This window comes from Cryptomeria japonica, chromosome 10 (genome assembly GCF_030272615.1).
Source record: "Cryptomeria japonica chromosome 10, Sugi_1.0, whole genome shotgun sequence".
Lineage (NCBI taxonomy): Eukaryota > Viridiplantae > Streptophyta > Pinopsida > Cupressales > Cupressaceae > Cryptomeria > Cryptomeria japonica.
Genome location: NC_081414.1, coordinates 844,588,740 through 844,660,828, shown reverse-complemented (window position 1 = coordinate 844,660,828; position 72,089 = coordinate 844,588,740). Strand labels below are relative to the sequence as shown.

The 72,089-nt window shown below is 37.3% G+C and overlaps 1 protein-coding gene across 1 annotated transcript; it reads left to right on the top strand.

Annotated features, from left to right (window-relative positions):
* Positions 1-27,444: 27,444 nt before the first annotated feature.
* Positions 27,445-63,034, top strand: LOC131054451 (protein TOC75, chloroplastic). Its single transcript, XM_057988966.2, has 9 exons — positions 27,445-27,636; positions 27,765-27,817; positions 27,921-29,074; positions 40,448-40,669; positions 41,005-41,112; positions 57,189-57,383; positions 57,603-57,851; positions 61,948-62,196; positions 62,293-63,034. Exons 3-9 carry the CDS (start codon positions 27,929-27,931, stop codon positions 62,530-62,532), a joined length of 2,409 nt encoding a protein of 802 aa, XP_057844949.2. The 5' UTR covers positions 27,445-27,636; positions 27,765-27,817; positions 27,921-27,928; the 3' UTR covers positions 62,533-63,034.
* The last annotated feature ends 9,055 nt before the right edge of the window (positions 63,035-72,089 follow it).

Below are 72,089 nucleotides of genomic sequence, written 5' to 3'. Positions count from 1 at the left end.
ATCCTCCAAAAAATCCGTGAAACGAAAAGGGTTTTTTCGCCTCTACAAATGGAGCCCAAATTCGAAAGTACAACTGCACACCTGCAACCTACACATATAAAAGAGAGGAAAATGGGTTGGGATTGGGGGTTTGCCTTTAGGTCAAACCCCAGTTTTGGAATTAACCAAATAATGAAAGAAAGTACTTGCAAGTAGTTGTAAATGATAGACTGAATTGTAAATCACCTCAAGGGAGGTTGTAGTAGAAATGTTGATAGAAATTCTTGTATGGAATTGTATGTTGAAATCAATCTTATCTTCAATGGTTGAATCCTTGACTTGAATGCAACACCTAGCCTTGAAGGGAGACTTGAGAATGCTCAATGTTGGAAAACAATGCTTGAATGCTCTTGAATGCTTGATTGCTTGTGCATACTCCAATCTTATCCAGCTTCAACTTATCCGACTTATGCAAATGAGAGAGCGAATGCCCCCTTAAATAAATGTTTGATGGATTTAAATTTCATCACAGGCCGACATCGGGGAGGTTTCCCGCCCGAGGCACAACCCACAAGGCATGCTCTAGGAAGGGTCTTGTCCTAAAATAGGGTAGGGACAGGGGCGTGGGATAGTGGCGCCACACCCTTGTCCTACCCCTTTCTTCAAGGCAGAATGCAGTCAGGGTGATGCAGAGGCCAAGGAAGAAGCTGTTTTCGCTAGCCGAGCACTCTCCAGTCTCCGACCAGGCTAGAGGATTCAAGTTTGCATGCATGAGGATCCTAATGCAGTCAAAAATTGCTAGGGTTGCAATTTTATGACACTACAATTAGCTCCCACTTTATCAGGAGTATAAGCATACGCCAATATTGTTGGTAAAGTACAAGGAAACAACATTGAAAGACTTTTGTCACATCAAGGAGGTAAGATGAGCCAAACCCTCAGTGGACTTAGGATCTTACGACTTCGATTGACAAAGTAAAAGGGAAGATCAAGAAGGGGAGAACCATGACTGCAAGTAGAAAAGTTCCCTTCACTATGAGTCATGAAAGCAAGGATACAAAGATTACAAAGCAAAACAAAGTTTCACTAAGTAATTCTAAGTATCACAAGAAGGAAAATATGAGTGGAGTGTATGCCCCCACATTAAAGTAATCGCACATGCCTTATCAGGAGTGATGGATTTAAGGTAGGATACACCCAAGAGAGAGAGAAGAGATGGAGCACATTATGGCAAGGATTTAGCCCCCAATCGAGGTATAAACCCAAGGATAATAAACACAAAACATGAGGTAGTGTCACTTTACTTAGGGTTAGTATGCTATATGATAACTCATGTATATCATGTATGTATATGCATATAATAATCTTCATTCCCCAAATAAGGACACTACCTTAGAAGAAAGGGAAGAGAGGATGTTTTTTGAGTCAACATGAAAGAGACCAAGAAAAGATCTCAATGCTTTGCATCATCCCCAAGTAGACATTAAGGGAACAATAGAAGAATAGGTATACACATAGAAGAATGGTCACAAAAGAGAAAGAAAGAGAGAGAGAAAGATCTACAGTACTAATATTGCTAATCTAGCACGAAATCCTCCTCCCGATCTTGTTGATCACTATTTTGGGAAGGCGAGCAACAAGCCAACAGAGTGATATCGAGTACAGCAGATGGAGCTATCACAAGATCCAAACAAGGACTATTCTCATGTTGTAAGTTACTTTGTTCGATTCTAGGAGCTAGGATTAGGGTTTGTGAAAATTCAGTTGATAAATGTTTGTGCACATCAACATACTCATACTCACTATCAGAAGCATTAGGAGTTGTATTGCCATTATGAATAACATTTTCACCCATTTCTTCATCAAAGTTTAAAGAAAGAGGAGCAAGAACACGAATAGGATTAAAACCATCACATGTTTTATGCAACTTATGATTTGGAGATGTTGGTTGAACATCTTGCTTGGGAGAAAAGGGAATCAGGTCAATTGTTGGAGTCTGAGGAGATTGAGTATTTTGAGGGATAGCTTCACGAGCTTGAAGTCAGTGTCTTCGTCAATGTTCTCTCGCATAATTATTTCATCGAGTCTTAGTGGAAGGCTGAAAATGAGGAGGAACACTTGAAAAAGTAGGAACGTTTCTCTCCTTGGTAGTGGAAGGTTTAGGTTGAGGTCTTTTTGGTTGAACAATAGGAGAAGTAGGCCTCTTCTCTCGATAAGAGGAAGGAGGTGGAACTGTGCCATAGAAAGAAGAAATATTAGGTGTAGGGAGGAGACCCAGTCCATCATGAGGAGGAGGTATAGGTCTATCTTTAGGAGGAATATTGTTGTTCTCCTTAAGAGAAGGTAAAGTCATATCCATAGAAGTAGGTGGACAATTTTCCTTAAGAGGGAGATTAGTTCTAACCAAGAGGGAAAGAACCTCATCTTGAAGAATAATAGGAATGTCAAGTGTTGGAGATCTAGATTGACTTAAGGATAAGATCATATCGTTATTCCATTTTTGATAAGATTGAAAAAGAGCATCACTTCTTGATGGAAGAGACTGAAATTGTTTAGGCCAAAAGAGATTAATAGGAACACTAAGGCTTCTTTTGGATGGACGAAATAAGCTATGGTTCATGGTTATGATTTCTCCATTGTGAGGAAATTTGAGACACTTGTGGATTGGAGAAGCAATAGCCTTCATGGAAGATAGCCAAGGATAGCCCAACTTCACACGGAATTGCTCAGAAGAAGGTATGATAACAAAGTCAACATCCATGGATTTAGCATGAACTTCAAAAGGAAGGGTGATAGAGCCAATGGTAGGACAAGAGAAGCCATCAAATAACTTCACAACCACATTAGAAGCACCATATATTGGTTTATGCAATCGTAAAAGTGAAAAGATACTCTTCAGTTATGATATTAACCATGCAAGAGGGATCAATCAGGGCACCACAAAAAGGGATATCCTTAACCTTTACAGCTATATATAAAGGGCCATCGGGTGCTCTAATGGTCTCACTAGGGTCAAAAGTAATAGGACCCTATTAGGGTTTTGAAGAAAAAGAGGAATTGAATTGCAATTTTGAAAAGGGTCAAACCTAATGGATAGGGACACCTTGGAAAACGTTTAAAAATCTAAATGTAAATGAAATTGATTTGAAATTCACACAAAATCCAATTAATTTTAAAAATTAGGGTTTGATGACCTAACCACTTAATTTTGAAATTCGAATTTTGGGAAAAAAAATGGGGAAACTGAAAATTTGAATTGTAGGAATGAAGGCAAATCTGAGAACAACCAGAAATTTGAAAATTAAATTCAAATCCAATTTTTTTTGCATAAGTTCAAGATGATTTTTGAAAATTGGGGTTTTAATAAGTAACCTCTTAATTTTATAAATTTTAATTGCAAATTGAACAAGACAAAGAGGAAATTGAATTTGACAAACAAAACAATTTGCAAATCTAAGATAAGCAAATTTTTACAAATCACGAGTTCAATTTTAATTTTAAAAACTAGGGTTTTTAATTAATTAACCACTAAGTTTGTAGAAAGTTGAAACTTGTAAATGAAAAATATGCAATGTTGTTCAAAGGAAAGCATGCAAGATGTCGGGTTCACCAAAATGTAATAGTGGGAAAAATGGTGAATGATAGATCAAGAAGGAAACTAACCTTTCTCTCAAAGAGAGATGAGAGTTTCATTATTGATTACCACTAAAGTGCTTTCCACCATTACATTGGGAAAATAAGGGATAAGGTAATTCACTACATCCAATATCCACACAAAGATGATAGATTGAATACTGAATGAATTGAGAATGTTAGGATGACCCCTTCTTCCTTGTTTGAAATGGAAAGGAATTGATTGAATTATGTAGAGAAAAAGTGACAAAGAATCGATTATAACTTGAGATAGGGATATGGGATGAAGCTGTACACCTAGATCTAGTAGTAAAATGTCAAGATGAAGTCGCCCTGCAAATTTGAGGAAAAGTTGCCCAGGCCGTGGCGGGAATGTACACGGTCCTCCGAAAAATCCATGAAGCGAAAAAGGTTTTTCTCCCTCTGCAAATGGAGCCCAAATCTGAAAGTATAGATGCACACCTGCAACCTACACACAAAAAAGAGAGGAAATGGGTTGGGATTGGGGGTTTGCCTGAATTAACCAAGTAATGAAAGAAAGTACTTGCAAGTAGTTGTAAATGAAAGACTGAATTGTAAATCACCTCAAGGGAGGTTGTAGTAGCAATGTTGATAGAAATTCTTGTATGGAATTGTATGTTGAAATCAATCTCCTCTTCAATGGTTGAATCCATGTCTTGAATGCAACACCTAGCCTTGAAGGGAGACTTGAGAATGATCAATGCTAGAAAATAATGCTCTTGAATGCTTGATCACTTGTGCATACTCCAATATTATCCAACTTATGCAAATGAGAGAGTGAATTCCCCCTTAAATACATGTTTGATGGATTTGAATTTCGTCACGGGCCGACATCGGGGAGGTTTCCTGCCCAAGGCACAACCCACAAGGCATGCTCTAGGAAGGGTCCTACCCTAAAATAGGGTAGGGACAAGGGAACCACGCCCCTGTCCTAGGAGGACAGGGGCACCACGCCCCAGTCTATGAGGGGACAATGGCGCCACGTCCCTGTCCTACCCCTTTCTCCAGGGCAGAATATGGTCGGGGTGATGCAGAGGCCAAAGAAGAACCTATTTTCGCTAGTTGAGCACTCTCTGGTCTTTGATCAGGCTAGAGGATTCAAGTTCACATGCATGAGGACCCTAATACAATCGAAAATTGCTAGGGTCACAATTTTATGACACTACATAAGGGTTGAGTCGACCTTGTAGTCAGGGTTGATGATTTGTATATATAGGTGTTATATTCATGTAATTGGGATATCGGTGGTGTGTGGTGGTTGTGTATGCATTATCAAAGAGTGGTGTATGTGTGAATAAGTGAATTCATCTTTCGGTGTGGTGTATTGAGCAAAGAGTATTGCAGGGCAGATAATTATGCTTAACCAAAACTGTCACCAGGCATTTGGAGATGATATTCTTCCAGTTCATCTTAACCGGATTGTAGTCTGAAGATTATTGTAAGGCAGTGAACCTTCCCTAAGGGTTGTAGCCTTCTGGGTCATTATATTTTGAACAATGAGCTCTAGGTATTGTGCATGAATGCATGTGAATTCCCCATTGTAATATGTACACATACTACTGCAGAGTATCATCTTATTGTGGGTAGGTTCCCACCGTGGTTTTTCCCTTAACCAGGTTTTCTACATCAAAATCTTGATGTTATGTGTGATGTTGTTATTGTGTTTATCTTTATTCTTTCTACAATTGATCAGATATGAGATTGTGCTTAAATTGTCTAATATGGTGAAAACTTATTCACCCCCCCCCCCTCTTAGTTTTCCTTCATTGTTGTTGCCAATAGTTTCCTCCTCCATCTTGCATAACATACATCATGAGGGGCCTTTGTCTCCCATCCTTCTAAACTTCTTTGTTGTCAATATCCTTTTTTTAGTATATGCTCTTATGAAAACACTAGCTTTGGGTAAGAATTATTTGCTCCAACAAACTTTAGTTGGTATATTAGATCTATCCTAAGTCTCACTATCTACCACAACTTTATATCCATCTTCGACATTAAAGAATCAATTCTTCAAAGCTACCCAAATGAGTTTATCTTTGCCCTTTTTAAAAATGGTTTGCTTGTTCGAGATGACTTCCCATATTTGATCTATTTTTTCTCTAGGTAGAGGAAGCGAGAAAAGTTTTTTCACTCCCATCCTAAAGTAGGGTCTTGTTGCTTGAAAACAACATAATCTTTCACTTTACTGCCGTAATGTTATTTTAGATATGTTTTAGATTGAACAACCTCAATTTTGTTATCAATGCTCGGGTAGCCCCCTATCACTCTTCCCAAAAAAGTGCCTATCCTCCATCATGAATATTCTATGATATATAATCAATAATGATTGATCTATATTTCAACATGAAGTTCCAAACCCTAGATCCTTTGGGAGGATTGGCAACCTAGATGATGTCTATATATGGTGAAAATGGATAAGAACAATGTTGAAAGACTAAATGAATTCAACCACAAAACCCTAGCCTAACAACAACAAAGATCCACCATAACATATGAAGATTACCAAAAAAAATGCAAATCAAATGAAATCACAAAGATTATACCATCACATGTCCAATAGGGTTTGAATCTCCATTGATCTTGTTTGATATATTTGCTCTCAGATTTTATGTGCACAAGAGCTCAACAAAGAACGAAAATGTGGTTGCAAGTAGGATCGCATATGAAAGTGCAAAGCGTAGTGTAGTCAATTGATCAAGTAGTCAAGGTTGATAATGAAGGAAGTATCTCCTTATATAGAAGACACCATAAGAAATGGAGGGATAAGATTGAGAGGTGTAAAAGAGGTCGGCTATGATTAGAGGGTAGGTAAAGAAAATAATAAAATAATAAGAGGGTAGATAGTGTATGAATTAAGAGATGAATGACATGTGTCATAGGTGGAAAAGGCTAATGAATTAATTAAATAAATAAAGATTTATTTAATTAATAGAAGAAGTGGGATCAATTAAATAAATAAGATATTTATTTAATTTAGGAAAAGGGTAATTTAAATAAATAAATGTATTTATTTAAATGAGAAATAAGGCTAGAAGAGGATAAATGAATTAATTAAATAAATAAAGATTTATTTAATTAATAGAAGAATTAGGCTAAAGTAATTAAATAAATAAAATATTTATTTAATTAGACATGACAATTTTAGGTGTCTACATTTTGCCCCTCTTTGAGACAATGCGGCTTGTCGCGTTGTTTCAAAGAAGATAATATGAACTGATACAAAGTTGCCCCAAGATGGGAATGATATGCCCCCTCAAGAGATTGGATGAAAATGTCTGAAAAGATCGTAAACAATCTCTCGATAAGAAAGAAAGGCTAGAATAGACTGTCCGGATAGAATAGAGTGACAGAGTCACGGGATAATGAAGACTGACTCGGGAAACGAGGGCTAGGGCAGTCTATAAGATAGCCCACGAGGGGAAAACATCCTCATTGTCATCCACACATCCAAGAGATCAGAGTGTAGAGCAAAAATAGAGCAGCAACAGTCAGCAGCGATGGCATTGGTTCACAGATTAGATCGCATTTGTCGATTTCAGAGGCCAACAGAGGCAGGAGAGCCGGTAAGTACCACAAAACCTCCTTGTACTTTGTCGCAACAAATGTTGTCATAAATGCATGCTAGGTAGCGCAATAAATGCATGTTTAGGAAATGTCAAAAATGTCCAAAAACATCGAGGCGCGTCTGTGCTGGTGCCAGGCGCGTCTATGTTGGCTAGGCGCGTCTGTGTTTGTGCCAGGCACGTCTATGCTGGGAAAAGCGTCTATGCCAAATGCGAGCGCGTCTGCATTGTTCAGGCGCGTTTGTGAAATGTGGGCACGTTTGTGCAGGACAGGCGCGTCTGTGCAGAGCATAGGCACATCTGTGTATTTGAGGTGCGTCTGTGCAGAGCAGACGCGTTTATGCAGTCTATAAGCGCTTTTATGTCATGAAGGCGCGTTTATGTCTTCAAGGTCAAATCGGCAGTCCTGTGATGAACATACGCTGTCGATTGGATAAGCTGCTGAGAGGATACACTCAAGCAGGTCCTCTAGGGAAGACTAGGATAGCAAATAGAGCTAGGATTGACAATTCTATGATAGAACATATGTTGCCAATTAGGAAACTACTCAAGAAGAGTCACTCAAGTAGAGGCCCTAGGATAGGATAGATCAAGGCACTTTGTGATGAACAGTGAGTACCAAGACATAGTACTTTGTGATGAATAGGGAGTACTAAAATATGAGCAGCACTTTGTGATGAACAGTGAGTGCAAATGCGAGCAGCACTTTGTGATGAACAGGGAGTGCAAAACATGTAGTACTTTGTGATGAACAGGGAGTACCACTAGGATAAATAGCAACACTTTGTGATGAACAGTGAGTGTCACTGGGAGCAACACTTTGTGATGAACAGGGAGTACCACTAGGATAGAAGTAACACTTTGTGATGAACAGTGAGTGTCACTAGGATAGAGTATCATACGCACTTAGATAAAAAGTAGCATTTTGTGATGAACAGTGAATGCCACTATGACTGACATGATTGATTTGCTTGACTGCAGGAGTATTTGCCTATGCTAGAGTCACAAGAGAGATTCCCGTCGACTTAGAGGTTGCGACCAGAGTTGACATTTGAGGACAGAGCTGCCATTGAGGGTATGGGTTTGTGATACATTATGTATGTGCCTGAGTTTCGGGCAAACATGGGGTTGCTGACTGCGCTAGCTAAGAGATGGCACTCAGAGACGTGCACTTTCCATTTGCCGATGGGTGAGATGACAGTCACCTTAGAGGATGTTTACAGGATATTGCGAGTATTGATCGATGGGGAGTTGATTCCCTATGATCGAGAGGGAGATATGGAGGCCCTGAGACGAGTGTTTCAAGATCCAGGCCTAAAGATGAGAGCTGGACACGTGGCATGGGACACGATGACAACGATAGGACTAGCACTACCAGCAGTGCTAGGAGGAGTGATCAGTGGGTTCCTGTGTATCAGTTTTGTACCATTTTGTATGATGATGTAGACACCTGCGGGTGATTGTAGCCATATGATTTTGACATCATTGTATCATGACACTTATGATTATATATATGAGATGATTCATCTTTGTGGCAGCTATATGCATGTGTACCTATGTGATGAGATGTTTCATGATGTATGTTTCTATGTGATGCTTATGATAGGGATGCAAATATGTACATGAGGAAATGCAATATTTTTGTTCTTTTATGTTTTATATGTTATGCTAATGCGAATGTGAATGTATGAAATGTAGATGGATATGATAATGCAAATGATTATTTACATGATGAGAATATAAGATGTGCTAACATGTGTTGTGTGCAGGATGTGATGCAATTGTGATATCTATATGTATATATGAAATGCTAATATGTGGTAATGTAGGTGCAAACTACATGAAATGCAGATATTTTTGGCTTGTCATTATACTCAATCATGTGATAGCAGGCTACACGGACTCAAGAAGGACGATGGAACTCAATCAAGAAAGGGGGATGGAAGATAGAAGATATGAAAGTGAAAGAGCTTCTTGTGTGTTATCATCATTGAGCTTTATTATGGCAAGTAGGTTATTTCAATCAAGGCATATGTTCGACCTAGAAAGTCATTGTACCCGTTTGCATGGAGATAAGACAGTCACAAACAAGGAATGCCCCAGTTCATACTAGACTCATAGTGTCCTCATATCCTTGGACAAGTCATAGAATTACTAAGAGACAATCCGCGGACAGCAAATAAAAATAGGTGACGATACCCCATCCTCGCCTTTCTAGTCAAAGACATCCTAGAGATAGAATCTCTAGTCAAAGACATCCCGGAAAAGCTAAAAGACATGTCACCAGAAAGATAAAATCAAAAGAAAACCAAGACTCGACACCAACATCCACTGTAGTCCTCAAGTTTAGTGTCTCTTGTCACTTGTATAAGTCTTATTTGATTGTTGTCACAATGTTTACTTTCACAAAAGGATAGATAGCACTGAACCATATGTTGTCTGAGTCTGTTGAAAGATTTGATTTGTTAAAGCCCATTGTTGCTGTTGTGTCTCATCTGAAACTGATTGAATCCATGAAACTGATACTTTATTGCGGATCTATGATGCAAATGTTGCTTTATTGCGGATTGTGCGCGTATAGACTGAAGAAGGTTGGAAGAAACTGTACTCCTCGAAACATGTGATGTTCTCAGTTCCACACCTATCACTAGACGTAGGATTTGCCTTAGTCACAGATAGGAGCTGATTTATTATGGATGGAAAGGGATGAAAAGGAAGGTTTATTATGAATGGCGAACCAATCTTGGGTAGATCAATAACAAGCCATGATGGGAATGGGTAAGTTTTATTATGAATGAATAGGCTGTGAGTGTGTGCAAAGTGAAGGATGAAATGGAATCCTAAAGGAGGGAGGAGCAATGTCTCTATGCATGACGTCGGTGATCTGATTTTCACCATGGTACTTGCCCAAGGCGCCAATGAAGTGGTTTTCACCGTTGGACAAAATGTTTTTCTGTTTTTTTTTTATTTTTTGATTTTTTTTTTTTTTTTGTATTTTTTGTATTTTTTTTTTTTTTTTTAATTTTTGAATTTGGGATACTCTGATATGCTATGTGTAAAACCTGCGAAGGTGCATGTTGTTGATAGGATCCTCCAAAGGTTCACCCTCTGTGGTTGAAATTTGATATATATCGGATCCATAAACTATCGTGATGATGTAAGGACCAAGCCAATTTGGTTCGAACTTGCCCATCTTCTCTCTATCTTGCTGTTTTTTAGGATTCTCCTTGAGAAATAAGTCACCCACCTCAAATGTACGAGGCTTAACCTTATGATTATAGCTGCATTGTTCCTTGACTGAATGATGTGTAGCTCGAGTGACTGTCTTCCTTGATAAAGGAACTGAGATAGAATTAGTAGAGTATAGACTACACAGGACCGTATGCGTGTCACCTAAAGAAGTTTGGGCATCACTAATAACAAAGTCCTTCGAGGAAGTTCTATTAAAGGTCCATGATGTTTCACCAGAAGGGAAAGGATGTGCGAAACAAGTGGATGAGTTATGAAGGCTTATGATTGTGAAAAGAAGTGAAAGTAGGATAGCATGATGGAGACTTAGGATCAACAAGTGTGCTTTTTTACTTGAAATTTTAGAACTTTTGCCCCCAGTTATTTTGGTATTAGGGGAGATCAACTCTTTCTCTTTTTGCTTCATAGGATTTTTATCCTTGACTTTGATTTTTGTGGAGTCCACTAGCTTTTGATTTTGATTTGGACTAAAGGACTTTTCTTTATTATTGACTTTTAGATTTTTCTTTTCAAATCTTGATTTTTGATCCCCAATAAGTGAGGGCTTTTGTGATTCTTGTTGATCCAAGTCTGGAAGTGGAGTGGAAATGGAATGAGTGGATGAAATGGTAAGGCTATGTGAGTTCTCAAGAGGGCTGGCGATATGCTCAATAGATTCTGTTGAGCACTATTTTTTAAAAAAATATATAATAAAAAAATAAAATAATAATACATGTTTCCATAAGCATGAAGACTAATGGATATTTCGGCCAGTAAGCTGTATCGAGCACTGCAGGAGAAGTTTCATCGAAAGAGCGTTTTCATCGACACAGGGCATATAAAACATTAAGCAAAGGTGTTTCGGCAAGAAGTTACCTTCGATGAACGCAAGAAACCGCTCATCGATACTCCAGGTTTCATCGAAAAGGTAAAAGCAAAAAGCGAAAAGGCAAAAGGTGATTTCGAAGGAATATCGTTACCGAAGAAACTCAAGAGACATTCATCGAAATGCAAGTTTCATCGATGAACGTGGTGTCGAACAAAAGAAAAGTTGTTTCATCGATAAAAAGGATATCGATGAAAAAGGGGATATCGATGAACACTCATAAGCCTTCATCGAAAGTATGGCATCGATGAAACTCACGAGCAACTTGTCGAAAAGGGGGACTATCGATGAAAAAGTGATTTCGATGAGTCTTAAAAGCGGCTTCTCGACGTAAGTTTTTCACCGAAACAATATTATCGAAGAGAATGAGCTTTCGATGGAAGATTCAAACACTCGGCCGAAGACAAGGGTTTCATCGATAATTTGAAACGCGCGCACTTTGAGCGGACTGTACTTCCCGCGAAGGAATTAAAGGCCCAGTTGAAAAGTGTCACATCTGCAATTAAATTTAAAACACTTGAGTAGCCGTTACAGATGCAGAACATTAACTGTACACAAGTTGCCCATTCAATTACAGTTGAACTGAGTGAATTTTCGTAAGAATCAGATCGATGCTAAGAGATTGGAAGCTGTGAAGAACTTGCAGAGATTTGCAAACGATAACCAGAAGAGTTGAGCATTCTACCAAGTAAGTGTTGTCTCTCTTATTTACTGTAACTATGGAACCTTCGTCTTCTTCTTCTAAAAAGAGTAGGAAAGGAAAAGAGTTAAACCCTGAAGAGAAGCCCAAGAGACAGAAGAAAGAAGGGAAAGCTTTGACTCAGGACTTATTAGACCAGTGTCCATCGTCTAGTGTAAGGTCCAAAAAGATTAAAAGTGAAGAAGAAGGATTAGAGGACAAATTTGAAAATCTAGGAGACATTTGGACTGAGATAAGAGGACATGAGTTATTTTTGTTTGGTTACAAAAGAAGGGATGCACCCGAACCCATTAGTAATCTGTGGAAGAGGAACTTAGGCAAGTTAGTAGTTCCAAATGTGTTTGTAGACGTAGAATTAATGAAAGCTCTGGTAAATTGCTACAACCCGAGAACTAAAACCATATGTGATTACAGAGGGAATACATTAGTAGTAATCAACAAGCAGACTATTGATATGGTTTTTGATCTAGACTGGGAAGTCGAGGAAAGCATCGATATGAAGAAACTTTCACAGGAATTCTTTAGTTTGGAAAATATCTACAGGACTTGGAGGCTACCTGTTCATAGGCCAAAAGTGGGTGGGTCATTTGTTCAGTTTGGCAAAAGTGACAAGGTGCCATTTGATGTCAACCACTTCCATCCATATTTCAAATATACGTATTATACTGCAGCCCAAGTACTAGGCATAGAGGCTCATCCACTCATGGATGTTGGGATTATGGTTCTGTGTGCTGATATTCAATCAAAAGACCCTAGGTCATTTGATTTTGCTACTTATGTTGCGGATACCTTGAATCATGGGCTGGAAAAAATGAAAGGAGACCTTGTGAATGTTCACTTTTCATTATACTCCATGCTAATGCATATTCTTCTTTATTGTGGACAAGAAATTAACTTCTGGCCAGATGAGTTCAGCATCAGGTCTTATGATAAGAATGGTCTGAAGAAGCCGGTTCAGTTGTGGGTATCAGCATGGGACTAGAGGTTTATGAACAACCAATATTGGCATTTTCAAGAATACTTTGTGAAACCTCTTAGTACAGCTTTTGGACAATGCAGGGATTATACTTTGTCCCCTGAAATTAAGAGGTTCCTCAGGCCAAAGGATTTCTCTCCAGAGTCACAGATTGAACATAATTGGGGTGATTGGTATTGCCATGATAATCACACAGAGATAAGGGTATTTGGATATGAAGGGCAACCGCACATGCTTCCAATTACGGTGCCAGACAGAGTGGCTAGCTTGGAGATTATAAGGCAATTGTCTATTGCCAGTGCTAAACATTTAACTGATTTTGGTAAACAATCTATTGTTCCAGGTCTATTAGTTTTCTCTGATTTCATTGTCAAAAGTTCAAAGAGTTATCATTTATTACAGAATAAATTAAATTACTATGGCATGACTCTGGGCGAGCCTAGGGAGAATTTTGATCCCGAAGGATATATAAGAGCTGCCAGAGCCTCACAGAAACTCAAAGCTGGGATACATATGGCCAAAATGCCAGATGACCTAATTAAGAACCTTGAGCGAGAGGAGGCCAAAGCTTTAAAAGGAAAGAGTGAGTTAGTCTAGGAGGCCTACAAATGGAAAAGGGCAAGGGGAATGATAGATGGAGACCTAATTGGAAATCTCCAAGATCCTCTGGAGGTAGCTAAAAGGCTGCTTCAACATGAAGCTGAAATTATGCATAGAGTTCCTTCACAATTCCTTCGCTTCATTAATACTGAAAGGGACAGTCAGCCCCTAGCTCACATGTCACCGAAATCAACCGCCAGTAGTATCCCACCTGATTCTCCTAGAGAGGATTATCCTCCTGGTTTCGAAACAGAAATGAACATGGACACAGGAGAAATCAACATCAAGGATGTTGTTGACATAAGAATGACTGAGCATGAGGACTTCATTGCTGATGATGGATTCGCCTCCTCTAGGGAATTCCTTTCATTTCTATATCAATACAAAGGGGCTCATGTCAAACGAAGCATGGCTGGAAAACCAGAGGAAGAACAGATGAAGAGATTACAGGATGAAATTGATGTCCTCATGAAAGATATGACTCCTGAAAAGGGGAGGAAACTATTAAAAGAGGCCGGTGTGATCATCTTCTCTGGTTGGGATATCAACTCAGCACTCTTATTTGATGGCTTTTTGAAAAAACAAGATTTGAATCAGCAGGTATTGCCCCAGGAGGTAGATAAACTGTTCCTAGGCTCTGGATATGATCCAGACAAAAAGGCTCTCCTACAGTGGGCACTATATCCAAAAGGGAAGAGGCCAATCATTGTGGATATAGAAGAAACCTTTGGGCATCTCATGGTTCATCAGGTTGGAAAGACTGATCCTAGGGTCACTGCAAAGCTCAACCTGGATGTTGCAAGATTGAACTTGGACCAGACAGAGTTTCTGGTCAGAGAGAACATTACATACAAGGGATTATATGAAAAATCCAAGGAGGAAAATCAGAAGCTACAAGCAAAGGTATTGCAATTAGAAACGGGGACTCCTATCAGCGAATACACCTCATACCCCGCAGGACGCAGCTTGGATGACGTCTCTGATGCCCTGTACTGGAAATATCAGGCAGAGAAGGCCAATAAACGCGCAGACAATATCCAGCAAAAGATGGACAAATTGGTCAATGACATCATAGGACATCGGTTTAACACCATGCTCTTACAGGTCGAACCATATTGTATAGTTTACAATGGAACAATAAAAGCGCTAACAGAGCATGAACGGTTAAGAGCACGATTGCAGGGGGTGCTAAGCAATGACAATTCCATGACGCCAGAAGAAAAGGCTGAGGGTAACGCGTATATGGATAATCACGTCAAACTCGAGGATATGCTGAGAAGAGATTTAAAAGAATTAGATGATGAAAAACCCGTTGGAATGCCTTCTGTCTACAAGGAAGGAGAGGTAATAACCTTGGAGGATTTGCGAAAGGAACTTGTCAGCGTCAAGGATTGGGCCTTGTCAGAAATTGATCGGAGTAAGGATATGGCCCCTACCGTCAACCAGATGATATTCAAGTACCTGACGCTAGGGGATGAATTAAAAAAGCAAACGCCTCGAATCAGAACATTCAAAGACGATGATTACATTCATCATTTGGGGCTTTTGAATATCTTTTTGCTTAGGTTTAGAAACACTCGAGTTAACGACTAATATTTTGAAAAGTCGTGTCTCTTCGTGAAAAACTTTCGTCCTCATATATATATGAGAATGATTTTTGTAATGTAAGGATATAGAATTAGATAGGATTAAGAGCGAAAGAACGACAGCCTGTAAGTCTTTTGTGTACGAACTTCAATGGAATACAAATCTTGATCAATTGTTTCCCTGCATATGTGTTGTGGATTATTTCATTTTCTTTTGGCAATCGTCTGTGATATTATCTGATAAAGATAAGGTTATTCATATTCTTAAGATCAAATCTATGCTTTATGTTATAATGTTGCAACAAAAGTTTTGCTTGCGGATTGTAATTGTTCCTTGCAAAGCTTAATTGACTGGTCCCTTAAGGGTAGGGTTAAATTCACTCAATCAGCACATAATATAAGCATTCATTTGGTTTTGAAAGAAATAGTAACTGACAGGTTCATAAGGGATGAGTTAAAAAACTGTCTCACAGATTCGCACTATAAGTCCTGAAGAAAACTGTAATGACTCTGTAACCCATACAGTGAAGAAGGCACTGGCTAAAATCTCAAGTTATACTCATCATTTCTTTTCATAATTAGTTATTTTGACAGTTACAGGAGTAATTAAGAAACACAAAGCAAAATAACAATCTTGAACTCGTCTGCTATATCTCCATTCAAGGAACTCATGCCATTTCAAGATCAGGAGATGTCAGAATAGGATAACATATCTGCTATAAAAAGCACTGTTTATTGGAGACATTCAGTGAATAGGTATACCCGCCTAGGTCCTGCAGAGCCTAAAGTGAGAGAGTTAGTAACCAAATAGGTTCACTCTATAAGTTGGCCAAGTCAATTGGAGGGTTTGATCATAGGAGTTGGCATTTCCTTAGAACCCATCCAATCTGTTGATTTGAGACCCAACAGATTCTTTGTTGGAACCACTCTTAGGACTATTGATATCAAAAGTTGCTTGCACCACTAGAGGAGATTTGCATTCGGACTTAGTAGCCACAACACTAGGTGGTTCACACCCAATTCCTTGCAAATTATTTATAGATTGTTCCTGTCGACTTAATACCTTAGGAGATAATGGGAGTTGCTCAACATGAAAGATATACTCACCACATCCCAGGTCTTTAACCTTGAATTTTTCTTTGAGCTCTGTTTGTTTTGATGTAGAAGCTTTCAATGATTCTAGATCCACATATGCTGAAGATGGAATAGCTTCTCGATTAGCTGGAATTGTTATTTCTGATCTAGGTCGTAGATTGTTGCAATATATGAATGGATTTGGGTCAGCTTTGATGGTCACTTCAACTCCATTATGTGGAAACTTGATGCATTGATGATATGTAGATGGGACTGCGCTCATTTCATGAATCCATGGGCATCCCAAGAGTATGTTGTATGTGAGATCAAGGTCAAGGACTTGACAAACCACATCTTTTGTAACTGGCCCAACTCTGAGAGGTAAGGTGATTGTGCCCTTGGATGAACGCTCTTCATCATCATATGCTTGATGGTAATTTTGTTTGTAGAATTCACAGCTTTATCAGAATATCCCAATTGTTTAATAGTGCTTAATGTACAAATGTTTAGACGGGCTCCTCCATCTATCAGGACTCATTTTATTCGATGTTTGTGTATGAAGGCTTTAATGTGTAAAGGTGCATTATGTGGCTGACTTATGGAGGTGTCATCATCTTCTATGAATGTAAGGGAGTGTGGAATGGAAAGGTATCCCACCATGGCTTGAAACTGGTCCATGTTCAGATCAATAGGGACATGAGTGTCTCTCAAGATTTTGTCAAGAATGGCTTTATGTGCAGGAGATATGCGTAAAAGCTCAAGGATGGAGATGAGTATGGGTGTCTTCCCTAACTGTTCTACAAGATCGTACTCAGGCTTGGTTGATGAGGAAGCGGTGTTTTTAGCTGGAGCACCTTGCAAAGTGAATTTACCTCGACGAGTTGTAACATTACATTCAGAGGTAGGTTCGGAAGAAGATCCAATGCCTTTTAGGACAATCTTGGGTCTTTGGGTAGAATTCTCAGGCGTTTTGTCCTTGATGATAATGGTAGAGACATAATTATCCGTCGAAATGTGATTGATAGTTGAATCATAGTTATAGGATGCTCTTGTATAGTTGGTTTGGTCATTTGTGGCTTTAGCTTTTCCTTTGTCATGTTTTGGGAATGGTTCCTTAAACATCTCATGTTCTTGATTGGATGAGTGTCCTTCAATCTCAGTGTCACCTCTATCAATGAGATCTTGTATGATGTTCTTCAGTCGATGACAATTTCCTATTTTATGACCCTTGCTCTTATGAAATTCACAATACTCATCATCATTCCACCAATTTGGTTTAACCTTTGGTTCATATGGAGGAAAATCTGGAATTGTGATTATCTTGTTTGCCAATAGCTTTTTGAAAACTGACTCAAGTGGTTCTCCCAATGGAGTGTACTTCCTTCGTGACTTTGAAGTTGTTTGAGTATTCACTTGATTGTTTGTAGAGCTTGATCCAGAAAAAATGATTTTGGGTCGTACTGTATTGGCATCAACAACACCATCATTGATTGTGTTCTTGTTTTTATACCAAAATCTTGGCTTATCTTTTCCTTTAAAGTCATCTTTGTTTTCCTTGAATATCTTAATGACTCCTTGTTCAATTAGGACCTTTTCTGTCCTAAGCCTTTTTCAATGACTTCCTTGAAGGTGGACAAACAAGCTTTCCTTAGATCATAGCCAATGTCTTTGTTAACATTTTGGGTGAACATCTCCACCATTTGTTTTTGTGTAATTTCACAAGAGCATCTGCTAGCTAGATTTCTCCATCTTTGTAAAAATGATGAAAAAGACTCTCCATCTTTTTGCTTGGTGTTGCACAAAGTAGTGACTGATATGTCTGTCTCTATGTTGTAGGAGAAATGTTGAATAAATGCCTCTGCTAAGTCACCCCCTGACTTAATACCAAGTGGAAGTTGGGAGAACCATTCCATAGCTTGATCACCTAGGCTTTGTGGGAATAATATCATCAAATATGTCTCTTCTGAAGCTACCTCAATGCAAGCTGTGAAAAATTGTCTTATGTGTGCCTTAGGATCCCCTTTTCCTCTGTACTTATCAAATTTAGGCGTCACAAAGTGTGTAGGAAACAGAGGCATTGGAATGCTCTTGTCAAATGGATAAGGACATATGTCTCTCATTGTGTATGTTGGCTTCGGTGTATTTATGTCCTCCATTTTCTTTTGTAAGTCCTTAATTTGCTGCTCCAAATTGTTCTTAGGTGGAGATCGACTTCTTGGACCATACCCCATGCTTGAGGCACCAATTGGAGGAGGAGCATGTTGCATATATGGATGATATTGATCATACACATGTTCATATGGAGGAGGTCTATAATGATGCTGCGTATATGGACCACTTGGTATAGAGTCATGTTGAGGAATGGAATATCTATTTTGTCCATGTATACCATACTCTATAGGCATGTCATGAGTTTGTTCTAGTGTGTTGCCCCCAAATTTGACGCAGGGTTTCCTTGTGTCCAAATTTTGAGCATGCCTTTGAATATCCAATTGTTTTGGTGGTTGATCCTTAGCATTGATATGTGATTGAGCATATTTTTCTGCATAAGACTTCCATAATGGTCTGCAAAGGTGAGTATCATATGCTTGACCCTGTGTATGTGGGACCTCTGGTTTTTGAAACAAAGATGATGGTGATTCAGGCACCATATGTGGTCCTCTATTGCCTCCACTATCAGGCCTCCTTTGATCCATGTTGGAGTGAGTTTGTTGCAAAGGTCGATTTTCCATTATTTGAGACATGTCAAAATCATGAGGGATCTTGGTTCCACTTTGTGCCATCACTTGTAGAAAATATTGTCTATCTCTCCTCATTATCTCTTCAACCAATCGATTAAAATGAGGATTCATAATGGTGTCTTCCACTTCTGCTGAATGTACAGAAAAGTTGTCCATATTGTCATTGTGTGTATCATTGTTGTTTGTAATGTCCATGTTCTCAATATTTGGAATGTTTCTATAAGCATCCATGTCAGGTAATGTAGTATGATCAGAATTGAAAAAGATATCATTGTCATACTCATAGGAACTCATGTTTGCGGACTCTTGAGCCTCTTTAGTTTCTCTCCTAGATTTTTGGGAACGAGTTTCTACCATGAACTAGGTCTTGACCAAGATGTGTGAGACTAGATGAAAATGGAAAGAGTATGGAAGACCAAGAGTTGGATGGAATGTAAATGAATCTGAGGTGTACTTGCAATGTCCAAAATGTAAGACCAAGTATGTATGTAGTAGTGTAGGTGTGACTTCCAAAGAGAGGATAGTTTCTCTTGATGAGGTAAGTTGACCCTGACTCTAAGTAAGACCAAATGAGACCCAAAGGTGATAGACCTTGATGAGGGACCACTTAGCAAAATGTTGTTGTATGTAATGTGTTGACAAAGTATGATGAGGACAAGCAAATGACCTTTTGACTCAAGTTTAGACAAATATGAATGTAATGTAAGGTGTAAAGCAATGATGGAATTTTGTGAGACCTAAAGACCAGTTGAATGCTAGATGAAAACCTGAAGAGATAACCTAGGAAGCTCAAGAATTCTGAAACTGACTGTGTTTGTTTGCTGGACTGTAAAAGTTTTTCAATTCTGAACATAGACGTGCCTGTATACTGCACAGACGCGATTTCCTGACACAGACGTGGTTCTATTTAACACAGACGTGAGTCTGAGATTTTGTAAATGTAATGTTGATTCTGAGAACACAAACACGTTTATGCCCTTCACAAACGCGGTTATACGACACAGACGCTATTATGTTAGACACAAACGCGTTTCTGCAAAATTTGTGCAATTTTTTCCAATTTGTGAAGTTGCTTTGTTGTGACCAAATCTGAATGTTTGACTGTTTTTCGTGACAAGAGGACACAGTGTTGATGAGGACTCAATGTTTGCAAGTTTTAGACTAAAAAATGACCCAAAGAAAGTGTGATGTCTGATGTAAAATTGTTTTGCATACACTTGAAGACACAAAAGACACAATGTTTTGTTGTTTGGTCTTGAATGTTTGATTGTTCAAAATAAGACAAACACAATTCTTATGGTTGGCTAGGACAATAGTTGTTGATCCCACATGGAGTTTCCCCCAAGGCTACGCTATTCAGAGTGGATACTTAGATGCTTGACCCCACTGGCTCCACCCTCGACACTCACTTCTCGGGGCAGCCAAGCATCAGTCCCCACAAAAACTCCTTGTGGCGAACTTTGTATCTCTACTAAGAACCGTATGTGTGTGGGCCGCTACCAGAGGTTCGACCTCCTACCCCAACAACTAGAAGGATTTTGGCTTCTAAAACAAAAAGGTGCTAGTAAGGGCATCTGCTCGTGTGGCCATACATGCGACACTTTCAGCTCTGTAAATACAGAAGGCTCCCAGCCGATAGGGGTTACGCCCTACAACTGATCAAATAAATTTGATCAAACAGGTTTATGGGGAGACATAGTGTCGGTATGAACTAATCATCACACGTTATCCATAGTTTTCACCATGAATACAGTTGTTTATAGTGGTTCAGAAGAGGTGGGTTTTACTCGCTACCACTTGGGTCATTCTCTCATAACTAGTAGTCCTAATGACCACACAGGGAGACAGTCCCTCTAAAGATTAAACAAAAAGAGCCTATTGCTCAAGACATAAAAGGCAATGATTCAATTTTAAAGCACCAATTGAAGTGTTTGCTAGTCTATGAAAACAAGGCACACAATAAAAATCAAAAACCCTTGTCAAGGACCTGCAACAAAGATCTATTAGTAGTTTGGATTGTTTCAAATGATCACCCCTTCCTGCAAGCACACAAGTTAGGTAAATTTTAAACTCGAAAGGCTTTGTGAAAATAGGGGTCTTCAACAAAACGATTTTGTTTTCAAGACAAGCTGCACCAATTTCGTTAGCTAGATCTGAAGATGTTAGCTCAAAATAAATCAGATTTGAAACATTAAATGCAAGACCAAATGGCGAAAAATGAAAACCTAAAAAAAAAAAAAAAATTTTTTTTTTTTGAAAACACAGACGTGATTTTACCCTACACAGACGCGATTCCACCCTACATAGACGCGATTCCACAACACAGACACATTTTAACACCTCACAGACACGTTTCTGCAAAAAAATGCAAAACATAAAAATCGTGATTCAGAGGTTCACAGACGCGATTCGGGAACACAAACGCGATCCGAAAGTGCGCAGACGAGAAAATATCAAAATACTATCGAAAATGTCAGATCTACAACTTCAAAACACAAAATCTGCAACAAGGATGTTAAATGCAAAAGGGACAAGGGTCCCACCGGGCGTGCCAAAATGTATATGGTGAAAATGGATAAGAACAATGTTGAAAGACTAAAAGAATTCAACCACAAAACCCTAGCCTAACAACAACAAAGATCCACCATAACATATGAAGATTACCTAAGACAATGCAAATCAAATGAAATCACAAAGATTATACCATCACATGTCCAATAGGGTTTGAATCTCCATTCTTCCTATCTCCATTGACCTTGTTTGATATATTTGCTCTCAGATTTTATGTGCACAAGAGCTCAACAAAGAACATAAATGTGGTTGCAAGTAGGATCGCATATGAAAGTGCAAAGCGTAGTGTAGTCAATTGATCAAGTAGTCAGGGTTGATAATGAAGTATCTCCTTATATAGAAGACACCATAAGAAATGGAGGGATAAGATTGAGAGGTGTAAAAGAGGTCGGCTATGATTAGAGGGTAGGTAAAGAAAACAATAAAATAATAAGAGGGTAGGTAGTGTATGAATTAAGAGATGAATGACATGTGTCATAGATGGAAAAGGCTAATGAATTAATTAAATAAATAAAGATTTATTTAATTAATAGAAGAAGTGGGATCAATTAAATAAATAAGATATTTATTTAATTTAGGAAAAGGATAATTTAAATAAATAAATGTATTTATTTAAATGAGAAATAAGGCTAGAAGAGGATAAATGAATTAGTTAAATAAATAAAGATTTATTTAATTAATAGAAGAATTAGGCTAAAGTAATTAAATGAATAAGACATGACAATTTTAGGTGTCTACAATGTCATGTGGATTGTTGCTATTAATATATTTTGTCTGCTTAATTCTTACCCATTTTAGTTGTGGTTCTTTGAACATTATCCACACAATTTCTGTCCTTAATGCCTTATTATGATAAAGTAGGTTTTTGGGCCCTATCCCATTCCTTTGGTTTACACACTTTATCCCAGAATATTTAAGTGAATTTTTTCTTTCTCTTCAAGGCCTCACCAAAAGAATTTTCTCATGTTCTAGATCACTATGTGATTCATTCTTGTAGTGAGGGCCAAGTATGAGAGAAGGTAAATAGGGAGTACTTAATGAAATGATTGGCTTTAACAACTCTATTTGGATCACCCAACTCTTGTAGAGAGAGAGAGAGAGAGAGAGAGAGAGAGAGAGAGAGAGAGAGAGAGAGAGAGAGAGAGAGAGACTTGAGAGAGACTTGAGAGATACAGAGAAAGGAAGGGGAGAGAGAGAGAGAGAGAGAGAGAGAGAGAGAGAGAGAGAGAGAGAGAGAGAGAGAGAGAGAGAGGAGAATTGGAAAAAAGATAGAGAGATCTATAGAGAGAGAGAGAATAGAGAGAGAAAGAGAAGGGAGCAGGAGGGAAAGAGGTCCAAAGAGATATGAAGGGAAATATGTGGAGAGAGAGAGAGAGAGAGAGAGAGAGAGAGAGAGAGAGAGAGAGGAATGCAAGAGAGAAAGAATAGGAGAGAGTGTGGGGGAGAGGGGGAGATATAGAGAGACATAATAGGTGGATGGAGAGAGAGAGAGAGAGAGAGAGAGAGAGAGAGAGAGAGAGATACAACCCAAGTGAGAGAGAGGGGGGAGAGGGGGAAAGAGTGAGAGAAAGAGAAAGAGAGAGCCCAATTGAAAGAGGGAAAGAGAGGCAAAGATAATTAAGAGAGGGAGGAAAAGAGAGGTAAACCTCTTAGGGGAAATAGAGGGAGAGATACTTGACAGAGGGAGGAAGGAGAGAGATGGAGGAGGGAAATAGGGAAAGAGTGAGATACAAAGAGCTTGAGTGAGAGGGAGGAAGGGATGAAAAGAGAGTAAGAGACCTAAGAGAGAGAGAGGGGTGAAGAGAGAGAGAGAGAGAGAGAGAGAGAGAGAGAGAGAGAGAGAGAGAGAGAGAGAGAGAGAGAGAGAGGGAGGGAGGTGGGGATTGAGGGAGAGACTAGAGTGAGAGAAAGTCCAAGTGAAAGAGAGGAAGGAAGGGAAAGAGAGGGAGAGACATAAGAGAGAGAGGGGGAATGAAGGGAAGAGATCAGAGAGATAATGCTAATACGAGCATGTTGATTACTGAAATTTATATGAATACTCTAAAAACTAGAATCTGCATTATAACTCCTAGAGATCTGGAACCACTCTCAAACATCCTGACAATAAATACATAAAATATAGCTTAAAGTATAAGTGTCACATTTCTATTTTTCTTTTTTCTTTTTTCTTTCTTTCTTATACTTAAATGTTATATTAAATGTATATATTCAAAGAGAGAGAATACTTTGTGCTTTCTAAGGTGAAAAATTGCTATGAAATACATTTGGTGTGCGCCATATTTGGCACACGCCAAATTTAGGGTGCGCCAAACTTGTTGCATTGGAAAACACCAAGCTAAAGGCTTGGATTTGCCTTGGGCATCCAACCCAAAGGCTTGGACGCCCTTCTCAAGCCTAAGATGTGTTTTTCAACAAATATTGAAAATTTTCTAGCATATTTGTTCGTGCTCTCCGTGAAGTTTGCATGTGTTTCAATGCAAACAAAAAAACAACAACATACAATCATCAAGACCTCTCTTAGCTATCTAGCCATGTAATTATTTTAAAATTTTGATAATGTTAAGGTCTTCATCCATAATTTCTTTTGTTAGTGTGTATGTTTTTTTGTCAAAACCCAACATGTCATATTTTGACTATAGATTTTTATCCGTTTATCAAATTTTGAAACAAATTACTTTTTTAGAAACTAGACTCCACTCTACACAATTTAAAAAATAAAATAAATTTTAATTTTTGATTAGTTTTCATGAATTTTTGGGGGGAGCACACTTAAATTTCTATTTTTCAGGATGTATACACTTTGAAAAATAGTAAAAAACCATATATTAATTAAAAAATTAGCCAAAAAATCTGCCATAAACTATGTGGTGTTAGCTAATTTCTCACTGGAGTGATTTTAAAAATTCTACAAAAATATTGACATTTTAGGGGGAGCACACCAGGTGCTATGTTATGTTTTTCTAAAACAAATAGGATCACTTTGTGTGTTCCCCCTTTTTGAAACCCTTAATCTACACCATTTAAAAAAAAAAAAAGTAGTTTAGAAAGTAGACTCGGAGCACTACAACTCTTATTCTTGTTGCATGGACTCATATTTTGAGTCTAACTATCTTCATTTTCTTGTCGAAGTTCAGAATTTGCTGATTTTAGAAAAAAAGTGGCATCTTAAGACCCCTTTTTGGTCCCCCATCATTGTGCACTTACCCTGTCATGCTCTAAGAGCTAAAAAAAACTCTTTGGAGGCTCAATCTCCAACTTTGAGCTAATGAAGACATGCTTTAATTTGAGCTCCTTTGGTAATATGGTTATCAATGATTTATTTTTGGTGGTGAAGCTGGGCAACCTGAACCTACAAGGTAGGGATAAACGGGTTAGCAGCCAAAGCTTTGGTGGTGGAATACAAATCCCTAGTGGTAGCCTCATAGGACCACCAACGGTACATAGCCAATTACTTACCATAAATGTTGAGAAACCACACAGTGCATTGAATGGCATCATTCCACCATGTAATCTAGCCGATGAGCTGAGTATTACGACTTTCAAGATTCTACACTCTTTGGATATGGGCCAACATGGGCAAATGACTCAACAAAGAAGTGTTAAGGAATAATTGCGTTCTAGAGGGTTGCACATGACCCGATTTCTACTCAATGCCGAACTTGATGGGATAATGGTCTGACAAAGTGACCTCAGCAAGAGGAAGAACCAGTAAATCTTGATTTTCCTTGAAAGAGAAAAAAGATTGCGTCAAGATCATGGCACAATCAAGGCATTCAAAAACTCTGATAGGGCTAGCTCTGTAATTACACCAAGTATGCTAGATGCCATGAGGACAATGGTGGTTGGTGTTGGGGTCAAAAAGACCCAATTTATTACGCATGTAAAACCAGGCTTCTTATTCACTAGCTATCAATTGAAAGGGCAAAACACCTTCTTTGTCAGAGGCCACTTCAATCATATTAAAATCCCCACACATAACCCAAGTAGAAAGTGACAAGGAGTCAGCTATCCATCGCCACAAGTGTGATCTTTCAACAACATCATTGGAAGCATAAACATTAATGATCCCAAAAGAATGATTGTCAACTGACAAGAGGACCCACACCATTCTCTGAGTGGGATTTGACCCATGAGCCATAATAAAAGAATTCCAACATGGCGAGATGAGAGTGACAACAACTCCTCAACTAGTTTCGTGTTTTGTAGCAAAAACCAAGCCATCTAGCCATATCACACAACACAAAACAAAAAGCATGAAGGCTACAATTTTAATCTCTTGAAGACAAAAACATCGATACTAGGATATTTCTGTCTAGTATCCCACATGGAATACTTCCTGGCAAGGTCAATTTGACCTCGGACATTCCATTAAATAAAATTCATCATTCAAAATCATGCATGCTATCCTCATCCTCAAGTGAGGAGAAGCTATTCTACAAGAAGGCAGAAGTTGGCTGAAAGCTAGGGTAAGAATCACCTGGAATATCCTTGTGTTTTTCTAGAGTTTCATCACCACCCACTTCCCCCTCAGAAGGGTTGCGAAGAGTGACATAATGGGGATGCCTGCGAAGCAATAACTAAAGTGACTTGAGGGGTGTGAACCCATGCAGAGCAAGAAACACCCTCATCTGAATTTTTCCCTTGATCATCAAGGTGCGAAACCTCAGATGATGTTTTTGATTGCAGTTGAGTTGGTTCTTGCTTTGGCAATTGCGAAACAACAACATTATCTTGTTTTGGAGTAGAAGTCATGGTGTGCTTGCCTTCATGAACCACAGTGGTCCAACCCCCTTCATTTTTAGAACCCTTTGAGGAACGAGGAGGGGCTACCTCCTTAGAAGGGGGATTTGGTTTAGGAACAACGAGCGAACAATCCTTAATCTTTTGATTAGCGGATTGACACCGATAACACGTGTTGGGTAAATTCAAATAAATCACTTGTTGGGAGAAACATTGACCACCAACCTGAATATCAATGGTCTCTTTAAGGTCACACGACAAATCAACTTCAAAACAAACCCTTGTTTTGGGATGAGCATGAAAAAAACAATCTGGTTCCATGCAAACCACCTTGCCCTGAGAGTTTGGGCAATAGTTTGCAGAAATGACGAACAAGGTAAGGGAAGACTAGGAAACTCAACCCAGATGGGGACATTAAGTTTTTTCTCATTAGAGATCCTAAAGTCTTAGGACCAAGGGCCCATTCTTGAGAATGCCCTCAACATGGGATGGGTTGGAGAAACAAAACAAAAAAACCCTTTTGTGAGATTCTGGATGCCGTCAAGTTGGACCCCATGAGGGGCCCAAGCTTTGGCGACCAAATCACGAAGCATGCTTTTAGGAGAAACCCTCCCCATAAAATATCCTATCAAAGTATACTTTTCAAGCGAGTCACATGCACTATCAAAATCTTGCAATGGCAAAACAACATTAGGGGTACCAGAAGTCGTACCTCATGAAAAACTTTCAGACCAAACTTGCGAGGCCACTTGTTCGAAAGAGCCATGATCTCCCGATGCTAAAAAACCAGCACCAACATCAACTGCTGAATTGAGGTTGGGCGAAGCCATTTTAAGACCTAAACTCCCAAAATAAATACAATATGATAATGAAAAACGCAATACTTCAGACAAACAATACACTGAGACAAGAAAACAACCCTACATATAACTTTTTAAAGATAAATATACCCCCGCCCCATCCCATAAATATAAACCCACCCCTGCCCCCCGCCTCTTACATTTGAAAATGGCTCATCCAAGCGAATATGGAACCTAACTCTAATCCTTAAAATTCATAAATCTTATTCTAGAAAAACCCTACGAATTCCAAACGTCATTTTTCTGACCCTAAGGTTTTTTATTTTGCTTCTAATTTAGTAAATTTAATTGAAAATCTGTGATTAGTAGAGCAGATATGGTATTTGACACTATTGGAGCCTCAGCAGTCGATTTTCTTCAGAATTCCAATGAGATTGGGATAGGCTTCTGCGATTGCTCAGTTAGGGGCTGGCAGGCTGGCAGGGGGAAGGAATTGCGGATTGCTATAATTTTACTATCATCCGAACTAATTTTCTCTGTAAATTCAAGCTTTTTATATATCTTTATCTTGTTTCGTAGGGATTTCTGGCTACGTTATTAGGTTATGGATTATCTCAACTAATTTTTTCATAGCGGGCTTCTTCTTCGTTCCTGCAAATGGATTAGGTTTCAGGATGTCTTCTGGCACAATGAAGCACAGATTACAGCTTTGAGTACAGGTCTGGCCCTTGCTCTATTAATAAATCTGATTCAGGATGTCTTATGTTATCTGAACTAATCAGTGCATAACGGGCTTCTCGTTCGTTCCTGCAAATGGATTAGGTTTCAGGATGTCTTCTGACACAATGAAGCACAGCTTACAGCTTTCGAGTACGGGTCACGCTCCCGCTATTCCTTTCAATCATCCGAGGGTGAGCAGGATCGGGTCTGCAAGAAACACCATTCGGGCTTCTTCTGTGCCTAGTCACAATGGTGATGCTTTGGGCTGCTGGAACAATGGGTTTGAACTTAACAAGTCTGAATCCAAAAAGTTTATATATATTGGAGGGACTTTAGGCGTTGGCATTGCTACAGGCATCGTTCTTCAGCTGGCGGGTCCTTCTGGAGGTGGAACTGGAGGAGGATGGATGGGTGGATGGGGAGGAGGTGATGGTGGTGGCAATTTCTGGGCAAAAATTGGTGCAGCATTAGCTGATGATAAGAGAGAGGACAACTCTGAGGATTTTGATAAACATGGTATGTCGGTAGGCCTGGGGATCCCAATAAATAGGTTATTTTCTCATAAAAGATACAAGATTTCGAATGTTGAGATCTACGATGAAAGAGAATTCAAGATTATAGATAAGAGTTCAGATGATTGTTTTTATGAGATGTTTTCCATTCAACCTGGTGGAGTATATAAAAAAGAAGATTTGCAGAGAGAACATAACAATCTTAAGAACAGTGGTATGTTTGCAACATTGGAAATGGAAACCATCACTCAACCAGATGGAACCCTCAAGCTCAAAATTAATTTTACTGAGAGTTCCTGGAGAGGTGCAGACAGATTGCGTGTTGTCAATGTAGGTTTTCTTAAGGGAAATGTCAGAGAGTTTGACCCAAATTGGGATGAGGAGGAAAAGAAGAAGTACTTCAAGGAAGTAAAGCAAGACTACAAACGGCGTGTTAAGAGAACTAAGCATGTCCTGCTCCCACCATCTGTAGAGAGAAGGATTAGTCGCATGCTTAGCAAAAACTATAGATTATCTGCAAGGCTGCTTCAAGAGGTCAGAGATGAGGTTCAAAGATGGTATCATGAAAATGGATATGCTTGTGCTCAAGTGGTGAATTTTGGGCACTTGAACACAAAAGAGATAATCTGTGAGGTGATTGAAGGTGACATCACCAAAGTAGATATCCAATTTCAAGACAAAATGGGGAATCTTTCTGAAGGGAATACCTCAACATCCGTCATTATAAGAGAGCTGCCAGATGAGGTACTTCTTCGGGATAACATGCACTTTTGATTATCTTTCTTTTATTCTTGATAGAGAATAGAGTACTGCAATGAATTGTGAGTTCTTAATATGTCTTCTTATGAGTTCTGTCTCCAACTTTTACAAAAAGAACAGTGGTTAGTTTTGATGTTCACAAATGACAATAATAGGTGAGTGAGACTCAAAATACACAGCCAAGTCATAATACAGTAAATTGAGTGCTAGGATTGGCTGTTGCTTGTCATGTGTATCTTATACTTTCATTTCCTTCCTATTAATTAAATATCTGCACAAATAAAATCTTTGCACAATAGAACATTATCATTTTTTCCTTCTTATTTCTCTAATTTTATTCCTTCATAATGATTAAGTTGATCTGCAAATATGTAATCATTGCGCAATAGAATCTTATTTATCATTCTTCTTCTCATTTCTCTTATTTCTCCTCAAATTTGGTATATTGTCATTTCATGTTATCTGCTAAGTATCCGCAATATTGTTTATTAAAAGTAAAGTATGGTTTTTTTCCTGAATTATATCTCTATATGTATCTTTTTTATGCACTTACCTGTTGTTGCTAGTGAATCTATTTAAATTCAAATAATTGTGTTTAATTTTTTTTGCACATATTAAAAGTTAACCAGTGAAATAGTGAACTACACACATGAATTTATCCTTGTGAAATCATAATATGACCTGTAAAATAGGGTTGTAAAGGATGACAAGCATTGTTCCAAGTCATGACACAATAGTTCAAAAACTTGGACTCGGCAGTAACTCAACAGTCCTAAATTTTTAATAAACTCAGGACTCAAGCAAAAACTTGGCAAATTTATCGAACATTTGAAAATACATAATTTTTAAAAATATCTTCAAAAGCACACATGTATACGTAATTTGTAGATCATTGATTGATTTCTATCATATATAAATCAAAATTTGGGTTTAATGCATATCATAGACCAAAAACCAAGTGCAACCTTTGAATACATAGCACTTCAAGTTTTGGTATCAATAAAAATTATAAATTATAAATTTTGTCTATGACCAAAGCTCAAAAAAGTTTGTTGCTGATGTATTGGTGTTGTTGAAGTAGATGGTATAGCTGCAATAGTCTCAATAGGAGCCTTAACAAGTGCCTCATCCATAGCAATAGGATCAAGCTAGGTATTTGAGGAATTTGCCTCTGATGGCTGACCAACTTCGCCTTTTGCTGCCTCATATACTGCCACTTCTGCTTCCCATTCAGTTGCTTCCCTCTCCAAATCAGCTTTTTCATCATCTGTTAACAATGGAACCACATCAACATCATCATGTTGAACAATCCAATATGAATGTGGATCAATATCTTCTGTATAGAAATGCTAAGTTGAGGTATAGAGTCATTCTGTTAGTGTTATCTATTACTTATTTCTTGTTCAATGTTATTGTTATCACAAAAGCTTGCACCCATGCCAAGCTATCAACTCAACAACCTTGTGAAACATGGAGACAACCCCAAAGTGTGGACCTTGCGCAAGGGGGTTGAATCTTCAGAGAAGGCCGACTTCCTTCTCAATCCAGGTACAGGTGTTGAACCAACTCAACACTTCAAAACTAACTCCTAGGCCTATCCTAACAAATTGCAGAGGTAAAGGGGAGAGAGAAGTGCTTAAAACAAAAGGAGGTGATGCACCAAGAGGAGATTGTTTCTCTCCCTACCCGAAATGACACAAAGAATTAACCGAAACACCCAGGAAATGCACAAACTTCAGTTGTATGAGTGACCCCAATTCATGTATGAAGGTTAGAATCCATTGAATGCCAAGAGGGGAGAAGGTTTCCCACAGTCGCACTTAGAAATAAATTTAACACAGCATATATGAGAGAAGAACCACAAAACATACACCTATGATGAAGGTAAAGAAACATACACAACATACATAAGTTGAAAGAAGGGAAGAATGGTGATTTCAATTAATTATAAGGCCAATGGCCAAATTTACAGTTGCATAAATGCAAGATAAATACAAGAGAAGTGGGAGAGCATGGAATAGCTCAAGCCAACAGGGAGAGAACCCTTTACAATGAGGCTTAACAACCTTTATATAGAAAAATGGTTACAAGAGTGATCATGACCCCTGCATGTCAGTCTAGAAGTGCAGGGAAGTGCATGCACTTGACCTCTGTACATGCAAGCAACCTAGCCATACCCACAAAAGGCAATTCTGAGAAGGGTGGATTGACTGATCTTCCAAAGTCAGAGTATGTAGACATGACATAAGTCACCACAACAAGCATGGCCCCATACCTCCCTTGATGGAAATCCTGCAAAAAACAATAAATGCACCCCCTGTGGCTTCACAAGTCACCAAAACTGTTGGAGCATTTAAAGCCTCGAGTGTTGATCACTTCATCCGGAAGTGTCGCCAGTCGGAAAGAAGTCCAGGGACATCGGAAACTCGAGTTCCTGAAGTGGGGAAGACAAGGAAGGAACTTTGGAACCTCAGGGTTCCGGGGAAGAGGAAGGAGAGTAGCAGGGAACTAGAGAGAAAAGGCAAGGAGGGAAGGAACTTCAGAACCTCGGGGTTTTGGAGTTCTAGAGAGAAGAAAGGGAAAAGGACTCCGGAACCTTGGGGTTCCGAAGTCCCGGGGAACTGAGAAAAAGGCACGGAAAAGGTGGAACTAAGCAAAGGAACTTCGGAACCTCGGTGTTCCGGAGTTCTGGGGGAGGGGAGAAGAAAAGAAAGGAACTTCGGAACCTTGGGGTTCTGGAGTTCCGGAGAGAAGAAGAGAAAGGGAAAGAAGGAGAGGAAGCAAAGGGAAGGAACTTCGGAAGAACCTCGGGGTTCCGGAGTTCCGGAGAAGGAAAAGCGAGAGAAGGCAAAGAGAAAGAACTTCGGAACCTCGGGGTTCCGGAGTTCCGGAGAAGGAGAACAGGAGAAGGCAAAGGGAAAGAACCTCAGAACCTCGGGGTTCCAGGGAAGGAAGAAAAGGCCAAGGGAGGAACTTCCTCCGGACAAGGCAACACTTCACACTTCATGATTTTTCTGCTTTCTCCTTGATCAACTAGGGCAGCGCTGGTCCATGGATCGTATCTCTAATCGGTTCTTACTGATGGACCAAGGGTGTCATAAAATGACAACAGTTATCTCTTCCGGTGGTTACAACTCTTTCTTTTTGTATATAATGTTATTACTCATGAATACCTGTATTGTTTTCTGCTGCCAAATCTTCTTGTTAATTTTAATTTTTAACTATTAATTGTCAAACCCAAGGATTTTGAGTGTTTTGAGTTCAAGTGATTTTTTTTTTTTGGCTTATCCATTTATTCATGCATGGAATGACTTGCAATTTTTCATTTATTCTTTTTATACCGTAAAATCCTAACAGCTAATACTAATGATCCATGGCGTTTCAAATTTTATCATTTAATAGTAGGTAAAAGTAAAATTTAAAAAGTTAAAAAACCTTTGTAATCGCGCCTCTAGTTGCATACGCCGTCGAGCTGTAAGTCGTGCCAAAGTTCATTAAATCGTGTCCTAAAATATAGACAAATTGGTTTTAGGTAAGATTCTGCACTGAAAACTTGCCAAAAATTGCAATTTTTTCACAAAAAATAATCAATATTCCTATAAAAACTGCTCTGTGCCAAACATTAAAAATTTAATTGATTTAGATAAGATTGACAACCTCCATTTGGACGTTTCATTTTGGATGAAATGAAGTGCTAAGTGCAATTGACAACCAAGAAGCACCTATGTTGGATGTGAAAATTGACTAAAGAAGTATGAGTCACAATCCAATATGATGGTAAGTGGTAGCTCTAAATTGCTTCAAACAGGCTTGAAAAATCTTTGGCAGCATTTGGGGTATCAAGTAAATCACTGTATGTGCACAAAATAAAAATTGTCATGTCCAAAATCTGATAAGCCATTGCAAGATACAGTTATGTTGTGGCTATGTTTGGCAAGACAAAAGTCCATGGAAATGGATTCATTTGAAAGAAGGTTCCAGAATGATATTATACAAGCTTCTGATTGGAAGGCTTAGAATTATTGCAAAGAGAGCACAGCTTAATGTAATCTTCAACTTCAGAGAAGGCTAATAATGATGGAGAAAATTGCACACAAGTATCAGTGTATTAGTAACATTCATTTAAGGAATAGTTAAAGATTTGTTTTCACAATAAATATTTTGTTTTGATCCTACTTTTCCTTAACCATCCAACTAACTTCTCACCCAACCTATTCTACGTGACTGGTTTTAATCACTCTACAACCTAATAGCATATTATTTATAATTTAATAGTTTTGAATAATAGTATTATTTAAATTCTGAGATACTGGTTCTTGGGGAAAAAGGCTGGGTCTGGGTCGTGGTTCTTGCCCGGTCCTGGTCGAGCCTGGTTCTCCTTGGGTTCCACCCGGGTCCTGGACCCACAGAGAACCCGGCCACCTTGGCAGGACCCGGGTGGAACCCAGGGAGAACCCAGGCCGACCTGGGAGAACCAAGGTCCGTGGGTTCCCAAAAACAGGGCCCACGGATCATAAAAGTAAAAAAACAATTAAAAAACAACTATGTATCATTTATTTGTTATCATTTATGTATCATTGTATGGGAAAGTTACATTGTATGTTTGAACATATTTGTAATATATGACATGTATATATATAATTAAAATATATATATATATATATATATATAGTTGTGTGTGTGTGTGTACGGACGTACCCGTACACAAGTTTTTTGTTTTGTTTTGCTGAATCCGCGAATCCGTACCCGAATCTGTATCCGTATCCATACCCGTACCCGAATCGGTAACTTAGTTTAAATCTATTCAATACAGACTTCTTAACAACTGTATAACTTTTATTCACCACACCATTAAACTGTGGTGCAAATTGCAATACATATTCATAACACTTCCCCTCTATTACATGAGTCCTCAGATTTGGAGATAATAATCTTCACATCTGGTCTCAGACATACGTGCAGTTTCACATGCTTACACCCAATTGAGAAATACACTCATAATTCATTGAGAAAAAATCATAATGCATGAACTAAGACACACACTACAGTCCATACACATTTGAGTAAACATGGAGACACTCAGCTGTTAACTACAGAAAATTTTTCCAACTATTTGAACAAGCAATATCAGAGATGACTTCACTATGCTTCTTCATTTGGAAAGGCCACATTATGCTTCTCCAGTGTGAATGGCCCCACTCGATGCATGAACATGGACACACTCAGTTGTTCATTTTTCAAAGCTTGTGAACATGGACAAACACAACTGTCCACAACATCTTTGTAAGTAGGGACACACACAACTAGCCATGATCAATTAGACTAGGCCTTATTGATCTTTAGTAGATTTTGTTGATAGGGACAAAATCAGTTATTCACAACAAGTGTAGGATGGGATTCTGCAGTTGATTTGGGCTTTACTGAAAAATTTCTCCCGAACCAAATGCTACTAATGCAATTACTCCAGTCTCTGAGCTAGCAGTAAACTCAATATTGGAACTTATCCTTCATCCTCCTGTGGTAATTGGATCACTTAAGCAGGTTGATCCAAATGATCATGTGGACCACCTGCCATGAAACTCTCCAATGACCCTAGCGAGTTCACTTGTGGTACTGTTGATGTGTTTTTATGCACATGCGAACACAGAATAAAATACCTAAGTATCTTATCCTCTCTTGAACAAAGTTCTCGATTGCTGAAGATCTCGCTGAAGGATCAGTCGGAATAACTCCAAGGTTCTTTATTGTAGGATTTCTACGTGTGGATAAGCTCTCTGTGGTATGATGTGATTTGCTGGAATCACAAGGGGACTTACACTCAATGACCTGAACGTCTGATTTGCTGGAATCACAAGTCCTACTAACTAACTGGAAGACAAACAAATGGCAAAAGATGCAAGGTTCAGGAAGTCTACTCTACTACCTAGAATGCGAGAAGATGGATGAATGACTAGGTGGAGTCCTACTGGGCTGGGTCTCACCATCAGGCTTGAACAATTAGACACTAGCTCAATGCGATCTTCTAAGGGGTGCTTCCAATATGTTCAAATCATACACCATCAGACACTGATCACCATTCAAGATAATGCATGAACAATAGACGTGTAACGACTTAAGATTAAGCTCACTTTATTCCAGTTGACCACGCAAGGTGCACTTACCATCAGCAAGAGGCTAGTGGTTTGGATTAGACGGATTCCACACAGGTGCATTCAACAATTTTCTTCATTCAATCTAATCATCTACCATCTAGAATTGAAGATTCAACAAGAAACCATGCATATTGCAAGAAACGACACACTTCACCATTACTTCAATGAAAATGGAGTTTATTTACAATCAATGGCAACAATTTCTTGCCTTGCCCTCCTATTTTACTCTAATTGCTATTCTATCAACTGACTATTCACCTTCTAACTACTAATGACTAACTATTCCTTAACTACCTTCTATTAGCCTTTACAAATGAAGAGCCAGGGCTTATATGGTGCCCTTAATACAATTCAATGGCTAAGATCAATTTGAGATCAATGGCCAAGATTCTACAATGAAAACCCTAATTAGGGTTTGTTACAACAAACTCAATTCCGACCAGTGAAATAATTGTAATAATTGGACACATGTCTTCTCTGGAAAATTCGACCAATGGATAGCTGGGGTAGGTACATCAAAGTTTGTGCCATCTCCCATGAGTTATGTACATTGAATCTAGACACGCTGAGGTGGACCAAACCGACTGGAGAAGTGATGACTGGGATGCCACCTCGTCTGACATTTGTAACTTGGTAGATATTCAACTTGATGTTGCTGAGAAGCTAGCTTTAATTAACTCTTCTGAAACTATTCGCTTCCCCAACGAACCCTTGCTCTGACTTCTTTTGTCTTTGATGTGTAGGATGATGATGTACCTCGCCTTGGAATACTGGATTGGAAGAGCTTATTCTTGATGATGCTTGACCGAAGAGGACCATCCTTGTTGATGTTGGACGGGAGGAGGTCGTCCTTGTCTTGGACCGGATCTTCTTTGATGAGAGCCTACCGACTTGTAGATCCTCCGAGCTTGGGAGTTGCCATTTGATGCCTACACAAAAATTCCAAAATTAGTCTTTAAGCATTATATCTTAAAATGTAGAAATTAAGACTCTCCAAAGGGAAGATTCGAGATATTGATTAGGAAATTTCATGATAAATCTAGAATTCTTCATTTCCTAATTAATTAATCAACAAAATCAAAGTCTCAAGTCTTAGACTTTTTTTTTCAAAAATTGCTATGAAATTAAAACAAGCCTTGACGAAGAATATCGAAATGATTTCCATACCTTCTCTTGAGTACTTAACTCTAAGACCTTCGAAAATGATGAAAGAAGACTGGATTTTGCTAGACAAGGTTTAGATTATAGTCTTCACTTGGACGAATTACGCCTCCATTAGTCTTCAAAAGAGCTCCACCTTCCACTAGCTTCTTCAAAATCTGGAAATTCGCCTTCAAATACCTTCCAAAATCTGGAAATTATCCTCCAATCTAGCAAGAAATTCGCCTCTCCAATTTGCTCCTCAATTTCGCACTTAGAAGGATGAATGAATGATTTGAAACTTAAAGCAATACTCCCCCATTATATAGAGCGCTCACCCTAATCAACCATGAGGCCGACCTAGCAAATAAGCCTTAAAATAAAATAAAAACCACTAAGGAGGAGGCCGACTTGACAAATAAAGGCAAATAACAAATATTGAGCGCCCAACTTAATTTTTTCATTTTCAAAATTAATTTCAATGCCTCCAAGGGGAATTTTTCATTTATTTCAAGGCCTAAAAATTTATTTATTAAATTGCCAATGCCCCAAATTTAATGCGAATTTGATTTAGTTTTTTTTTTTCAAATGTCTCGAACTTAGCAATTTTGGGGGATTTGAGGAATATCGATGTTTGATTAAGGCCTTAATGAAGATTGACAATAATTTCGCCTTGGACCCTCAGCAAAGGTCAGGAGCAATTTTCCAAATTAGGCCTTGAATATCAATTTTTGCAAATCCAAAATATCACCAAGGCACTCCAAATGGCATCTTTCACTGGAGTTTGGGCTTGATTTCACTTGAATTTTGGAAGAAAAGTGCATTTAGGATTTTTTCGCCCTGGACCCTCAGCAAGGGTCAGGAGCGATTTTTCAAATTTGTGCTTACTCCTTCATCAACTTTTCTTGAATCCACCCTTCAAGGCTAGGCAAAGGTCTTCTTCTTTCATTCCATCCAAGGGGATTTTCAAATTTTTGCCCTGGACCCACAGCAAGGGTCAGGAGCGATTTTTCTTCTCTGGCTTAGAATCATCAAGTTTTGGAAGCAAATCTTCATTCATCATGTTTTTGAAGGCCATTTTTACCCTAGTGCATCCTTGCCTTAGCCAAAACTCAAAGGAAATAGGTTGATTTTGCAATTTTCGCCCTGGGCCCTCAGCAAGGGTCAGGAGCGATTTTGAGTTTTTTGAGCAAATTCTCGATCATTCCAACTTCAATCCACCTCACAATGCTAGGAAATATCTTTCTTCTTGCTCCCAATCCAAGTTTGATTTCGTTTCGCAAGGCAGAATGGGAGATTTCGAGATTTTCGCCCTGGACCCTCAGCAAGGGTCAGGAGCGATTTTGATAATTGCCTTCAAAACTTTCATTCTCAACAATCCTTCTTCACTTCAAGGCAATTCAAACATCATTTCAAACTCATGCCTAGGCTTAGCTTTGCTCAAACTTTGGAGGAAGAGATAGGTTTTAGGATTTTCGCCCTGGACCCTCAGCAAGGGTCAGGAGCAAATTTTGCAATCTAGACTCAAAATGTTTCATTTTTCACCTTGAAACCCCTTTGACATTCCAAAACTAAGCAAAAACATCCCCCATAAAATTTTCGCCCTGGACCCTCAGCAAGGGTCAGGAGTGAATTTTAAGTTTTCAACAAAATCCTTCATGTTTTCAAGTTGACACCTTCTCAGGTGGGTAAAGGGAGATGTTCTTGTTTCATCTATGTCCAAAACTTGACTTTTTTCATTGCAAGATGAGAGCTATTCAAAATTTCGCCCTGGGCCTTCAGCAAGGGTCAGGAGCGATTTTACCTTTGTTGCCCAAAATTCATCATCTTTATTGCTTTCCAACCTTTCAAAGGCAATAAGAATGTCCAAGCTTCCCTCCAAGGTACCCTGCACATCACAATTTAGCCAAAATTAGTGAAAAATAAGCTCCAATAAGATTTTCGCTCTGGACCCTTAGCAAGGGTCAGGAGCGAAATTCACAATCTAGGCTAAACTGCTCAATCTTTTAGTTTCAAACCACTTCACAGGGCGAGGTAAGATCATTTTCAAGGCCAGGAACAAGGTTTCAAGCTCAAACAAGGTGGCAAATGAAGTTTATAATGAATTTCGCTCTGGACCCTCAGCAAGGGTCAGGAGCGAAATTCCTAATCTTGGCCAAAATCCATCATTTTCTTCAAGGCTTTCAATCAATTCCAAAGTCCAAACAAAATGCTTTGCAAATTGAAATTTTCATATAAGGCAAGGAATGAGTCCTAGATTGATTTTCGCCCTGGACCCTCTGGAAGGGTCAGGGGCGAGATTCGCTTTGGACCTCCCAAGAGGGTCAGGAGTGAAATTCGCTTTGGACCCTCAGGAAGGGTCAGGAGCGAAATTTGACTTTTTGAACTCTCCGTCAGGATAATTTTATGGAAGATAACATTTAAGTATAAGTTCTTATACTTCAAGTTATATTCCATATATACTTTTAGGATGTTTGAGAGTGGTTTCAGACCTCCAGGAGCTATATTGCAAAATCTAGTTTTTGGAGGATTTTCAGTTTTCCAGACTTAGTCAAATTTCAGGATCAGGACATTCTAGACTTAGCCAAATTTCAGGATCAGGACATTCCAGACTTAGCCAAATTTCAGGATCAGGACATTCTAGACTTCATCGCTCACCAACTTGACCTAACTCAAGCAGAACCTGCTATCCAGGTGATCCCCTTGGCGACACTCAAAAGCTAAAGGCTAACAGACAAAACCCTAAAAGACCTGAAAAACAAACCCTAGAAAGCAAAAAGCAGGGGTCCCCATTTGCAATGGGGCGATGTGTGAAATGGTCACAACAGGTACCAACAACATTTTCTGGTGCCTGTCTTCTTCATAAGAGTGATCTTTGCCCCTTGAATCAAAATATGTTTATACACGTGTCTGGTACTACCATATTCACAAATAATAAAGTACTCTGTAACTTCATCTTCCATTATTTTAACAAATTGTAACCAATTGTGAATGTCAGGGGATCATGATTGTTAGCTGTATTTTTTTAGATCTCATCCTCGTCAACAACAAATTAGAATGAAATGTAGGATTTGGAACAAACTGTTCCACATTTTTCACATATTTTACCCAAAAATAATAAGATAAGGTTTCTCAATAAATTGAATATCATTTACTCCTTGACTTATCATTGAGTTTAGCCCCTCAACATCCTTGACTTCCTATATTTGGAAGAGTTCCTTGTTGTATTGTTTGATGCATTTTCTAAGGCACGAGGTTTATATTTGAACAATTGACAACAATGAAAGGGAAGGGATGGCATGTAATTGAAAAAAAGATTTATCCCGATGCTTCAAATTGAAGAGAAAAAACATCTACAAGAAATGGATTTTGATCCTCGTCAAAGAGAATCAATTTTAGACTAACTTGCCACCCTTTGTATGCCTATCTCCTTTCTAGGTCTTTATTTTTTTTGTTACATTTAATCCTACACAAATGACGATGAGATGCAAATATTACTTCGTAATGATAAAAAAATTATTGCAAGAAATGGAAATGCAAGTATCAGGTCATGTCATTGCAATGAGTGTCACCTACATATTGGTTGCAGACAGTAACAGTTAAATTTCTGTGGCTGATGAGAATGCAAGATTTTCTTGCTACCCTGTGGTTCCCTTCCCATGTATTAGTCTTCTGGCTTTCTTACATCATCAAGTTGATATATAATTTTTATTCATACCTTTTATTCTCTTGCGTGATGCTTTTCACCAGGGATACATTTATTAGTTTTCCATTTTGTTAGCATTCTTAGGTGTAAGATGTCTAGGGACTCCTTTTACTTTACTTCATGATTTGTTTTCCATTTTCATATTTCAGTAATTTGTGGACATGCATTGCAATTTAAATTTCATTGCAGAGCACAATAGCAACACAATTTTTCTCTAGTATGAAATTTTCTATTTGCTATGCATTATATTTAATATAATCTGTATGTCACATTTCAATCATCTCGTTTTGTTTCATTTCTTGAGTAATCCTGTGCATGTTTATTTAACATGATTGACTCAAATCTGCATGCACTATCCAGTTATGGACGGGTCGAGTTTTCAATATAGATGCAGGAAGGCAGGCTCTCAGAAATATAAATGCTCTTGCATTATTTTCAAATATAGAGATCAATCCTAAACCTGATGAGACAAATGAAGGTGGTATTGCAGTTGAGGTGAAGCTTAAAGAACTTGAACAGAAGACAGCCGAAGTCAATACAGAATGGAGCATTGTACCTGGAAGTGGGGGACGACCTCATCTGGTGAGGTTGCTTTAATAAATGAATGCTTTGTCAGTATTCTGTTTTATTACTTGTCTTTGTACGCCATGCTAGTGTTTTTGAGCATGGCAGGTGATGCATGGGAAATATTAATAATGCTTGTCATCCTAATTCTAAAGTTACAATGTATTTAGTGGAACAGTTTTTGCACATGGATAATCTTATTCATTTATTTTCACTTTGCTGGTTTATCATTGTTTTTAGTGGCTAGTTGCTTTGTGAGAACAATGTATGTAGTAGATAATATTTCATATTTATCAGTCTTAGTTCTCTTTCCAATCTTAGAGGTGACCAAAATTCTCTATTCTGTTTTTCAGGCTTCAATTCAACCAGGTGGAAGTGTTACATTTGAGCACAGAAATTTGAAAGGGCTAAATAGGTCTATTCTTGGCACCGTGACTTCAAACAATCTCTTCAATCCTCAGGTATTTCAATTTTCATGTCATTTAGCTTTTATTTCTTAGGTTTTATGTGACTGAATATGTTATATTGTTAAATGGTCTTTGGTGAGCGAGTTAGCATCACAAGGACTCTGGATATAAACTAAAAGATATTCAGCCTATATCAGTAAATATAATCTGTTGAAACTTAAGTTGTGGTTCTATTCCTTGAGTTTTTCCAATGTGGAGAAGAAAAACCCTAACCCTAGTTTTCAAATTAACTGTACCCCACTTTGCTCACCTTTTTTGCAAATGAATGTTGTTTGCATATTATGTTGATATATCCACAAAATATGCCCATGTCACAGGTTGAGGATAGTGACTACTAGCAGATTGCTTCATAGAACAAATTTTCTTTAGTTGGCTTACATAATGTTGCTTGATGCACACAACTTCAAAATGAGTCGGGTTGGTCTCATGGAAAGTTTCTTGTGTCCAACATTCAATACATATTTATATTTTTGAGTCAGTCAGTGAAAAACCCAAGCTGGTTCTAATGGCTGTCATTCTATATATAATTAGTGTGACATGTCAGTTTCTTTTTAGGCAAAGTGTGGGTTATCAACATTCTGCTAGCCTACTTTCTTTGGTCGTTGGAGAATGCAGCTTTAGGATAGAGTGGGCTGTAAGTTTGGCTTAAATGATGAAGTAACATTATACAAGCTTTGATGAAGTATTATCATAAAAGAAATCTTGTCAACTTCCAAAATGTTTCATGATGCACATGGCTTCAACATGAGTGAGATTGGTCTCATGAGAAGCTTTTTTTCTCCAACATTCAGTTCATATTTATAGTTATCTATCAGAGTCCTATTTATAAGCAGTGTAACATGTCATTTTCTGTTTTATGTAATGTTTGGTTATATACATTCTGCTAATCTACTTTATTGGGAAAATGCATCTTTAGGATAAAATTTGTAGTTAGTTACTTAGTTTAACTAACTTGATGAAGTACCATTGCACAAACTTTGATAATGTGGCAGTTTCTACAAAATCCAAACCTTGGTGATTATTTTTGATTTTTTCTTTTACTGTTTGTATGCTTCAATTTACCACATTAGGAGATAATAGAACTTTCTGCAAATTTGTGGTCCTTTATTGTACACATTTATTCTATTAGAGTAGGTCTCTATTGGATAAATAAAGAGTAAATACATTAACTGAGATTGACCTGGGTAAAGCATTTGTATTCTAGTTCTGTTTTGTTTTGATTTATCAAATATGGTGGTTAGTGTTGTTGTGAGTTTTTGCACGATTGAACATAGAATAAAGAATTGAATACTCTATCCTCTCTTGAACAAAGACTTCTCAAATGCTGAACACAAAAAGGATCACTTGAGACAACATCAAGGTTTACAATGTCAGGTCTTGACGTGTTGGATAGCTTCAATGGTTTGATGTGTTTTGCTGCTCCTCCAAGGGGACTTATGTAATTGTTCTAGGAGATGAAACTTCTTAATCATGAGGAATGCTGTTTTATGAATGATATTGCAATGTAGCTCTTTCCTACTACTACTAATGATCTTTGATCAAAAAAAGTGAAAAAGAGTTAAGGTTTAGGAATGCTAAACTAACGCTAAGAATGCAAGATAATGGACAACTTCAAATGAGCTCAACTAAGCTTTGCTTTGACATGCAATGAACATCTTCACAAGGCTAGTGCGATCTTCTAGGGTTAGTTGATAATTTTCAAATCAATACTACAAACATGGATACCATCAAGATGAAGCATATCAATGAAGGAATAATAATTAACGTTAAGCTTGGCTAAAATAAGTTTAGTCGATTACGCAAGATACTTCACCATCGATGAAATATTAGTAGTATGAACAATGACAACTTAACTATCAATCATGCACATGAATCTTTCATTCATCTAAATACTTAAAGCAAATTCTATTCTAACTTTTTTTTAAAAAGATTTTAAGTTCTTTCATAAAAGGATGAAGAAATAAGCAAATACTCCGAAACACAATAAGCCATCATCATTTCAATGATTTTATTAATTCTGGCAACATAAAAGCAATAATTCTTCAAAACTCTTCTAATCGATCCTTTACAAATGAAATGAGTGGGGCTTATATAGTGCTCCCAAATACAATGAATAGCCAACATTAAATTAGAATCAAAGGCCAAGATCTTGTCACCTAAACCCTAATTAGGGTTTGTTACGTCAAAACCTAATGTTATTGCAAATTATTTAATATTAGCCAGTGGGAATGTGACATCCATTTGTCACAAACATCGAGGAAAAATCCTCCAATAAGAAAAAATGATGCCACATGGGATCATAACAAACTATCTTCTAGAAATTTGTTTTCCTTATCCTTTTCTTTTGTTGCAAATTCAATGAATCTGGACACCATGAATTCGTTATTGGTTATTGGAGCAGCAAGCACATTCTTCAACTGTTCTTCCATGAAGCTCACCTCATCTAAGGCAGAAGTAAAGTCCCATCCTGGATTTTAATCTTGTTGGCAAGTACCAACAATGAGTGTATGTCTTCGAGCTGCTTCTCTGAAGGCGTTCTGGCTGTTTTAACGAATATAACTTTCACTCTCTTAATCAGCTGATCGCAATCTATATTAATTCCCTCATTCATCTCCTTCTCAAGTATGAACTAACAACCTATGAAGACAAAGTAATCAATTAAAGTTATACATTTATTAATAGAACTTAAAAAATAAGAAATTATAAATTAAACTAAAACTTTAAGATCTTATTAAACTTGTGATAAAATTTTGATTGCGAGGGGCTGCATGTGTTGGAAGAATTGGCCATGGAAGTACCACCAACTATGAGCATCCTTCTTAAAACATCACGAAGAGCCTCAACACTTTGACCATTTGGGTGAACAAAATCAATGAACTCATTCGTGATAGTATCTCTCAATTCATCTTTAAGGAAGTGTATGAGGAATGCTGCCTTATACCCTATATATATTTATGCAGTCTAGAAGCATGGATTAAGATTAGAATATCACATAGCATCTTATAAACAACAAAACCACCATAAACTTGAATGCCATTTAAGTTTTAAAATTTGCATGATAGATATTCTTCGTTCAAACTTCAAGTTCAATATCAAAATAATAATATCAAGTCCAAGCTTGAACAAATAGTTTTAATTTTGTCATGCCCCTGTCGATAAGGTAAATGACAGTCATATAAATAGGGTTGCAGCCTAACTCAGGTGAGCCCAACCAAGAAAGAAGACAATAAAATAAAAATAAAATAATTGCATTTCAATAAAGGAGGCCCACCTAGATTAATTCCCTTAAGGAGCCGACCTATGGTTTTTATGAGTCAAATGCAACAATTTAGAAGAAAGGGATATCACTATATAATTAAGGCCGACCATGATAAGGAGAATTAAAAATAAATCTATATAATAAGGCCGACTTGGGTGAGGCATTGCCTCCCTTGAAGGGTTATATATAGAAGAAAAGGAGGAGTTGAAAAGGGAGGTAAGCAAGGAGAATTAATTTAATTTAGAGCAGATGAACTAAAGTAGAAATAGCAGAAGGAGAAACAGTTCAAAAATTAGAAATCACATAATCTGCATACAGGAAGAAGGAATCATTTTTAAAAGGAACATTGATCCTCAGAAGAGAGCAAACAATATCCAACAATCCAATAGATAGATTGAACCATTGAGCAATAGCACTCATCCAAGAGAGCAGCGTTCAACATCCAAAGAAGGAAATGACGTCTAGTTAGATGAGTCTAGATTGCAACAGCAGACTGAAAGTATATAACCTGCAATAATCTTATATTTCTGCAATTATAGTAGTATGAAATAGTGGAATCAATGATTGTTGTATTATAATGGGAAATGAATGTTCTGAATCATTAATCTAGCTATAACCCAACAAGCAATCATTTGGAGAAGAGGAGGAAATGCAAGAAAAGGGAGTATGAGATCACCATCTAAGTAGACCACCCCATGCTGGATGTATAATATGCCTGCCACTCGGGGCGAAGAGGGTGAGTGTCCACTCTTGGGATCAGATAGGAGGATTTTGGGGCACCCTATTGTGATTTCCTTTCCAACCTCTATGATGGTTGATTGTTGAGAAATCACAGTCATAAGAGGATGAATAAGGAGATGTGAATAGGGAGGGCAAATACAAGCACCCCACTAGGTAGACCACCTCATGCTGAATGTCCAATGTGCTTGCCACTTGGGGCCGAGAGGGTGAGTGTCTGCTCTTGGGCTTAGTTTGAGGATTGCTTTGGATCAACCAATCGTCATTCAAACCTATTGTGATTGAATTCGAAAAATGAGTAAAGATGTAACATAGCTTATCTAATGAATTATGATGATTATACCTATCTGTACTCATATGTGTGATTACTAACTGTTGTGACGTTTTCACACATCGCCCCATTGCAAATGGGGACCCCTACTCTTTTGCTTTTTAGGGTTTGTTTTCTAGGTCTTTTAGGGTTTTGTCAGTTAGCCTTTGCATTTTGAGTGTTGCCAAGGGGATCACATGGATAGCAAGTCCTGCTTGAGTGATGTCCTGATCTTGAAATTTGGCTAAGTCTGAAAGTCCTGATCCTGAAATTTGACTAAGTCTAGAAACTGAAAAACCTCCAAAAACTAGATTTTGCAATATAACTCCTGGAGGTCTGAAACCACTCTCAAACATCCTGAAAGTATATATGGAATATAACTTAAAGTATAAGTTTCTTATACTTAAATGTTATATTCCATAAAAATTATCTTGATAGAGAGTTCAAAAAGTCAAATTTTGCTCCAGTCCTTCACTGAGGATCCAGAGCGAATTTCGCTCCTGTCCCTCTCCAAGGGTCCAAGGCAAAGCGCTCCTGTCCCTCACCAAGGGACCAGGGCGAAAAGGCTTATTTGAGTCATTCCTGGCCTTGTTTGGTCAAATTGAAACATCAAAGGCATGGTGAAGGACGAAATGAACATGATAGAGCATCTAGACTTGATCGAAGACGATGAAATGATGGAGTTTTTGTCTAGAAAGGTAAAAGCGCTCCTGTCCCTCTCTAAGGGTCCAGGGCGATTTTCTTTATATACACATTTTTAAACCTTTCTTGGGCTTGAATTCTTATTCATGGTGTGTAACGAGATGATATCTTCCCTAGCAAAGGAATTTCGAGATGAAAAATGAGGCACTTTGGCCTAGAAAGCAAAAAGCGCTCCTGTCCCTCACTGAAGGACCGGAGCTTGATTCTCAAATTTGCACTATCTTTGCAAGATCAAAGTGATTTTATGATTTGAAGAGATTAAGGAAAGCATGTTTTGTCCATTGAATATAATTTGAGTGGTTCACAAAGGAGGAAATCAACCTAAATGACAATAGGCGCTCCTGTCCCTCATTGAAGGACCATGGCGTTTTTTTTCAGATTCTCCTCTTTGTTTGAGATTTTGAGGCAAAACCTGACTTGGATGGGAAGGACGAATGATGTTTTATGCCTTAGACGCGATTGAGGGTTTAAAATAACAAGGAAATATTCCTAGAAGACCAAAAACGCTCCTGTCCCTCTCCAAGGGTCTAGAGCGATTTTCTAAAAAGTGCAAATTTCTTGCAAAAGACAAGGCAAGTTTGTGATTGAAATGAATGGAATAAGGCATGTTTAGCCCATTGAAGATAATTTGGAAGGCTAGCAAAGGACAGACAAGCTTGAATTTACAAAAGCGCTCCTGTCTCTCTCCAAGGGACCAGGGTGAAAAACATATTATCTAGCTCTTCTCTCCAAATTGGGACAAATCCAAGCCAAGGTGCAAGTTTGAAATGATGTTTAAAATACTTCGAGGTGGAATTGAGATGCAAGATTTGCAAAATTTGATGACAATTGGCAAAAGTGCTCCTGTCCCTCTCCAAGGGACCAAGGTGAAATCTCCAAATATGCCCATTTACCTTACATTTTGAGATGCTATTTTTGTTTCCAAGGCTCAAGAGGGAATGGGGAATGATGTCCTACGCCTTAAGGGTAATTTGAGGATCGAAACAATCAAGAATTTGCACAAGGGCTCAAAAGCGCTCCTGTCCCTCACTGAAGGACCAGGGCGATTTTTATAAAATCAACAATTTCCCTCCGAGATTATGCTAGGGCAAATTTGAGCAAGATTGGAAAGGTTTTCTAAATCATGATGAACAAAGGTTTGACTCCAAAAACTTGATGATCCTAGGCCAAATGCAAAAGTCGCCCCTAACCTTCACCAAGGGTCCAGGGCGAAATTGGTGATATCCTTCATTTTGACATTGTTTGAGCATTGATATTCTTAAAATTCGCCAAATTTGCTCACTTCGAAGCCTTTGGAAGATTAAATCAAATTCACATTAAATTAAAGGCATTTCAATTTAATAAATTAATTTTGTACCTTGAAATAATCAAAATAAACATCTTAGAGGTATTAAAATTAATTTAAATAATTAAAAGATTAAAGATTGAGCGCACAAGGCATTATTTTGTCTTTATTTATCAAGTTGGCCTTCTTCTTGGTGGTTTTTTTAATTTTATTTTTAGGCCTATTTTGATAGGTTGGCCTCAACAAGAATCAAGGTAAAGCGCTCTATATATTGGAGGTGTGTTTTTTCATCATTCAAATCATTCAATCATCCTTTCAAGTGCGAATTTGGAGAGCTAATTGAAGGTGCGAAATCTAGCTGGAGTGGAGCGAATTTCTACTAAGTGTGGAGACTAAGGAGGGCGAAATTCATTTTGAAGGCTATTGGAGAGGCAATTTTCTTGCTAGATTGGAGGATAATTTCCAGATTTTTGAAGAGGCTAGTGGAGTTTATTCTTTTCCAAGCTAGAGGAGGCGCAATTTGTTCAAGAGAAGGCTTTGATCTACACTTTGCCTAGCGAAATCTATTTTTAACATCATTTCTTAGAGTTTAAAACTCAAAAGAGGAGGTATGAAGAATTACTTTTTTGAAGTTCTTATTCAAGACTTATTGTGATCCCATTGCAATTTTGTAAAGTCTAAGTCTTGAAGATCCAAATTCCATTCATTATTAATTTGAAAATGTATAGTTCTTGATTTATCATGACTTTTTTCAAATTAATATCTTAAGTTTTACCTTTGAAAGGTCTTAAATTTCATGCTTTGAGGTTTGATGCTCAAAAGACTAACTTTAATATTTTGTGTAGGCATCAAATGGAGATCCGGAGTTGGAAAATCAAGCCAAATCAAGGACGGTCTCCTCCAAGAAGATCAAGCAAGGACAAGGGCGACTCCCTCCAGTCTAGCATCGACCAGGACGACCTTCTTCGATCCAGCATCATCAGGATAAGGGCGACCTCTTCCAATCCAGCATTCCAAGGCGAGGTACATCATCATCCTGCACATCAAGGACACAAGAAGTCAGAACAAGGGTTCGTTGAAGAAGCAGATAGTTTCAGAAGAGTTAATTAAAGCTAGCTTCTCAACATCATCAAATTGAGTATCAACCAAGTGTCAAATGAGGTGGCACCCCAGTCATCACTCCTCCAGTCGGATTGATCCACCTCAGCATGTCCAGATTCAATATACCTAACTCATGGAAGGTGGCACAAACTTCTATGTACCTACCTCAGCTATCCATTGGTCGATTTTTCCAGAGAAGACATGTGTCCAATTAATACAATTATTTCATTGGTCAAGCATTAAATGTTATGTAATGGTTGTAACAAACCCTAATTAGGGTTTTCATTGTTGAATCTTGGCCATTGATCTCAAATTGATCTCAGCCATCGAATTGTATTAAGGGCACTATATAAGCCCCAACTCTTCATTTTGTAAAGGCAGTAAGTTAGAGAGTTAGAAAGGAGTTAGTGAATAGAGAGTAGTTAGAAGGTGATTAGAATAGCAATTAGAGTAGAGTAGAGAGAGAAGGCAAAGATTGTTGCCAAGATGTTGTTGTAAAAGACTTGTAACTTCATTGAAGAAATGGTGGAATTTATGGGTCGATTCAACAATTTGCATGGTCTCTATACTTCTCATATTTGATTTCATGTTATTAGATGAGTGGAAGAAATGTGCTTGATTGATGGTGGAATTCGTATATCCATACTACTAGCAGTTTGTTGCTTGCAGACTTGCCTTGCGTAGTCAACTGGAATCATTTAGCTTAAGCTTAACTTCAATTGTCGCTTCTTCATTAATATGCATCAACCTGATGGTGTCTATGCCTACAGTGATGATTTGAACATCATAAAGCTTTCCTTTGAAGATCGCACTAACCTTGTGGAGATGGTCCTGGGATGTCAAAACAAGACTTAGTTAGAATTTCATCAAAGATCATTCATTTTTCTTACATTCTTAGTGTTAGGATTAAATCCTTTCCTCGCCCTCGTCTTTTTTTCCTTTTTTCCAAATCAAAGCTAGTAAGAGCCTGTGTTCCAGCAATATTCAAAGCAGATCAGACGTTCAATCATCAAATGTAAGTCCCCTTGTGATTCCAGCAAATCACATCATACCACAGAGAGCTTATCCACACGTAGAGATCCTACAACGAAGAACCTTGGAGTCATCCTGATTGATCCTTTTCCGCGATAGCTTCAGCAATCAAAGGCTTTACTCAAGAGAGGATAAGGTACCCTTGGGTATTTTATTCTGTGTTTGATAGTGTACAAAATACACGTCAACACTAACCCTTATAGAAATAATTGTATTTATGAATTGTATATCCATATACAATATTGTCTGATATGATTGTAGGACCTAAATAAGGATTCATCTTGTTAAAAGGCATTTAATTGGTGAAGTTATATTTCTAGTTATCTTGCAATTTTTATTTTAATGGAATTTGTGATTCTAGGTCAAAATTTAGGGCGATCTCTTGAAAGGGGACATTACAAACCTTTAAATTTTAATTAGCGTTCCACCAACATTGGGGACGGGGGGGACAAAGGGCCTAAGTTTGGGGATGGTGGCATAAGGGCGGGGGAGGTGTTGATGTGTCTTTTATACACGATCAAACACAAAATAAAATACCCAAAGGTACCTTATCCTCTCTTGAACAAAGTTTCCTCAAATGCTGAAGATTTCGCCTAAGGATCAATCGAGGCAACTCCAAGGTTCTGGTATGTAGGTTCTCTACGTGTGGATAAGCACCAGTGTTCGTTGTGTTTGCTGTTTCATCAAGGGGCCTTACATACTTTCTATGAAACCTGGTTCTTGCAACTACTTAACCAATGAGGAACAAGATTTTCCTAATACTAACCAATGTTTGAAAAAAGGACAAAAGATAAGAGATTAGAGAGGACTATGCTAAACTAAGCATATGAATGACTAAATGGAGGGCAATCTTAGTGAAACTCTACCAATCTCAGTATTGCCATAGAACAACAACTCCACTGGAATCGATGCGATCTTCTAAGGGAATTCAAATATTTTCAAATCATTCTTGAACATAGATACCATCAATAAGGTGCATATCAACACTCATGTAGTGATTGAACTCTAAACAATTTCAATATCTCCAGTTGACCACATAGGGCGCACTTACAATCAGTAAGAGGCTAGTGGTTTGGACTATGAGCTTCACTAAAAGATCAAGCACAACATTTATCACTCAATTTAATTCTAACATCTAAATACTATCTTCAATAAAAGTGATTCAAGAAGATAAACAACCATGTAAGAAGCCACAAAGATTGCAATAAAACACCATAACTTCAATGTTTCATTAATCTCATAGCAAAATGTAACTACAATTGCTCAACTTTCTCTCTTCACCAAATTTGTACTCTCTATGAATAACTACTACTTCTCTTTTGCTAATAACCTGAAATGAGTGAGAGCTTATATAGCATTCTCAAATACAATGAATGACCCAGATTTAAAGAAGATCAAGGGCTGAGATTTTGACACCTAAACCCTAATTAGGGTTTGTTACAAAAATAACCCTATTTAGATAAGCATTATCATAACATAGACAATAGAAATTGGCACGAATAACGAGGAAGCATCCTCCAATAGGGATTGAATCGCCACATCATTTCATAACAACTTTTCATCTAGAATTTTGTTCCCTTTTCCTTGTTCCTTTCTGGCATATTCAATGAATCTGGACGTAATCCTTTCAATTTCTGCAATGGGAATGTCAAGCAGGGTCTTCATTTGTTCCTCCAAGTGAAGGACCTCATCAAAGGCCGCAAGAAGAGTCATCTCCCATCCGTGCTCCAACTCTTTTGTTCTCTCAATCAGGAACATAGTAGTATACATCTGATCTCGCTGCTTTTCTGTAATCATGTTGTCTTCTCTACAAAAGATTACCTTGATCCTGTCCTCCAACTCTTGGATATCCACATCTGTTTCAATCTCTATCCTTCTATCAAGGTTTGCACACTGTACATCAAACACCTTATCCTGAATAGGATGGATAGTATCCTCAACTTGGCTACACCTACTATTGATGTCCTTGAATAGAACCTCCTTCATTTGGAGCAAAGTTGACCATTGTAGGAGATTATGGGTTCCACCATCAATTATCCTTTCTTGTGCTAAAACTTGTCTTGATGTCTTCCTTACCACTTGCAATACTGGGATGGTAATATCTCTAGTGTGAGTGAATGCATCGACAATTACCACTAGATTATGAATGATCTCAAGGACCTGGATGACCTGTGGATTGCTTTCATCATTCTTCCGACAAATTCCTTGGCTACCATGTAGGATCTATCAATCCATGTATCCATGAGTTGGGCTGAGTTCTTCATCTTTTCTACCTAATTTATTGATTCAAGAGGGAGTGCTTGCAAGGGTGAGACTACTGGATCCTATTGCCCTAATGGCTCATTAAGCTGGCTAAAATAATTCCTCCAAGCATTAATCTCCTTTTCCAACCTTTTATTCTTTTCTATCTCTTCTTTTAGCTTATCATTGACTGCCCTCACTGAATCAATTGCATCTTCCATGGCTTGCTCGGAGGTAAGTGGACCAAGACCAAATGTCTCCAAATCATATTCTTCTGCCATGATCTCATCATCATACTTGTCCACCGTTGGTGTAGCTATTTGCTTCTTTCTGGAGCTTGTATCATCTTTGATCACCTTAGATATCTTTGTAGCTTTCTACTTTTCAATTCTCTCTTGAGATTTGCTTAGAAGTCTCTCCAAATCAAATACTTGCTCCTCTTCTTCAACTACAACTTCTCTTGCAAGTCTTTCTCTGAGCCAATCTGGAATGGAAGATTTTCCTTCTTTTACATGAGCAGGTTGATGGTGTGGCCATGGGATACCCCCACTCAAACCGAAGTGGTGGACACGATATGTAGATGATACTAATGTTTGTTGGCCTCATGGCTTAGACAAGTTGGAAGAATTTCATGCCCACCTCAATAGCTTAGCCTTGTGTATCTCCTTCACTAAGGAGCTTGAATCCAATAACCATTTACCTTTCCTGGACATCTCTATCCTCGGGAAACTTGATGGTTCCCTTGGTCGTCAGGTGTTTCGCAAAGCCACCCACACCGACCTTTATCTTCATTCCTCTTCGCATCACCACCCTAGCCAAAGATTGGGATTCTTAAAACCTTGACCTTGAGAGCTCTTCGTATCTGTGACATTGACAATTTAAACCAAGAGTTCGTTCATCTTCGTCAAGTTTTCCTGCAGAATGGCTATACCGACAAGCAAATCTCTAGATTCTTCTCCCAAACCAAAGCCTATTTTCACTCCGTCTCCAACCCCTTGCCCTCTCAACCTCCGGCTCTCCTGTGTGTTTCCCCCCCCCTTCCGAGCTCTCTCTCCATTGTCTTCTTCCCCCTTTTCCTTCTTCCTTCCCTCCTTTTGTGCTCTTTTCTTGTCCCTCTCTCGACTTCCCTCCTTCCTTGCCTTCCTTCTAGTCTTTTCTTTCTTGTTGGTTTCCTTTTTTCCTTTCCGTTTCTTCTTGTTTAGTTTTTTTTGCTCTTTTCCTCTTCTTATACATAGATATCTATACATATGTACATATATATATATATATATATATATATATACTCGCTCTTGTTTATTTTATTATTTATTTTTCTTGTTTGTTATTCTTTTTAGTGGTTTTCCGTTTTTCCTTTTTTGTTCTCTTTTTCACTTATGGTCCCTCCCCTTTTTTTAGTTGTATGTTTATATATATATATATATATATACATCATGTATGTATTTTTGTTCTTTTTGTTCTTTTTATCTACTTGTTGCGTACTAGACTATACTAGACTATACGTGTGTTTGTATTTTTGTATATATGCTTGGTTTATTTTTCTTTTAGTTTTTCTTGCTGTCTTTTTCTTTTTTATTGGTTTCCATTTTTGTTAGTTTTTCTTGTATTGTTCCATTTTATTTTGGTCTCTTTTTTCACTTTTTTACTTTTTTATTATTTTTAATTCTCTTTTATTTTATTATTTTCTTGGTTGTCTCCTTTTTTGTCCTTTTTTGTAGTCCTCTCTAGGTTTGACTTGTCTCGTTTGTTTTATTTCCCTTTTCTTTTCTTCCCCATTCTTGATTTTTGCACCACTCCCTCCTCTCCTCTCCATACCCTCTTTATATTGTTTCCCTTGGTCTGCAACCTATCATTTTTCATTTTCTTGAACTCTCATCCATCCTGACGAAGGATCACAGAGTGTGATCCGAAACGCTGATGACTAAAAACTTACACATAATCAAATCCAGAAATCGCTCACTCAATTATCATGGATTGTGGAAATCTGATAGAATTGAATAACAAAATTCTGTATTTTTCCTGAGATAGCATCTGCGACCCACACCAGCTTGCTTCAGCTTGTAAGAAATTGTTCACCAATGAAATATTTAATGAAAACCTTGAAACTAATTCTATTTCTCCTTAGGTGATACGATTATAAGACCATATCTTCAACAGACAACCCACAGAGGATGTCAGAGAAGTGTCAGATTTTGTTCCCTTAAATTTGCAAGGGACAATATGATGTTACGTCAGAAGGCATAGAGGCTGCATGACTGATCTTGAGGTGGCAATGAGATTGTTTTATTCGCCTCTTTCCTTGGAGGGAATAACATGGTACCAAAATCGTAAAACTCCACGTCAGACTTCTACAGGCTACAATTCTATATAAGACAAATAAATAACAGTTATATGTTTAATTAAGGCAGCGATAAAGTAGTGCCTATTAATAACAAACAGAAATATAATAATGAGCAACGATGTTAATGAGTAAATAAAGAACGGAAAAGTCAGCGATTAGTTTAAAGAAAGGTTATAAACTAAGAGTGATGTCCTTTGGAATGGTTATCACTCTTTGAAGAGATGCCTCTCTTCATGGAGGTTTGGAGACATATAAAAAGAGATACAAGTACATCAGAAAAGAGGGGAGAATAGTGTAGAGTGTATATGAAATATATATCAGATATACACTAAGGTATATATATATATATATATAAAAGATTATCTTATGCAGATAGGTATGAAGAAGTAGTAAAATGCAGATTTGAATGTGAGGTGGTCGGGTATGGTTTCAAGGACAACCACACATATGTACCAAGTATCTAAGTCACAGGATACGGCGATTTTCATGGATGAGGTTCAAATTTAATCGAATTTCAAACTTGTATTAAAAAAAATTGAATTTAATCGAATTTCCTCTATAAAGCACTGCTATCCGCCTCTAAACACAACTCAGCTGGTCGTGGGTATTCTTTGTATATGCTTTGTACCTATTGGGTCATGGGTGTCTGCAACTGCTGGGTCGCCCTCGGATTTTCTCCAATAAGGGTCGCTATTCTGATATTTAAAAATAAACAAAATTATAGAAGGCGAATTTTATGCGAATTTTTTTTCGAAATTTTCCCTTGTTGAATTTCATCCGAATTTCATGGCTGTCGAATTTGAATTCGAATTCGAACCTTGTGACTTAGCCAAGTATCATTGATAAGGAGATTGACGGCAGATTCAGGTTGGGTATCTAAAAGCCACACTTTATCATTTTTTGTCTTTACAAGTTCAAGTTGGGTAAAGCATGTGTACGGCAGCACCTGGTACCATATATAGCTGACCGTTACTGGATTTCTTACATGGGTATTTTTTTATTGTTTTTCTAAACGTACTTATTATGGCTAGTTCTCATAGTACTTACAGAAAATCTCTGATTGATTTATTTATAAGTAGCTTTCAATCAAATTTAAGAAATTGAAGGTCTGTAGTAAATATCTTTTCTCATTATGTTTTTTTTAATGGTTGATGTATGATGCTTTGATGTCAATTTTAATGCCAATTTCAGATTCTGTGTAACCCCAAAACTGCACACTATTCCAAATTGTCCAAATTGAAGGCAATCCCCAGAAGTGTACTTTTAGATGTCTTCTCTTGAGACGAACTCTAAATGAATGTTTTACCTAAACTTCTGAAATTCAGATGACAGAAATTCTAAAATACCCTTTATGAGTGCACAGGTGCTATTATATAAAACTAGCATATGTGGCTCACTCGACATTATAGATTTACTGCTATTGTCCTTACTCCATAATTCATGAAAACGTTAATTTTAGTAAGCATCAGTATGTAACAAGTTACGAGTTCTTAAAACATGGCTGAATTTGAAGGTTTATGATTATCAACTATATATGCCTGCTGCTAGGATGTTAACTCAATGTTACATTGAAACCTTACTTAAAAAAATCAGTCAGTAGCAAGATTCTCTCAAAATATTCTTGAAGATACAGCAACCATAGTCTTTAGTTCTATACATGGATTCACTGCCAGCGTGCTACCAACGGGTTAGTTGAAACCTTATTTTTAAGCAATTCTCACTCAAATCTACCCATGGATTCAAAAACTATTACACAATTGAATCCAGAAATCTACAAGCAAATCAATTCTCATTCAGTCACAAAGCTGGGATCCCTTAATTATTGCTCTGAAGCTTTTTAATATTTTACAATGGCAGCAAGGGGTGAAGTGTGATGGCATAAGCATGTCAACAAAAACTCTTATCTTTTACCTTAGATGTGATGGCCATTTATATGTTAAAATATTACTATTTAAGTATAAACAGAATATTTCAAAAATAAACTAATGAAATTTATGTATCCATGAATGCTGTAAATAAAATGTTTAAAGTAAAATAAAATATTTAAAGTAAAATAAAATAACTTTCAAGTAAATAAATAATTCCAAACTGATATCTCTTATTTTTGAAGAGATCTATAGCAGTTATTCTTGAAGGTATGATAACCATAGGCACCAAAGCATGTCAATGACGGTAATGTTATAGCTGATGATGGGCCACAAAACTGGTCTGAAATGTCGTTAAAACATTCTGGCACAAAGCTTTTACTCAGAAAATCTTTTTCTCATTATTATGGACTCTGGAAATTTCAAATCTCTCAATTTCATAGTTGTTTTGTAAATGGTATTGCATTCTTTCTTTGTCAAATTGGTCTTTACTCTTAATCTGTACTTAATAACGCATTGCAACTTATGACCTTTTTAATATCATAAGTGGAAGTTATCAGATGCCCATCTAAACATATTGAATTGAGGAGTTAACCATGCAAATATTGTTATCAGTGATTGGGTACGTGGTGCTCTAGGATGTATCAAATAGGGCACCGTCAGAGAGATAATGCTGTCATGGTGTAAGATGAAGCTTATCAGTTTCAATTATGGTTCTGTTCTCTATACTTATTGTAGGCACCCATTTCTGTCCATTTAATTAAATAGATATCATATTTTGAAAATATCAAAAACACTTATGCTTTGGTCTTGAGTCTAAGGAGAACCATGTTTTTCGAAAACTGATCACCAGAGATCATGCAACATTAAGATCATGTAACATGTTATACCTTCAATGGTTCTGGTCTCAACACTTGATATTATATTTTTCTTCTATTGTATGAACACATCATATCGAAGTATTGGACTACAAGAAGCTTCAGTTGCTTATCCTACAACCAATTTGTACTATTTTTTATATAGAATTCATTCTCATCGAATTAATATTACTTTTTGTTTAGATGCATGCATATGAAACTAATTAATTGGCATCTACAAAAATAGTATTAAGATCTATCAATCGTATTTCATGCAGTTAGCAGAAGTTATGCTTACAAAATGCCTTACTCCATTGTGTGATTTGGGATATTGTGGTGCAGGATGATCTGGGCTTTAAAATGGAGTACGTCCATCCTTATATAGATGGTCTAAGTAATTATGACCGGAATCGCACTTTTCGTGCTAACTGTTTTAATAGTCGTAAACTGAGTCCTGTGTTTACTGGGGGACCAGGTCTTGAAGAGGTTCCAGCAATTTGGGTTGATCGAGCAGGCTTCAAAGCAAATATCTCAGAGGTAGAATGAAGTATTCTTGTCCAGCTGCTTGTTCTGCCAATGTTTCTTGCAGTTTGCATTTCAAAAAGAAAAATTCACTTGTATATCAATAGCCAAAGAAAAAGAACTTCAAATTGTTTTTTGTTTGTAGATATCTTTGTCTTTCATATAGTAATTTCAGGGTCAGGGAATGTTTCTGCGACTCTTTTTATGTATTGATAAAATTAATCATATCTGCAGAATCTTAGTCGTCAAAGTAAATTCACCTATGGAGTGGTGATTGAAGAAATCACAACCCGTGATGAAACTAGTACCATATGCACCAGTGGAGCTCGTGCTTTGCCAAGCGGGGCACTCAGCATGGATGGACCTCCAACAACATTGAGTGGTACTGGTATTGATCGCATGGCTTTTCTGCAAGCAAATATTACACGGGACAACACTATATTTGTTAATGGAACTCCTGTTGGTGCTAGGGATGTTTTCCAGGTATCTCTCAAAGACATTTGTGTTATGAAACGTACCGGAATAAGATTCTGAAATGAATCTCTTGTGGGTGCATCTGGGGTTCGTGTTTTTAGATGCTGAAATGTTTCCAAAATGTTTAGTGCTCTTTTTGATATTGAAAACTGAATTTAATTTAGTATGCTATGTTTCAAAATTTGAAATTTGTAATGGTTTTGTTTAGCATATATATTGGCTAAGTCACAGAGTTCGCCGAACTTCTGGCTTGGAGTTCGAAATTCGGCGAACCCATAAACGCTGCCAAAAAATCGTAAAAATACGCCTAAAGTTCGTCCCGTTTTTCGAAACATTTTTTTGTGGGCGCTTTTTAGGGTTTACGTCATTTTTTTTTAATAAATATTATCGCGCCGCGCGGAATAGGGTTTTTCTTTGTTTTTCTGCTCGCGTTGTGCCTGTGCGTCGCGTGTTCGTGCCTGTGCGTGCCGTGTTCGTGCCTGACCCTGCGTGTTTGTGCCTATGCGTGCCGTGTTCGCACCTGTTGTTGGCGCCTGTGTGTTTGCAGTTTGCACCCTGCGTGTGTTCGCGTCGTGATCTCCACTCGGGCGCTTGTGTGTTCGGGCTGCGTGATCTCCATTCGAGCTGCGTGATCTCCATTCGGGCTGCGGGCTGCGGGATCTCCATTCGGGCCTGCGTGTTCAGGTACGCCATTGTTTCTTCCCACCTTTTTTTTATATTTTATAATAATTTATTAGATATTATTAATATTTTATATTTATATAGATTATTATTTATTTATATTTAAATGTTTTTATATTTTATATTTATATAAAGAAATTAAGATGTTTTATATTTATATTAAGATATTTTATATTTATATTAAGATTTTATATTTATATTTAAATGTTTTTATATTTTATATTTCTTAGATATTAAGATATTCTCCAATCTTTTATATAAATGTTTTTATATTTTTATGTTTTATTAGATATTAAGATAAATTTTATATTTTATAATAATATTTGTATTTTAGATAAATTTTATGTTTTCTAATTTATATTTTAAATAGATGTTTTTATATTTTATATGTTTTATATTTTATGTTTTATGTTTTACATAAAAAGATAAAACATGTTTTAGAAGATATATTCAGATTTTATAATAAAAATTGATATATTTTTGTTTTATGCTTATTGAAATATAATTTAATATTACTTTTCCTTTTTAGAGTCAAAAGTAAAAATTTCATATATTTAGTTTTGATGTTTTTTAAATAGAATGTAAATAATTTAAATACTAAATATTGTTTTTCTTTTGAAACATTACAGATTGTAACAAAATGCCTCCTAAAAAATCAGATTCTCTAGTATGGAAATATGTGACACGTGATGGTAATGAGCTCTTTTGTAAGGAATGTAAGAAACCTTTCAAAGGAAGTTTAACAAGGGCAAGAGACCACTTACTTGGAATCAGTGGGGGTAAAGGAGGAGGTGTTAGTGCATGTCCAAAAATGACTGCACAAATGAGAGCTGGTTTAGAAAGAGAACAGTCCTCTTCGATTGTAGGAATGCTCAAGACGACACAAAAAAAACAAAGAATTCAAGAGGATGTGTCCAGGTTCACATCTATCTCTTCCTCTTCCAGTTTACCCAATGCCTCTTCTAGTTTACCTAAGGCCACAGGTGCATCAGGAGAAAGTGGAACACTGAAAAGCTTTTGGAAACCGGTAGAGAAACAACAAGTGGATGATGCATTGGCTGATTTGTTTTATACAAGTGCCATTCCATTCAACGTGGCAAGAAATCCTCATTTCCGTAATGCAATTCAGAAAGTTGCAGAGTTTGGCAAAGGGTACACACCTCCAACTTCAGAGGCTTTTAGAACAACTCTTTTAGAGAGGTCAAAAGATAGAGTGACAGAAAAGTTAGCTGAGGTCAAAGCTTCTTGGAAAGTAACAGGTTGCACCATATTGAGTGATGGATGGTCAGATATATGTCAAAGGCCATTGATTAATGTTTTAGTAGCTTGCCCTGAAGGTGTTGTCTTCTTGAAAGTGATTGACACCATGAACCAGAAGAAAACTTCAGAATATATTTTTCAGATACTAGATGAAGCCATTGTTGAAGTAGGGGTGGAAAATGTGGTTCAGGTGGTTACTGATAGTGCAGCGAATTGTGTGGGTGCTGGGAAGCTGATTGTAGAGAAGTACCCACAGATATATTGGAGCCCATGTGCAGCCCATTGTCTAGATTTGCTACTTCATGACTTGGCAAAATTCCCATGGATACATGAAGCAATCCATAGAGGAAGAGCAGTGGCAAATTTCATTAGAAACCACCGTCTCACATTGAGTCTATACAGGCAACATGCATCTAGGGAGTTGTTGAGGCCTTGTGACACAAGGTTTGCTTCATTTTATATCACTTTGAAAAGAGTGATTGAAGAGAAAGCAGCTTTGAGATTGGTTGTTTGTTCCAATGAGTGGGAAAGTTCAGCACTTTCTAAAAGTGCTAAGGGGAAGAACATAGAGCAAATCATTTTGAGCAGCAACTTTTGGGAGAGTGGAGCAAAAGTTTTGAATATATGTGGACCAATTGTTGATGTTCTTCGTATGGTGGATGGTGACACTCCTTGCCTTGGCATGCTTTATGAAAGCATGGACCGTTGTAAGGAATCTATTCAGCGAGCACTAAATAATGTAGAAGCAGAGTACATGGAGATTTGGGAGACAGTTGATTCCAGATGGAAGATGATGCACACACCTTTGCATGCAGCAGCATGCTATTTGGAGCCTAAGTTATTTCATATTGATAGACAAGCTGATCCTGAAATCATGCCAGGGTTTTATGAAGCCATTAGCAGGTTTGAACAAGATAGAACAATTGCAGGTCTAATTAGAGACCAAAGTTGGAAATACAAGAGAGCAGAAGGGTTGTTTGGAATAGAAGCAGCCCGAGATGATATGACACGAGATGAGGTACCTGGCTATAGATGGTGGATGAGCTATGGAGCACAAAATCCTGAACTACAACGCTTTGCCATTCGAATATTGAGTCAGGGAGCCAGTTCATCAGCTTGTGAGAGGAACTGGAGTTGCTTTGACCACATCCATTCCAAAAAGAGGAACAAGTTGCTGTCCGGAAAGTTGGGAGATCTTGTCTACATTCGGAGCAATTTAAAATTGTTCATGAATAGATCAGCAAATGACTCCACATCTTCTTCACAACAACAAATTTCAGAAGGCATGGTAACTGGAGTTGCAGATGAGCCTGAGGATGACTTTGTGGATGATGAATTGGGCAGTGATACTGATGATGATGATGCTACAGCAGCAACTCAGCCATGTGCTCTTGACGACCTGGAGCTTTTTTGAAGCTCTATAGTCTTGAATTTTGATTATACCTTTTTGACTAAAAACATCTTCGCAGTCTTGATGACTTGTAGGCTTGTAGCTTTTTTGAAGTTCTAAAGTCTCGACGTTTGATTGTATCTTTTTGATTAAAAAAAACTTGACAATCATGATATCACATGTTTCCTATGGTTTATAACTTTATATTAAGAATTTTGCATCTTTCTATAATGATTTTGAATCTATTCTGCAATCTTAACTTTGAGTATATGGATAATTTGTTGGATATATTACTAATTTTAAAAAAAAATTATATAAGGCGAATTTGATGCCGATTTTTTTTTCCGAACTTTTTGCCCTTGCCGAACTTCATCCGAACTCCATAGCTGCCGAACTCGAACTCGAACTCGAACCTTGTGACTTAGTATATTGGTATATGTAAACTTAATTCTATTTTTTAGCTATATATATATACATACACATTTATGTATAAATATACATGCTTATAGATACATATATATTATATATGCATGTATTCATATATATATACCGAAAATGTACCCAACCCCAAAAATATTTCTGCCGTACCTGTGTTTCGTACCCACGTACCCATTCCCGTACCCAATTCGGCAACTTAGCCTACAAGTATACGAGGATACCTGGCATACTGTTTTCTTTTTCTTCTGCTATATTGTCTGCTCCTTTGTTAATTTTCACTTGCATTTTTGTTGTAAACCATGCTAATTGCTAATCATTACTTTTATTTTGCTCTAGTTGGACCAAGGTTTAGGAATTGGTAGCAAATTCCCATTTTTCAATCGGCACCAAATGAGTATGACTCGCTTCATCCAACTTAAAAAAGCACAAGATGAGGGTGGACCACCTCCAGTGATGGTTCTCCATGGGCATTATGGAGGTTGTGTTGGGGACCTTCCCAGCTATGATGCTTTTACGTTAGGTGGTCCTTACTCTGTAAGGGGTTATAACATGGGAGAACTCGGAGCATGCAGAAACATTCTTGAGGTCAGAAGCTGTTTCTTTCATTTACCTTATCAAACTAAGTATGATATTATTAAAGACTTATTTTCTTTCATGTTTCTTTTTTGCATGAGATTTTAGCTTGCAGCAGAACTTCGGTTGCCAGTAAGAAAGACACATGCATATGCATTTGCTGAATATGGAACAGATTTGGGTAGCTCAAAAGATGTGAAAGGAAACCCAACAGAGTTCTTTCGCCGAGCTGGGCATGGTGCTTCATATGGTGCTGGTGTCAAGTTAGGGTTAGTAAGAGCAGAGTATGCAGTAGACCATAATGCAGGGACTGGTTCGATACTGGTTCGCTTTGGAGAGAGATTCTAAGGATGGGTTCTTATGATATCATGTTGAGATTGTTATGGGATCTCTGCAATGGCTGCCCAAACTTATTTCTGTTTTTTCACTCTAGGAAAGTCATTGATTAGGCTTTGTATTTGGATGTATAACATATTTCTCTTCATACAAGGAACACGATGAGTCAAAATTTCTGTATTCTGTTGCCTGCTGTCTCCTCCTTCCTGGACAAATAGCAGAAGTCCACATGTGGGTACACCCTTTGGTTTCGAAACTGTGGTTAGAAATGAGTCGTTCTGCTATTTTTGAGGTTCTGTTGAAGGTTTTCACATTTGAATGCTGTCAGAATCAGGCTAACGGTCATATTCCTTCAAGTGGTGTCTTAATAATGTAATTCTGCAGTTGGCAAGCAGTTGATTTTTGACATGCTAAATCGTTACAGCATGTTGAATTACTTATTGGAATTATTAGCTCTAGATAGTTCATTGCTGTTGCTTGGTAATAAATAACTAAAGAAATTCTCTTTTCCCTATTTAGTGTCGTGTCACAAGACCCTAAATTTCATCCAACTCAAAGCACGACGTAATGCCATTTTATCATGGTCAGATACTTGTAGTTTAGGTAATGTAACTACCCGTTCATGATCGGTCATGTTGTTTGATTCAATTCGGTTAACTTGTGCACAGATGAGTTACAACTTTGGTTCTAACTTGCAAATTCAGTTCAAAGCTTGTTTTTTATTAGTACTTGTAATATTGTAATGAATTTTGCTTTCTAGAGTAACTAGTTATTAAAAAAAATATTTGAACCAACTAGAAACAAAGCATTTATCTGTTTTCTAAAATCTTTTTAATTTTCTAAAGTCTACATGCAAAAATTCTAAGTTTATAAATCATTATGTTAATATTAGAATATGTAATATTATATTTGTTTTAAATAAAATCTATTAAATATAATTACAATATAATATGTATTTTATATAAATACATATAAATATTTATTATTATATAATATAATAACAAATAATTATATGTATTTTTATAATAAAAATAATTAAATATAAAATTATTATAATTAATACTTAATATTTGAAAAATTTAGTGCAAATTAAATGAATTTGTGAATATAAAGTTTTTCACATAATTTATTATTTTAATATTTATTTAATAACTATTAAAGAATTGATTATGTTTAAAACATAATCAATTATTATTATAAAATTGTACTTTAAAAAAAAAATATTATATTTTATATTTTACATAATGTAAAATTATATTTTAAAATGATATGATATATATATATATATATATATATATATATATATATATATATATATATATATAATATTAGTGTATAATATTCGTGTATAATATTCTTTAAGATTGTACATATTAAATTATATATAATATAGTTATATTTAATATTATATAAAATATTTGCTATAATTTAAATTGAATCATTATTAAACAAATTGCTCTCTCCATTGATCTTGTTTAATATATTTGCTCTCAGATTTTATGTGTGCACAAGAGCTCAACAAAGAATGGATTGTGGTTGATAGCTTGATCGCAAGAAAGCTTGATTGCATCGTTAGGGTTGATAATGAAAGAGAGTATCCTCTTATATAGAAGACATTTTAGGAAATGGAGGGATACGATTAAGAGGTGTAAAGAAAAATGGTAGGCTAGGATTAAAGGGTAGGTAGAGGAAATAATTAAATGATAAAGGGGGTAGGTAAGAGAAGAATTAAGAGATGAATGACATGTGTCATGGGTAGAAAAGGCTAATGAATTAATTAAATAAATAAAGATCTATTTAATTAATAGATGAAGTGGGATCAATTAAATAAATAAAATATTTATTTAATTTAGGAAAAGGACAATTTAAATAAATAAAAGTATTTATTTAAATGAGGAAGGACTTAGAAGAGGATTAATGAATTAATTAAATAAATAAGAATTTATTTAATTAATAGAAGCCTTAGAATAAAATAATTAAATAAATAAAAATATTTATTTAATTAGACAAGACAATTTTAGGTGTCTACATTTTGCCCCTCTTTGAGACAATGCAACTTGTCACGTTGGCTCAAAGAAGATAAGATAAACTGATACAAAGTTGCCCCATGACGGGAATGATATGCCCCCTCGAGAGATTGGATGAAAATGTTTGAAAAGATTGCATGCAATCTCTCGATAAGAAAGAAAGGCTAGAAAAGACTGACAAGATAGGGTGACATGGCCACATAGGAAAAAGATTGACTCAAGAGGAATCAATAGAATCGTGTCCATGTTTTAAAAAACCAAAATTGATAGTTCTGTGATGAACATACACTATCAATTGGATAATCTGTTGAGAGGATTCACTCAAACAAGTGCCCTAGGGAAGACAAACTGAAAACAAGGCTAGAATTGACAATCTCGTGATAAACATACGTTGCCAATTGGATAAGCTGCTGAGAGGATTCACTCAACAGGTTCCCTAAAATAAGTAGGTTTGCTAAGTTGAGTATAGGATAAGCCGTCGAATTGATAAAATCTGGCGAGTGCTCTAGCAAGATAGGATTAAGTGCAATGTGACAAACATATACACTAGGATGCAGTGCCATGTGATAGACATAAGCACTAGGATAGAGCCTGATGAGCAACACCATGTGATGGACATAGGCACAACTAGGCTAGGATATGATAAGATAAGAAACACTATGTGATGAACATGAGTACCACTAGGATTGACACGATCGATTTGATTGGATGCAAGAGTACTTACCCCAGATTGAGTCTAGAGAGCGATTCCCTATGACAAAACAGTTATGAACAGATTTAAATGCTCAGGACCACACCGTGATCAAGGTGATGGGATTGAGACACAATATGTATATGCCTGAGATTTGGGAAAACACAAGACTGTTAACTGCTTTGGTGAAAAGATGGTCCCACAGGGTTTGCAGGAGGGGACAAATGAGATGATCCAGGGGCTGGTCCTTCGAGAGCTTAGATTCCTTTGAGGCTTGTTGGCTTCGAGAGAGGGTCTTCATCATATCTCTCTTGGATCCCATTGTGTATCAGTTTTTGTATGATGATGTAGACACCTTTGGGTGATTTTGTATCCATATGAGATTTTGACATCATTGTACCATGACACTTATTATTATTTTTGATATATATATTAGATGACTCATCCTTATGGCAGCTACATGCATGTTTTCCTAGGTGATGCTTCTATATGCTTTATGATAATTTTATGATGCTTATGATATGGATGCAAATATGTACATGATGAAATGCTATATATTTTGGTTCTTTTTCTGGGTTTATATGTACTAAATATAGATGAGTATATGGTAATGATATGATATGATTATTTACAGGATGAGATGCATAATGTGTTATTATTTTGGCATTTTATGTTTTATATATGAGAATGCAGATACTAACCAATGATATATGAAAAATGTGATACGATTGTGATATGCTAACATGTGATGATGCAGCTGCAAACTACATGAAATGCGAATATTTTTGGTGTGTCATTATACTCAATCATGTGATAGCAGGCTACGTAGATTCAAGGAAGGACGATGGATGTCAATCACGAAAGGGGGATGAAAGATATGGAAGTGAAAAATATTCTTGTGCTTTATCACCATTGCGCTTTATTATGGAAAAAAGGTTATGACAATCAAGGTATAGGTTCGACCTAGAAAATCATTGTATCCGTTTGCATGGAGATAAGACAGTTGCAAACAAAGAATGCCCCAGTTCATACTAGACTCACAATGTCCTCATATCCTTGGACATGTCATAACATTATTAAGAGACAATCCACAGACAACAAAATAGTAGGTGAAGATATCCCATCCTCGCCTTTCTAGTCAAAGACATCCTGGAGATATAATCTCTAGTCAAAGACATCCTGGAAAAGCTAAAAGACATGTCACCAAAATATAAAAATCAAAAGAAAACCAAGACTTGACACCAACACAATGAAATCTTCAAGTTATTTGTGTTTCTTGCCATATACGTTAACATGTTTGATTTGGTCACAATGTTGTCATCTTGGTAAAGGATAGATCATACTGAAAACCATGTTGTTGCCAAAGTCTGTTGAAAGATTTGATTTGTTGAAAGCCCATTGCTGCTTGTGTCTCATCTGAAACTGACTTAATCCATGAAGCTGATACTTTATTGCTAAGAAGATCATAACTTCATTGTAGATTGGCGATGCAAGTGATCTTTTTATTGCGGATTGTGTGCGAAAAGGAGGAATGAAAAGACGATGCTCCTCAAAACATGCGATGCTCAGGGTACCACTTCCATCACTAGATTTAGGATTTATGGAAGGAACAGGTGAAAAGGGAGGTTTATTATGGATGGCTAACCAATCTTAGGTAGATCAATAACAAGCCATGATGGGAATGAGTACATTTATTATGGATGGATAGGCCATGAGTGTGTGCAAAGTGAAAGGATAAGATGGAATCTTGAAGGAGGGAGGAGCAATGTCTCTACACATGGCGCCAGTAACCTGGTTTTCACCATGGTACTTTCCCATGGTGCCACCAAAGTGGTTTTCATCATTGGACAAATTTATTTATTTATTTATTTTTTTTAATGATTTTTTTGTATTTTTGAATTAGGATATTTTGAAGAGATATGTGTAAAATCTGCGAAGGTGCATGTTGTTGATAGGATCCTCCAAATATTCTCCATCTAGTGTTGAGAGCTGATATGCACCTGATCCATAGACTGCTATGATGACGTAAGGACCAAGCCAATTTGGTTCGAACTTGCCCTTCTTCTCTCTGTCTTGTTGTTTTTTAGGATTTTCTTTGAGAACTAAGTCACCCACCTCAAATGTACGATGCTTTACCTTATGATTGTAGCTGCATTATTCCTTGACCAAATGATGTGTATCTCCCTTGATTGTCTTCCTTGATGAAGAAACTAAGATATACTTACTAATGTGTGAACTACGTAGGCCCATATGCGTGTCACCTAAAGAAGCTTGGGCATCCCTGATAACAAAATCCTTCAAGGAAGTTGCATTAAAGATCCATGATGTATCACCAAAAGGGAAAGGATGTACGAAACAAGTGGATGAGTGACGAAGGCTTATGATTGTGAAAAGAAGTGAAAGTAGGATAGCATGATGGAGACTTAGGATCAACAAGTATGCTTTTTGACTTGAATTTTTAGAACTTTTGCCCCCAATTATTTTGATATTAGGGGAGATCAACTCTTGTTCTTTTTCCTTCATAGGATTTTTATCCTTGACTTTGATTTTTGCAGAGTCTAATAGCTTTTGATTTTGATTTGGACTTAAGGACTTCTCTTTATTTTTTACTTTTAGATTTATCTTTTCAAAGCTTGATTTTTGATCCCCAATTAGTAAGGTCTTTTGTGATTCATGTTGATCCAAGTCTAGGAGTGGAGTGGAAATGGAATGAGTGGATTAAATAGTAAGGCTATAGGAGTTCACATGAGGGTTGGCGATATATTCAATAGATTCTTTGTTGGAACCATTCTTAGGACTATTGCTATCAAGAGGTGCTCGCACCACTAGAGGAGATTTGCATTCAAACTTAGTAGCCACAACACTAGGTAGTTCATACCCAATTCCTTGGCATTGCAAATTATGTTAGGATTCCCACAGATACTGAGAGGGGGGGGGGTGAATCAGTATCTAACCGGTGATAAGAATTTCTTAACTTAAAACATGCAGAGCATATCAATACTGTGTACCAGTAAACAGAAAGTAATGCAATAAACAGAGATAAAAACAACCACATGAAAAACACACCATAACAAAATATTTTAATGAGGAAACCCGCTGTGGGAAAAACCTCGGTGGGATTTGTGACCCACAATATTCACTTACTGGCCAATACAAGAATATTATTGCTACGAGAGGGGCCTACACATGCAGGAAGGCCAAGTGCCTAGAGCTCACCGCTTAATTACAAAATGAGAAGTCTCACTGACTTACAAAATGGATTATACAAATCCAATGTCTTGTACTGCTTCAAAATAGCATCTACTATGCTAGATCCAGTACCGGTTTATAGCCCTGCTTCTTACATAAACCCTTAACCTATAATTCGCATAATAGGTCTGCCTTATTTCGCCTAATTACATTTCTCTATCCTTACATAATTGTTCTACAATGATCTCTCTTATATAAGAGTCATTTTACAACTTGCCAAGTTAACTTACAATGATTTTTCAATAATAAACAAAATATATTAACAACAAAATTCCTGTCGGCTTCTGTGCCGGTATGCTTCCTTTCACTGCCGGTGCTGGTGGTCTATGTGTCGGTGTAGATTCTAACTTTGTTGGTGCCAGTGGATTGCCTTGCTGGTGTCATAGGATTGTAAGGTTGCCATCAATGTCAAAACCTTCAATCACATACAATGTCTCATTGGAGTGTGCATTTGCCAACAATCTCCCCCTTTGGCATTGATGGCAACACTCATGAGAAAAATTCAGAAGTGTATCCAAAAATTGAAGTCCAAAAATTGTTACCAAAAATGTGTGCTCCCCCTGAGCAGATGATCCTTAAGTTATTGGATTTTTCTCATACCACTACTCCCCCTTTGGCATCAATGACAAAGGTTGTCAAAGTGTCAATAGAGTGTAGTTTCCTGTCTCAACCTTGTAATCGGTTGGTTACAATCTGAAAAAGATTCGACAAAACCAAATTTAGGCTTTCAAGAAACTTTTTACTGTCTTTTATTTCTGCCTCTGTTCTTTGAACTGTACCGGTGAGGTGTTGCATTTGCTCTGCCGGTGTTTTCTGTCCTTGAACTAATGCATCAGATATTTCTTTCCTTAAACATGCGAGGTAGTCCAACTTTGGACTTAATCTCCATTTCAGATCCTTAGCCTTACTTTTTATTTTCTCCTTTTCTCTTTCTAGCTTTAGTAACTCTTCCTCAAAACCTGTTATCTTTTGCTCAAAAATTGATAATGAATTAATAAAATTGTCAGCTAGCTTATTAATTTCCTCCTGTATCTTGCTCATTTTCTTGTCTATGTCAACTGTCAAAAAGTTTGTCTTACAAATGTCTCTGTACAAAGTTTTGAACTCCTTAAGTGTGCTGCACAGTTCCGGTAGAAGTGTGTCAAACTACCTTGTACACTTCTTTATTTGTTCCTCAAAGAATTTCTGTTTTTCTTTTTCTAACCTCTCTTTGAATGCTTCTTCCTTTATTTGCTCAACTGTCACTGTATTGTTAGTAATATATTTAGACAAAGTGTTGAGTTGACTCAAAGAATCCTTATTATCAACATTGCATTTTGGAGCTATCATCTTCAAAATTGGAATTGTGTCATCTATAGCTTTATATGCCTGTGAACTACAATCTGTTATTTTCTTTATAGAATCTAAAAGAACTTCAGTTACATTTGTTGATTTAAATCCTGCAGTTGAAGAGCTAACATTCTGAATTCCACCGGTGGGAGCAATATCCTTGCTTGCAGTGACCTCTGGTAGGTCAGTCTGTGTTTCCATTTCCTTAAGCAATGGTTTGAATTGCTCAGTAGTTACCGGTGGCACTGATTTTGTATTAACCTGTTCCTGTGCTGGAGCCTGTTGCTCTGCTTGTTGCTCTGTTTGTTGTTCTATTTTCCCTTCTGCTGGTTTACCTTCAGTGTTATCTGTGTTATCAGTTACTGGTGGCTCACTAGTCTTATTTGTCTTACCGGTTGTGTCCTTATCTACCACAATGTTGACCTTCTGAGTATCAACATCTACTGTATGTAATACCTCAGAATTAGGATTTGTATCCTCTTGTGATATATCCATACTCTCATCAGCCGGTTGATCTTTAGTTGTTGTTACCAGTGGAGTAACCAGAGGTGGTGGGGATAAATTATCTCTTATTTTGATGCTTGGAGGTCCACCAACCTTTCCTTTTCCCTTATCTTTGTCTTTTTGATATACCTTGATTGGTTTAGGGTTTCTATACTCTTCCTGTTTTTCCTTCTCCATAAGGAATATATCCCATGCATTTTCAGTTTCCTCTGCAACCTCATTTACTCTTCCAACTATTAGTGTAATATGCCGGTGTGCAGTAGAGAATACTGACCGGTTAGCCTCTGCTATTAGATCATCTATTTCTTTCTTAAAGTTAACTGGGTAGACAACAAGTAATTTTTCAACTTTTATTTTCTTGTCAAGCTCTACAACAACTTGTCTTCTTGCTTCCAGTCTCTTGAATAGTTCATCTGGTAGTTCATCTAAACTTGCATCAAGAACTTCTTGTAGATATCTAAGTGTAAGATAACACTATTTTCAACCTTTTCTTTATCATCAACTGATAGTGAGTCATATAGTTTGTTGATGTTTTAAAGTTTTCCTTCTTCTGTGATTTCATCCAACAGTCTATCAATCGGAGTAAAATTTTGTTGAGTCCTTTTCTTTGGTGTCAATTTTTTCTTCTTAGGAGTAGACTTCTTGACCGAGGGCCTCACTGCCTGTTGTTTTTGCCTGGTTCTTCTAGGTGAAGGTGTGGATACCGGTGAAGGTTCCCTTTTCCTTACAACTCTTTTAAATGCTACAGGCATATCACTCTCTGAAGAAGTTGCTACTGGTGAAAGGTGATTTTCTGGTTGTTGTGCCTGTAACTTATCTTCAATGATATCAGTTTGTTTCAGTACATCTTCTTTGATAGCCTTAGCCTGCCTTGAACCTCTCCTCACTGTTGCTTCTACTTTCTTCACTCTCTTCTTGGATTGAATTTGATTTTCAATGGTTTCAACACTGCCAAATACTTCTTCCTTAGGTTCATTGGGTGCTTCTAGAAGGGCTTTTGCATATGTTTCAATGATGTGATCATCTGTCTCATAACCCATTTCAGTAACCCAAATTGTTCTTGGGATAACTGCTTCCACCCAGATCTCATCCTTCTTTTAATCACAAAGCATATGTCATCCTTATATTTATCTACAATTGTTTGTGATAATCTTACTCTAGTGTTCATTCTGGCCTTTAATGCTTGAAAGTATTCATTGATATTCTTTTCTCTGTTTTCACCCATGTTTTTCAATAAGTCAGATAGCTGTTTGCCTACCGGTATGTCAAATCCAAGGTTCTTATTACCTATACCGGGCACCTGTTTGGTTATATGTAGCATTAAGAAAACAAGTAAGTTACCAAATCTGAATGTCCCTTTCTTATCCTTCTTGATCTTTCCCAGATTGTCAATCAATTCATCCTTTAACCATTCACACACATCAATTTTCACATTATCCTTAATCATGTCGTGAGCACTCTTTATGCATAAGCTGGAAACTGAATTTAGTTGGTTTGCATGTGTTGTTTTGTAACCTAAAATCATGCTAATGAATCTCACATTTATATCAGTTACATCATTCACCCTTAAAGACCTTTTGTCGGATGTTGCACCTGTTAGGTTCATTACCAGGTCATTTGAGACCTTCTTTGTCTTGTCTGGTCTGTTATCGGTGGAGGGTAACCCTATTACAACTTTTATAGCTTCCTTAGTGATTTTGTGAATTGAATCCAGCCAGAAAAATTCACCATGAACCCTCCTCAATACTATCCTTATCACTTCCTTAGGG

Bases quoted from the DNA above. Each gene is read 5' to 3' on its own strand.
- LOC131054451 (XM_057988966.2), top strand. From the start codon at position 27,929: ATGTCTTCTGACACAATGAAGCACAGCTTACAGCTTTCGAGTACGGGT. The intron at 41,113-57,188 runs GTATTTCAATTT...ATTGTGGTGCAG, and splicing joins ACAATCTCTTCAATCCTCAG to GATGATCTGGGCTTTAAAAT. The intron at 57,384-57,602 runs GTAGAATGAAGT...TCATATCTGCAG, and splicing joins TCAAAGCAAATATCTCAGAG to AATCTTAGTCGTCAAAGTAA.